We start from the raw sequence: 72,089 nt of genomic DNA on the forward strand, positions 1-72,089 counted from the left end.
CTGTATCATGGTCAGTATTGTGTCAGTATCATGTCAGTATCATGGTCAATATCAGTCAGTGTCATGTCAGTATCATAGTTGATATTATCATAGTCAGTATTGTGTCAGTATGATGGTCAGAATTGTGGTCAGTATCATGGTCAGTATCATGTCAGTATCATAGTCAGTATCATGTCAGTATCATGTCAGTATCATGGTCAGAATCGTGGTCAGTATCATGTCAGTATCATGGTCAGAATCGTGGTCAGTATCATGGTCAGAAACGTGGTCAGTATCATGGTCAGTGTCATATCAGTATCATGGTCAGTAGCATATCATGTCAGCGGTGCATCGTCGGCTGATACTGCACCAGCCACTTACTTAGCCTTAGCCTACTTACTGACTTGCAAGGTCTTAGCTTGACCTTGTAAATATGCTATTTCTGAAAATGTTTGAAAATGCATGACTGACACGCCTCCCTTAAAAATAACCTTTAAGCAATTACACCGGCCAGGCTTACAGCATTAGGAATTAATTCTAATAATCTCATTATGCCTCACATCAAACGACCCTTTTTCTTTTTACTGTAATTAAAGCACATTTGACAGAAACATCATGCTATTCTTATGTCATAATGTTTTTAGGAAGTATGCTGGACAGATATCAACAAATATCAAAGAATGAGACGGCCCATTAATCTTTCAGACGAGAAGCAGAAATGTGAAGGTTGAAGGCAGTTCACGTTCATTTCCACCATGAGTAATTTATTAAAGGAAGATCCAAGTCCTACATCACCTGTCCTACTTTACTATTAAAACCCATTCAGAACGGGTACACATTATTGTGTATCATTATTTTATGCTTTAACTATTGAAAAATAGCAGATATACAAGCTCACAGCGCGGCACCGAGTGCCGCGCTGCAAGCTTGTAGATCTGCTATTTTTTAAAAATCGTGAAAATTAGAATTTTGACCTGATTCTATAAGTGTCTTTTGAATCCTTCTACGTTTTTTTGAAAACCCTACTTTTCTATGTCAGCAATCTGGCTAGCCACCGTCAAAAGAAAAGGTCCTTTTCACTTAACTGGAGCTCAGTTAGTCTGTTCTTGAGAGACTACTATGTCAGTGGTTCTCATACTTTTCCATGTGAAGGAACCCCAAAATGACATGCATTTGGCCACGGACCCCCATCTCAAAATATTTTGTTCCAGGGACCACCCAGAAGCAAAATTTTAGTTACAAACGTTCGCTTTGAAAATACATACCGTATATTCAAAGATTTGCACACATTTTCACAACTTTTTCAAAAATAGCAGATATACAAGCTCACAGCGCGGCACTGTCACTGGTTAAAGCATTCAATAATTCTAGGCCTAAATGGGTTAATTAAAAACACACTGTGAAATAAAAGTTTTGTCCAACTGAGAGAATGAGATGAAACTTCCATCTCTGGTTTCTATGCGTGCTCATTCTTCATTAGTAATTAGCTCATTCATTAATTGATCCCGATGACCTGGTTGGTGCCTTGCATGGTTTCCTCCGCCATGCACCCATTATCACCCATATCAATGTGTGTGTGAATGGGTGAATGTAATGCACAATCTATGTAAAGCTCCTTTTACCATGATGCCAGGCTCTAGTCCTTCATTCCCTCATCAGACTCCAGGTTGGTTGCTTGTTCAGCTCTCTTCTCTTGGACCATCTTGTATTTGTCCATCAGGTCCCTCAGCAGTGACACAGCTTCTTCATATAAATGCTTGTCTGGACCCCTGTCCTGCAGGACACTACCTGGACCACACAATAAACATGTACATCTTGTCAAAGTGTGCGTGCGTGCATCCGTGCGTACGCTCGCGCGCACATGTGTGAGAGAGACGTACAGATAGACACTGTAGATAGATAAACAAGTTCTCAACCCCACTGCCTCTCACCCTTGACGCACTTTGGACTCGCTTTTGGCGTCATGCCTGTAACGCGCTGGGATGCTTTCTGCGTTTATCTTGAGACGCGCAGGGAGAGTGTTAGTGCGCATGCGCCGACACATGTTGACTCGAATTGTTATCTCCCCTGAGTGGGAGGCGAACCCGGACCTTGGTGAGTGGCCACGTTGCTGAGCTACTGAGCGGCTGGCCAAACCCCCTTTTTTGTGTTATCTTTGATAATACTGGATACTGGGGGATTAATATTTACTATTCTGTCCATAACGGCACATAACTCGGTAGCGGCGCTGAGTCGGCTCATGCGACCTCCGCACCGCTCGACATGGCGACTCGCTCGCTTGGCGGTGTCTCGCGGGGCTCAAGGTCGCCTGAGACGGCGCGCCTCCGTCACGGTTCCTGTGGCATGAGCAGTAGTGTCGGGTGGCTGGGAAATCCACGGTAGTGGTTTCAAATCCTACTTGGGGATTCCCTTTTTTCTTTTTTTCGGGCAATTCTAGACCTGACAGCTAGAGGAAGCAAGTGTAGAAAAGAGCAAGTGTCTGGGGCCGGACGGATTGGGGCACACCCGAGGCGTCCCCCACTGGAATCAGTGGGGGACTTGACAGGGAGTCAGGCACCCGACGCCTTGGGGCGAGAACGTGTTTGACTGACAGACAGACAGACAGACAGACAGACAGACAGACAGACAGACAGACAGATAATCATACTTAATGGTATTCCTCTGATAAAGCTCTTGCTTTCTTTCATTTCCTGCAGCATTTCTTCAAGGTTTCCATGACGTTTGGTCATTGGTCTGCAGGGCGCTGGGAGAGCTTTGATCTGAGGATTATAGAGATGTTAATCAATATGAATATCAGTATGATGATGACTGATGCCAGGGGTGGACGAGGTTTCTGCCCGACAGTGACGAGATAGAGATATATATATATATATATATACAGTAAGTAGGTATATCATCTGTAGTTTGCTTTAATTGCATATTTGTATTAGCTGTTGAATTAACCACTTAAGCCCTATCTCATATAGTGTCCAAAAGGTGTCGCGATGTGAGCTTGTTTCTGGAAAATCGTGTAATTGTTTGGGAAATGGATTTTTTTTTAACAAAGCAATGCATTGATACAAAAAAAGAAAATCGATTTTGTAACTTAAAGCTGTACTGTGGAAGCTGCTCAACTAGAGGTCAGTAGCGGTATTGCTTTTTTCGGCCGGAGTCGCTGCGGACTACCAAAACGGGGGTCGCGGCGGCCGTCGCGAGCACCTCCGCCTCGCCGATACGCATCCGTAGAGCCGTCTCCCGTCATTTTTAGACCAGGATTGAGGGAGTAGCAGGCAAGATTCCTTCACCAATGTAAACACAGTAGCTGAGGGAAGCTACTTCCTTTAGAGACAGCAAGACTCGCTGTGATTGGCCGGTGGTGTATGATCTGCGCTGTGATTGGCCGGTAGTGTATCATGTGGGAGATGACATCATTTTGACGGGAAATTCTACCCCCCTCACAACTCATAGAAAACATATAAAGAGAAGGCTTCAGAAGCTGAAAATAACAGAGTGGGTGTTCTAAAACTTTAGCGATTTAACAGTTAGGACAATTTTAAGATTTGTTTTATAAAAAAAGTTACATGGTATAACTTTAACTCATTCTGTGCCGATCCCGAACTAGTTCGGCTTTATTTCAATCCAATACAATTTTTTTTTTTATTAATTCACTTACCCCGAGCTGCTTGTAGAGTCGTGGGTGGTCCTGGCTCGCTAGCCGCTAGCCAGCTAGCCATTCTACTCTGTCCGACGATATATTCCATTAAAAATTGTTTAAAATACATTTTTGAGCTCCCCAATGTTCACCCAATGTTCGGCGCCGCTTCCGATGAGTACACGAGTGTGCCGATCCCGAAGTAGTCCGGCTTTTTTTAATGAAATGAATAAAATGATAAGAGGCCTTCTGAAGCCTGGCCTGATTTTTCTAGCTACTAGCCGAAAGCTAGCAACCTCCCGGCCGGCCGTTATTTGCGAACGAAATCGCCAATCTCCGCCTAATCCAATGAAAGACCACATCTTTGAAGGCTTATATCTCTGGATTGTGTCTTTAGGGAAGCGGCGCGAGGTTTATTTACGGCGAAATCGCCCAAAAATGATCTTTTAGATGACAAAATGGGAATAGCCATTCTGTTAGCATTATCATCCGGGACCTTTCCATGACGTGCATGAACGTGAGCACGTGAGGTCCTGGAAGGTGAGGTCCTGGAAGCTAAAGCGCTCGCCTATGAGAGATACCCTGGCATTCTATGGCCCCTAGAGGGCGCTGGCACTAAATGAGTTAAGCTTGGAATACCTACTGTAAGTGTTGTTGGAAAAGATTGTCAATATATAATTATCTAGTCTTACTTTCAGTCATTATAGCGTAGTTATTATTTCGTTTTCGGTATAAGTGGTGGACTAACGTTTATCGTCGTAGTCTTAGTTGACAAACTTAACAGCGACTCATTCAGCAGCAAACCTTTCTCTCTTGTTCTTTGTATGGACTCTGCAGGCTGTCCAGCTTGGGTCTGGAATCTCTGTAGACGACGGGGTTGTTCAGAGCGTGCTTCAGCATTCTGACAGTAGGCTGAATTCCTGTGGAACACACAACAGTCACTGGGGATGATGGGGTTCAAGGATCCACGGCGGAATTCTCTACAGCAGGCAGTGGTGGAAAAAGGGCTCACATTTTTTACTTTGTTTTTTTACAACAAGGGTTCATATTTTAGATTGTAATTAGAGAAAAGAAAATATGTTTTCATTTACTTCTTTCTATTGTTTTAGTGATTTTAATTACTTTGATTTCAGTGCATGGGGGTAGCTAAATTTATCTTTTGGATCTTGACTGAGCTGAATATTTTGAGAACCCTTGCCTATGATTTAAAAGGGCAGTATAAATATCTCTTAGCTGTCAGATAATCGCCATCTATTTCTATTGTTTATTTATGTTTGGAGTAAGGGGGGGCAGGACATAAAAATATAATACATTGAGTTGTGTTCTTGATCTTGGAAGTGTTTTCTGCAGCTATATTAGGTGTGCCAACGGTGACGCAATTGTAGTCCTAGAGCGGCCATATTTTGGGTCTAACACAGGTGTTTCAATTGTTTGATTGGCATAGAACTAATGATCTACTCCAATCAGAACACCTGTGTAAGGCTGTGTTTGACCTAAAATATGGCCGCTCTAGCCTCTAGGACTACAATTGACACACCCTATATGCATTACAAGTGGCACAAATAAATAATTAAATGAATCGAACAGAAATGAAAGCTTTGGTGTGAGCAGGAAGAGGAAGTCAACACCGTAATGCTTACCAGCTCCTTCCATCAAATCAGGATATGCTTTTGCATTCGTCAGTATTTTGTAGCTCTTGTTCTCACATGTTTCAGGGTTGGTGTCGTCACCCTGCTCGCTCTCCGTTTCGCCAACACTTTGTTGTGCCTCTTCTTCAGCTGTCAGATCGAGCTCACAGTCGAGAAGGTCTGTCGGCTGATAGTGAATATGATATTAATGACCAAACGTTAACAACATCACTTAACATATGCATGACTTGTACATTACACGCCAATCACACCATTACATTCAAAATAATAAAGAGATTGACAACAATACCCACAATCCCTCAGCACACTGCTCAGCTGTTTCCAAAGCTCATTTGTTATACTCTAGTATCAAAATATTTTCCATTCTGCTGATGGCAGACAATGAGGCGAATTTGAAGCTTGAGTGTTTGAGTTGGTTATTGGTTTGATGATCATTGTTTGTGAATGGTCATGCCTGTTCATTGTTTAAGTCAAATACAATGTAAAAGTGTCCTGTAATTTTCATCACTACTGCGCCTATGTTTTATAACAGTGGCCGTGGGTACTTCTTGCTACGGATACATCTTGTGCGTTCAGTCCGTCCAGTTGGGAGCTGTCCGTAAGGGTCCGTATATGGATCTATTCTAAATCATCCGGAGTACGGAGGCTTGGGAGACAGACCGGATCAACCGGACAAGATTTCTCTCACCCTCCGTTGCTTATGTATTCCTGCGGTTCTTATGTACTACTATGCATGGTACTTAAGTCAGTCCATATGGGCTGGGCTTCCTTGGAAGCATGACACTTTGATACTGATGATTTTACTTTACTTTACTTTGAGGATTTTGTGTGACACTGGTCTAGTATGAACAAGTAGGAGCGTTAATTTAAAATAATGTAATCTTTATTACATTCTTTTTTTTTTTAATATGGAGGTTTCTGCAACAATATCCAATGTGTACTGTACCTGCGTGAAAAAGAAAGGCTGTGCATCGTGGTCACAGGTTTCTGGTATTGGACTCTCCTTTGTCTCATATTTCGGGGCCATTTTCACATCTGCCTCCTCAGTTTCCCCGGCCTTGGCTGGTGAAACATGTCCATCCTTTATGGCCTCCACAAAACGTTGGTCACCAAAAGGAGGAGACCGAAGAAGAACTGCTTCTCTTATTGCGGGCTTAATATCTGGGATTGCTTTTGCCACCTGCGACAACAATAAAAACATAAAAATTATTTGAATACGTAATGTAATCAAAACTTATTAATGGCACGGTCACTCCACACTTTTATTCTACCTATGCATTTCAATGTCTGCAAAAAACAAAACAAATAAAAAACATCCCCATCGATATGCAGAATCTGCCCTCATAGGTAGCCTCGCGTAGCCAGGCTTACTCATCTGCGAAGAGAAAAGCCTGGTGAAAATCTGAGGCAGAGACCGTTCTAGGAGGTGGGGCTGAATTTTCCCGGAAGTTGAATTTTTTTCACAGTGCGGTGTTCCTGCAAACGTATTCCCCGCTGGAAGAAATCTGGTCTACGTCTCCATGCTCCGTCGGTTGCACTCGCAATAAACAATATACAAACAAAAACATTGATTCAGGCGATGTTACAACTATTAAGAGCGAGTTAAGAGCTACAATATTTGTGTTTGTTTAGCTGAGGAATGTAAACAGACACGCACCGCATGAAGTAACTTCCGTTAAACGCAGCACTTCTGTTAGAAATCTTGGAACCAACCAGAAGGCATATTGTAGCCAGGGTGCCTCATAGGTAGTATACAAGTGCAGTGTGACCGTGCCCTTATGAGATATTTAAAGAGTTTTAGTGATATAACTGTGTATCTTTTTCAGATTGAGGAACGGTATAGGAGGATGGTATGGGGAAAAATGGACAAACTTAAAAAGTGGGAACGTGATTCAAACCGTTCGTTTTGGGTCGAAGCGCAGCGTGAGCGGGGAACTCTGCACCGCGGGAGTCTTCTGTCGTGTTATCCGAACGCCCAACCTTTCCTGAAGCAAGTACGTCAGTAGAGGAGGGTCTCCTGCATTGAGACATTTAAGAGAGAGACACGTCTCCAACATAATATTCACTCAAAGCATAGACTACTAGAGCATTGCAGTGAGCGTAGTTTACTGGTGCCCCTAAAACATCTCCTGTTAATTTCCTCATAGACTGTCACGAAAATATTGATAACAATTATGTTAAGCCTAGAACCAAGCCATCCAGGATGGCAGTGAATCATGACCATGAAACATTTTGAAAATCTCTAAACAAAGGGTATTTATTAAATGTAGTATATAAAATAATTAAATATAAAAATATGTTTTTATATAGGATCAACGGTTTTATGGTCGTGATTCACTGAGATCCTGGATGGCTTGGTTCTAGGCTTAACATACTGTAATTGTTATAAATACTTTTGTTAAGGTTTTATGGGGAAAATGAATGTGAGATTTTTAGTGGCACCAGTAAACCACTTCCGCAATGATGCTCTAGTCTATACAATCATGTTAATAAACAATGTTTTAAATTTCAGTGGTTCTCAAAAAGGGGTCTGGGGACAGCTAAATCAGTTTCAACGACTTTATAGGTTCCATGGCCATTTGGAAAATAGCCGATCTACAGTTTATAAGCCCACACAACGCATCGGTCGCTTTTGGAATTTTGCAATTAAAATCTTCTCTTGCGGCCCCGCTGCACTCCCTGGCAGCACAAATCATTTTCAGATGGGGCGGGGGGGGGGGGGGGGGGGGGCACCACCACGGGGTCCTAAAATTACATGTCAATTTTTGGGGGTCCCCTGACGTGAAGATGTTTGAGAACCACAAGCTTTACATAAGAAAAAGAGGGGCACATAAGACAGAGGGGAACAAAAGGATGCATACCACTTGTGTGTGTGGTGAGAGGGTTGGAGTGAATGACAACCTCGCCGAGCCGAGGAAACAAGGCCACAGGCAACACCGCCTCTTCCTCTGCTAGCTGACGAGGAGGACGAGGAGGAGGAGGAGACAAGACAGACAAGACAGACAGTCAGAGACAACTTGCGGTGGCTTTATTTTCCCCTCAGTTTTTGCATAATGTTATGTAGATACGAACCAAACAAACAGACCTTATTGTCCGCTAAGTTGAGGAAGCAAAGCTCTGGCAAGGGAAGAGGAGGAAGAGCTTCTTCTTCTTCAGAGTGTTGTTCCCAGCCCATCATCATCTTCTCCTCCGTGTCACGTTCTTTTGGACGACTTGGGGATTGTTGTGGCGAGGAATCGGGCTGACCGCACCGCCGCCAATACCGACGTTTCAGAGATCAAAGATCACAAAAGGCACGCCATGATCGTGATGTTGCATGATATTGTTTTGCGCACAAACAAACAATGGCACGCATGTCTGTCTGGAACAGGTTATAAGCCATTAAAACTGGGAAAGAATCTGTGTCATTTTAGATTTTAACCACTTTAACCATTATTTTGATAGTTTGATAGATGAATACTTTATTAGCAGTTCGCATAGGAAAAGCAAAGCACAGTACAGTTCAGATACCAGATCTAGTGATAGGATTTAAGTTAAACCCAAGAAAGCACTATGGCAATTGTTTAGATTGGGGCACTTTGTGCCGGGCTACGAGCAGGTCTTTGGATATATATTTTTTCTGAAGCGAGCGTCTTTAACTACAATCTTTGCTTCTTGTGGTCCCTGGAACAAAGATGGCGGTAGGAGCCAAATGCTTTTGGGGATCCTTGATGTGAAAAAGTTTGAGCACCACTTGATATGCAAACATTATCTTAATAGCCTTACCACAATATAATCTAGAACAGTAGATCTAGAACTACAAAGTATTGGCATCAAAATATAATTAGCACAAATGTACTCAATTTTATAAAATAATGCGGTGTGTTGTGAGCTTGTGGATCGGCTATTTTCGAGTTTGAAGTGCAAAATACAGTTTATTTCAAAGCATATTTTGGTATAATCTAAATCTGCAAACTAGTAAGTAAAGATGTCAAATAATTGTAATGTAGTAAAAAAGTACAATATTTGCCTCTGAGATGTAGTGGAGTAGAAGTTTAAAAGTATCAAAACAAAATAGAATACTCAAAGACTTTGAGAAAACTGTTAAATATTTTGAACTGGGACGTGCAGAGAATGTTGAGAGGCAGGGGCTGAAACTTCTAAAAGGGCCTTTTGGTGGATACAGACAGTATATAAAAAATATCTTGACAGCTGACAACATTTCGCGCTGCGACGCGTTGTGAGCTTGGAGGTCAGATATTTTCCACTGAACTAAGCATAATCAAGTCAATACTGGAGATGTGGCGTAACGGCATGGATTTCTACACAGAAATTCTTTCAGCAAAAGATGTTGCATTCAAGTTCAGGAAAAGGCAATTCTCTTGAATGCTGCATTCAGGTATGGCATGGAAACAGGGCATTTGCATTTCTTTTGTCATAATAAAAATAGCATTTATGGACTGGAAAGGGCACATTTTACAGGGCAGGGGCTCAAGCCCCCTTTGATGTCTATGTGTGCACATGCCTGATTTAGATGTAGAATGGGTTCCTCTGGTCTAACTGGGTTAAGGGGTTAGAGGAGAGGAAGAATAAATACATGTTGATGTTACTGCCTCTAGCTGACCTTGGTCAACAGGAATGAGACATTTTGTTGTTGTTCCTGTTTCATGTTTGCTTTTTAACATTCATACATTTCACCCATCTTGTTCTCTTGTATTGTTCCCCATCTTTTATTCCACTAACAGAAACAAACTTTTCAGTATTACCTCTATTGACTCTAAGATCATTTGGACTTCCCACACAGACACTATCTGATTATGAACAATAAGGCCATCACACGTTAAACACTCACACTAGCAAATTGCATTAGTGGTTCTCAACCACTAATAAGCAGTTGCAATTGTAGGAGTTGAGGCGTTACATTTAGTTTGACTCCAGTTCCACATGATTAATGTTGTGAAAATAGCCAAACTGCAAGCTTAGCTCACAATGCCTCTAATGGCAATTTTTGCCTCTTTTTTAACAAATTATTTAAGTTGGTGGTTCTCAACCTTTTCAGGCTGTGCCCCCCCAATAATCATATTTTAACTGGGGACCCCCCCACCCTGACTAGCACTAAGAGTTGAGGCATTACATTTTGTATAACACGGTTCTATTGTGAAAATAGCCGATCTACATGCTCACAACGCCTCGCAGCATGTAGATCAGCTATTTTCACAATTTCTGCCTCTAATATTTGACAATTTGGCCAATGTTTAATTAGCCATTTTAGAGGTATTAAAAAGTCACTTTAGAAATGTGCAGATACGCTCTATACACTTAAACTTTATGTTGGTTTGTTTATTGTTGAGTGAGAAAACAATGTTGCACATTAAGTTAACCATCTGGGGACCCACAAAAATAATTTGGGGACCCCCTGGGGGTCCCGACCCACAGGTTGAGAACCACTGCCCTACATCGTCACTTCCGACTCTTCCTGTCATCCGGACGAAGATACAGAACTTTCAAATGGGTTTTTGGAAAAGTTTGTTTCAGTAGTAGTTTTGTCCCTTCAGTCATTGCTGCACTAAACAAAGTGCCTCTCTGATATAATGGTTCTGTGTTATACTGAGGACTTCATGTATTGTCTTGGTGTTATGTTGTTGTGTGCCATGTTGTTGTGTGCTACCGTATATTTCCCAAAATGGGTTTGGACCCTGGGGCGTTTAAGAGGAACCAGGTGGCTATCAAGCTTTAATTTGTCTTCCTCGGTCCTCCTGAGGCTTTTGAAACTTTTTCACCAGAAGAGTGCCTTGTTTTGTTTTTTTCTTCTTTTGTTGTACCTTTTGCATGGACTTCTGAGAAGGAATGAGACATTTAATTTGTTTTGTCTATAAGACTGTTTTTTTACACAGCATGTTCAAAAGCCCCATCATTCCATCTTTGTTCTGTACAAAAGGTACAGACAATGGGAAAATGAATATGTAAATGTGATACGTATAAAAGAAAAGTATGTAGATCTAATCAGGTTAACTGTAATGTTGCTGCTATACTGCTTTGTGCTGCTATTTGTATTTGTTGTGTTCTTCCGTATGTTTTAATGTTTTTTGTAGTGTTCGCTGTTTTTATGTGCTGTTTTTATGTGTACCAAAATGGAAATAAGCCTTAGGGTGTTCTTGTGTTTTTATCCTTTGTGATATCTTTGGTTTATTTTATTTTTGTTTTGGAAGTGCCATAGTTTGCACTTTCTTTTATCACCAAATAAAATAAATCAATCAATTTGAGCCAGGAACAGTTAGCCACAGAGCTGAATAAATGTGTGTATAAAAGGGACAGCCAAGACCACTCAGTGTGGTGCAGAGCTAAAGTTCCTGCCCACCACGCAGAGGTTGTGGGTCTGAATCCACTGTAGCGCAACCGGCTTTGTTGAGTGTCTGCCCGTGTTCGGGCCAATTATGCTCATAACAGCTACACGTTATGATCTGTAGATTAGGGATGGGATGATAAGCGATATTATCGTTTATCGTGATAAAAAACACTCTCGATAATCTTATCATGGAGATCTAATTTATCGTGATATCGTCCTCCGTCATGTACTGGGATCAATTCAACTTTTGTTTTCCGAGCTGCATATCTGGTACCACTTAAACCCTCTATATTCGTAAAAGGTACTTATAATATACGTACTTGATAGTTGATACAGTCTTTTTTTCACTCTCTATCAAATAGCCGATCTACAAGCCGATCTGTTTTTGGCAAATGTTCCGCCCAGGATAATGGATTTTGATTATCGCGATAATATCGTAAATCACAATTTCTTTTGTCACAATAATCGTGATATGACATTTTCATATCGTCCCATCCCTACTGTAGCTATTTTCACTAATTTAATATGTTTTCCGAAATACAAAAGAAGTGCCTAATAAGATCAGTCATAAGATATTCATACAGTCTCTGAATGGAGGCGTGGGTTGAAATCCCACTGCTGACACATACTTATCTTGATGAATTGAATACACTCGGGGCTCTTTTTGTGTTATCCTTTAAGCATTTGGTATAACTGTCTGTACCTCTGTACATTTTGCAAACTGTTAATAAAGTATTCAATCAATCAATCAATCAATCAATCAATCAAACAAACAAACAGGGCTCTGCTTACCTCTTGCATTCCTTTGGACAGCTGGTCGCTCGGACTGGAGTCATTATGGGCTGCAGTTAGATGGAAATTACACAATGATATTATTCTTGAGAGAGCTAGAATATACATATTAATATTAGCAAGCCAATTAGTAAGCAGAATGATACTGTTTATCATCCAAGTAGCCTACTGTATTCTGTTGTTGCTGTTTTTGCCCTGTCCTATAGAAAAAACTAAATCTGTGTGTACTCACCATGGTCTTGTTCTTTGTCGTGCTGTTTGGATCCATTCTTCTGTTGTAAATATGGTATTTCAGAGATGTGGTTCCCTTGCAGGTTCAAGTACCGTAGCCTATAAATATACATTACAATGACATATTAAAACAAATAGGATTCCCTGCTGTAGACTGATGGCAGCGGACTTTGTCAAAGTGTCAATAAAACTGCATGCAGAAATTAAATGTAACTACTTAGAGTTTATAGCCTACTACTTCATTGACCAGGTGAGGGTCTATGCTTGATTCCCTTCCTTCTACACCAAATTGCTTTGCCAAAAACAGCAGTTAAAATAACTTTTACTCAACCCTAATATATTTGTGAGGCAAATCTCGTGGCTTCCTATAATAAATTAAATTGTATATCGTACATGGGTATCTTTTAATGATGCAAAACCAGGTTTAAATTGGGTCTGACTTAAGCTTTTAGGGCTTTGTCAAAGTGTGTGCATGGGTGCAAAGCTCTTCCAGCAGCGATAACATCTTTAATGACCCTTGATATCGTCTCTGTCGGATGGAAACCTCGCTCATACTGTAAGTCCAAAACTGTTACAAGGATTCAAAAATAGCAGATCTACAAAACTTATCACACAGTGACACGTTCCGCTACTTTTGATGATTCTATGTGACGCTGTAGTATGATCGAGTAGGGTGTTAATTGATGAAAAAGACCACAAAAAAAAAAAAATATGGAGATAAGAGTTTCTGTGAAAGCAGAACAAACAGCACCTCCTCAGGTTGGCCAGAGAACTGAAGACGTCAGAGGACAGTTTGTTATCATCCAGCATCAGCACCTCAAGAGACCCGAACAGTGAAGAACCGTCTTCTGCAACTGGACTGAGGAATAACAATACATTACATCAACAATACAATACCCTTTTAACATACCAGTAAGACTCCCTAATCGGGAGATAAGCGACCGCCAGGTCGCATGTATACACAAATTGGCTTTAGCAACCTCATGGTGGCACTAGAAGAGGGGCATGTGAGAAATCAGGGGCGGAGGTTGTGGTTTGCCAGCCAAGGAGTGTGTGTGTGCAAAGTTTGGCATGGATACGGATAGGGCCAACGGTGCCGGAGATAAGAGTATGGGCAAAAGTGTGACGTGACGTGATGTGACATGACGTGGCGGACAGACAGACAGACTGACTGACTGACGGAGGGACTGTCAGACAGCCGGTGGAGGTTGTCATTGTAACTTGCGACCTGGCGGTCGCAACAATAAATTTAGACCCAAACAGTGACCCGTCTTCTGTAACCGGACAGGGGAATAACAAGACGTTCTGTATCAGTGGTGGAAAGTAACCAAGTGCATTTACCCTTGAGTACTGTACTATTAGTAGACTACCTTCAATACTGTAAATAATTGTACTCCACTAAATCTCAGAGGCAAATATCACACTTTTCTTTTTACTCCACAACAAATATTTGAAAAAATTGGTTACAAGTTACTTTGTAGATTTAAATCATTATTACAAAACATACATTGGGCAACATAAGCACAGAAATAATAATTTAACCACTTTAAACCTGTTTTTTTCCGTGGCCAAACATAAAAATATCGAGTTCCTTGCACGTGATCACGCTTGAGAACCATGCACTATTCTCCTATATTCTCTCTATATTAATATTCAATTATTTAGTTAGAACTCCCTCCCTCCGTCCTGCCAGTTGTTCCTGACATGCTGCAAGTGCAGTTCCATAGTGATTATGTAAAGCTGCTTTGAGTTACGAGAGAAGCTTTGACAGGCTTCCCACAAAGCTGCAGTCACAACCAAAACCTCCATGTTTTCTGGCAAACACTCTGTCCTTAAAAAAAATAAAAAATATATAACTTCCATTGGTAGGAAGAAAGAAAGCACTCCGATTCAACTCAAAGAACATTTCTATCTCTATTTGGTCTTCAACTAGTGATGGAATAATGTTGTTGACTAATTAAGACTAAGACATTTTGATATTTAGTTGACACAGACTAGAACAGGGGTTTTCAATTTTCTTTGACACAGGGTACCCCTGTAAATAACCTTTTCATCCACGGCACAGCTGAATTACACTGTTAATTTTTAGAATCTTACATCATATTGGAGAAATACCCGTTTCCATCAGAACTGACTCAAAATAACTTTATACTTGACCACTTGAACCCCAGCATGGCGATCTACAAGCTCACAACGCGTCACGTTGTGGCGTGTTGTGAGCTTGTAGATCGGCTATTTTTGGTGAAGAGAGTTGTCGTAGATAAAAAAAGAACTCATCAAGTACAGTGCAATCAGGTCTGTTTTACTAAGCATAGTGAAGTGATATTGATCTAGTGATATTGATGAATTCCAAATATTATCAAATTATCTCGCGGCACCCCTGGACTGGCATCACGGCACCCCAGGGTGCCCCGTCACCCACTTTGAAAACCCCTGGACTAGAATAACACTAAAATAGGACTAAAACTAAATGGTGTGTTATTCAAAAGACTAAGACTAAAGTAGAAAGGTGCAATACTGGGAAATTGCAAGAAAGAGCACACTGACACAAGCCGCAAGGAATGAATGAAATGAATCCCGTCTTACCATTTATATTACATATTGTGATAACAGTGACAACAGTGTGTGAAGCATGACCAAAAGCTTACTTTTTACATTTGTGCAAGCAGGCTCACTTTGCTGGCAAAGAAATCTCGTGCAGAGAACAAAAGGGTGTTGCCTATAACAACAACCACTCAGAATTTGCTGTCAAAATGAACACTGAGAAGTACTCTGATTGTTTTACTCGATCTATCCCTATAAATCTAGCGTAATTGGTCAATGCATATTTTGCATTAATAATTTAAATCTGCAAAGTACTAACTAAATATGTCAAATAATTTAGTGGAAAAAGTACAATGTTTGCCTCTGAGATGTAGGGGTGTAGAGGTTTAAAAGAATCAAAACAAAATAGAAATACTCAAGTAACGTAATATATATATATACCTAAAAGTTCCTTGAGTAAAATGTACATTACTTTACACCACTTGGTCCCAAAGCACTCAAAGCAGAGATATCATTTCTATTTTGGTCAACATGCATGGGAAACAATAATTTTAGCATCTGTGGCACCCTCTCTTGGTCAAAGCACCGCTGACCAATTATTCTCACTCTTCAACAAAGAACAATTACACTACAGTGTCCATTTAATATTCTTCTGCTTCACAGTACAAGCTGGAGTGTTGAAATATAACCCAGAAAGTCTGTCATTCTTTTTTCTTATCATTATTAAGATTATTATTGACATGAATTACATATAAAAATGGACTGTGTCTATTATTTTGGGCTATAAGTGACACGAGGCCAGCTTTAGTGTTTGATTGGCTCACTGGTTCTCAATGTGTGGTCTGGGGACCCCCATGGGGTCCATGGGGGAGAGTTCCAGATGGTCCCCAGTACTGTGCTAAATTATTGATAGTTAGGAACCAAATAAAGAAGTAAATAATAAAACCTAACATCTACAATGTTTGTGGTTTGTGATTTAACCAAATGGACCCACACCTCTCAGAGTTAAATTGACTTTCACAATGTAGATTAGTGTCACAGAGATGACATTTATAAATACGCTCGTAGGTATGCTGTTTTTTAGCTAATGTTCCACTCAGAATAGGGATGCTAGGGTTCAAGTAGGGCTGTCACCATTATGACATTTTACATTAATACGGTTAATTGTCACTCAAATCATTTATACGATTTAATTGTGTTTTTGTCGTTGACAATTACATTTCTGTTTGGCTTGTAGGCTTTGAAGGTGCACATGGCAGATATGACATGTAGCCTAAATGTACAAAGAAATTACTGACATATTTGACAACTTTATACTTAAAAAAGAACATTGATAGTGGAAGTAGCCGATCTACAACTAAGCCCGACGCGTTGTGAGCTTGTAGATCAGCTATTTCCACTATTTTTGAAAATGATTGAAAATATATGAAAAGTTTTCAACATGTAAGCGATTAGGACAAAATAATTTGCGATTATATCAAATAATTGCGATTATATCAAATAATTGCGATTAGACGATTATATTTAATAATTGTGACAGGCCTAGGTTCAAGTGGTTAATGTAAAAGTAACCCCCGCAGTAGCCTCGGAAACCCAGACTGTCTGCAGTCTGCGTTAGGTTAGAGTGCCCCCGCAGTAACTCTGTTGAAGACCCCTGCGTCGTGATAATCGATGCCTTTGAATGTGTTCCAGGTATCAGCCTCATACACGTGGTGTCTCTAACATCCCCTCTGGAGATAACACCAGCACATGACACATCTTTGGACATCACAGCTGCCAAGGCTGTCAACCCAGCTGCAAACCCTCCATAAATCAACTCATAACTTCATCGTTTCATGTATTTCACTCTGAAGAGAGTGTGTACACGAATGGAACCAAGATGGACCCCGTGATCGAGGGTCCATTTTGTTCCATTTGTAACACACTCTTCAAAGTTATAGCCCGGGTTTAGAAGATGTAAGTTATGTTTGGTTTCTTCAAATAAATGAGTGTATGAGAGTGCAACATTTAGGCTTAAGGTCGTTGCACACTGCTGCGTTTTTCCGGACGAATAAAGGAGCGAATTTTCGGAGCACGTAAATAAAGAAATCAACCTCACGTTATGTCAATCACGTTTGCACACTGCCGCCTGTTTCGTATTTATTTTCGGACCACTTGGTCCCTTCTCTCTCTCTCTCTCTCTCTCTCTCTCTCTCTCTCTCTCTCCTTGCCCTGAAAAACGCATTTCGCAACAAAAAAACGCAGCAGTGTACAACCAGCTTTGAGAGTGTAAGAATGGAACCAATGGATCTGTGAGGGTCCATTTGTGACTGAGCATGACACTGGGGCAGTCATTTCGGAAGCCACTACTTTAGACCACAGCTGAAATTACTTTTTTCTTTTTTTCTAAAATGTGATAAAGCCACAAAAGCATGTCATAAATATCAGGCTACATTTCACTTAAACGCCAGAGCTTAACTCTGCATGTAAATAAGACTTTTTTTTAATTAATGTGAGAGATCGGGACATAATTCTGTTGGTCCTCCCAAATTTAGAACTTGAATATCTCAAAAGTAATATTTCAGCATGGCATTTGTCTATAAGCCATATCTTCAAAACTGTTGGGTCAATCTCCACAACCAATATATAATTTTGTAGCTATGATTCCCAGCTTTCAAATGAAATGAAAAAATGAAAATGTAAAAAAAAAAAAATTCAATGACTAGCCGTCAGCCGCACTGGGACACATTTGGTTCCATTCGTTCCACTCTCAGAGTTAGCCTAAATTTAAAGATGTACGTTTTATTTGTTTTCTTAAAATACATGTATTTGTATTATTTCTCGTGTTTAGCCTATATGACATTTGTTTTAGATTTTGAATGTGGAAATGTGGAAAAAGAGCATTAATTGTTGCAGGTATATTTTTGACTACTATGATCTGGGGACTAGGAGGGGTGCAAAATTTTACCCTTACAACTTACAAGTCTGTAACTCTGAGGGTGTACAAATGGAACCAAATGGACCTGTGAACACTGGTGGTCGATCATACCACATACGTAGACTGGGGGTCCCGGGCAGAGATAACCCTCTGTACACTCTTGGTGGTTTTACAGACCTGCTTTATTCTGTTCCTACAACCACAAATAAACCTGGAAGCAGCATTTAGTTCTTATGAACCACGTTATCTGGAACAAACTCCTGGAAGAGAAAAAGTAAAGACCTTTCCTGTTTGCTGCTGCTGTTGGTCTAGTTACTCTTTCTTTCTCTTCTGCACTGGAACTGTCTGTTTCTTTTACTCCTTTTGTTTTATGCATCGTAATAATGTCATCATATAATTATTTGTGTTTCCTTTGCTTGTTATTCTGCATAAAGCACAAACAAGTCATGAAGATTTGAGCAAATCTTTGTATATAATTATGTATTTTTAAAGCGAACATTTGGAACTCAAATTTTGCTTCTGGGCGTCCCTGGAACTAAATATTTTGAGATAGGGGTCCGTGGTCAAATACATATAATTGAGGGGGTCCTTGACATGAAAATGTTTGAGAACCACTGACATAGAAAGGTATTGGTTTTTCAGTTAGGATTTAGGAGAGATTTATAGAATCAGGTCAAAAGACTTGCACAAAATCTTCATGATTTTTTTTTTAAAAGCAGATCTGTAGATCGATATGTAGATCTGCTATTTTTCAATAGTTAAAACATAAAAGAACGGTTAAAGTATTAATGCGCACCCAGCCTAAATTAAGTTAAATTGTCTCCTGTTGTTGAAACGTGCTACGCAAATAGAAAAACGTCTCTCCAGCACTGAGGATTCTTAGCGTGTGCAGGGGCGTCACAAGGGGTAGGAAAGTGGGACTGAGTTACCAGGGCCCAAGGTGGAGGGGCCCTAGTAACTTTAGCTATTGAAAAAATAGCAGATATACAAGCTCACAGCGCGGCACCGAGTGCCGCGCTGCGAGCTTGTAGATCTGCTATTTTTGAAAAGTTCGTGAAAACATGTGCAAATCTTTTGAATATGTATTTTTTAAGCGAACATTTGTAACTCAAATTTTGCTTCTTGGGGGGGTCCCTGGAACTAAATATTTTGAGATGGGGGTCTAGCTGTGGCCAAATTCATATCATTTTGGGGGTCCTTCACATGAAAAGATTTGAGCATCACTGACATAAAACTGTTTGTTTTTTGACATAAAACTGTTGTTTTTTTCGCACTGTTTTTCGACATTGCACTATTAGGTGTTGTTGGTAGTTTCTGAGTATTTGTCTTGTTTAACAATGACAGTGAGATACTTGTTGCACTAACTAGCATTGACTGCTTTGGTCTCTTTTTTGTAAGACACTTTATGTATATATACTTATATTTAATTCGCCCCCTTTATTGATGCACCTTCTCTTTATTGGTACTGTACTGCTCTTGTTTTTTACTCTTATCTATTTTTTCCTACTTCTCTGTAACTTTGTAAATAACTGTATACTGCTGTGCTACAACGGGACAACTGAATTTCCCCCTCGGGATAATAAAGGTATCTATCTATCTATCTAGAAACATGGGTTTCTTGCACACATTTTCACAATTTCACAAAAATAGCAGATCTGCAAGCTCGCAGCGCGGCACTCGGTGCCGCGCTGTGAGCTTGTATATCTGCTATTTTTCAAGTTAACATTCATGGGGGGCCCCGCAGTGAATCCTTGTACCCAGGGCCCAGAATTTGGTGTGACGCCCCTGAGTGGTGTGCATACTGACATGTGCTCCGTGTGGCACAGCGGTGGAGGAGAGGCCAGGTCAGCAGGCAGACAGCGCAGCTTATTCCCAGAAAGATGAAGCACTCGCAGCCGTGGAAGGAGACCAATGGAAACAAGCGCACTGGCAGACACGCCGTTGTAAGACAAATCAAAAATCTGAAAAACGGTGAGATGAGATATATCTTCAGAAGAAGGATATGGGATTCAAGTCGGTGTCACTTATCAAGAAATCTAACAAATCAAGTCCCCCCCCCCCCCTCCCCGCTTAGCCAAGTTTTCGCTGATCAAAAACATAGATTTTGAAGACTTTCATTGAGTTCCAAGGTGAAATATCCCCCATCATTTGAAAACAATTAAAGGCCTTACAAAATGATAGTCTGGCACCGTAACGCACAAAGTACAGGCAGAGGTTACTATCAAAGCTCTCTGCAATACGTAACTTTTATTACGTCCCGCCGGGGGATTCGAGCCCCGGGCCTCCCACTGCGCGGTGGGAGAACCAGGCGTCTACTGTACCGCTAGGCAAGAGGGTACCAGTAGGAGCGAGATCATTTATCGACCTCCAACCTGGTCGCAACCTGGTCGCTAAATCTACCGACCGGGTCGCTAAATCTACCAACCGGGCTGCAAAATCACCGACCAGGTCGCTAGATCTACCGACCGGGTCGCTAAATCTACCGACCGGGCTGCAGTTTTAGGTCGGTAGATTTAGCGACCCGGTCGGTAGATCTAGCGACCCGGTTGGTAGATCTAGCGCCCCTGTCGGTAGATTTAGCGACCCGGTCGGTAGATTTAGCGACCCGGTCGGTGATTTTGCGGCCCGGTCGGTGATTTAGCGACCCGGTCGGAAGATTTAGTGTTAGCAACCCGGTCGGTGATTTAGGGTTGCGTCGGCAGGTTTGTTACTGAGGTACGGTTACTGAGATTAAGGTTAGGGTTAGCAGCCCGGTCGGGGGATAAGCGACCCGGTCGGTGGATTTACCTACCCGGTCGGTGAATTTAGCGACCCGGTCGGTGGATTTAGCATCCGGGTCGGTGGATTTAGCGACCCGGTCGGTCGATTTAGCGACCCGGTCGGTAGATTTAGCGACCCAGTCCGTGATTTACCGGCCCGGTCGGTAGATTTAGCGACCCGGTCGCTGAAAACTACCGACCAGGTTGCAACCCGGTTGTAGGTCGCTAAATGATCTCGCCCTCTCTCGAGGGTACAGCTCTACTTGTCAACCGGTATAGTGTGCTGTGCTGTACCCGATACCAGGGTCCAAATGTCTTAATGGAAGAGTCACCCCTGTAAATAACTGTTTCATCCTCGGCACCCCTGAATTACATTGTTACATTACAGCACCTCACATTTACATATGTCATTCTGTCCCCTGGCCTAAGACACAGTTATTATATGTGCCACGAGGAAAACTGGAGAGAGTTTGTTGCCATTAGGACAGATCCAAAGTAACTTACACTTGGCGTCTAGACACTTAAAACCCAGCAAAACTAGCCGATCTACAAGCTCACAACGCATCACGTTGTGATGACGTGTGAGCTTGTAGATCTGCTATTTCTGGTGAAGAGACTTTTCGTCCATGCCTTTTAAATTTTAATAGTTCAAATAGCTGATCTACAAGCTCACAATGTATTGATGTAGATCGGCTATTTGAAGTATTTTATATTGTTTTTCAAAATAGTAAAAAAAAGGCAAAGACGTATTTTCAGAATTCAAATTCCAAAATTGCAAAAGTAGGAGGAGATCTACAAGCTCAAAACGCTTTGTGCCTTTAAGTTTGCAGATCTGCTACTGTTGATGCATTTGTGTGACACTGTAGTGTAGTATGATCAAGTATAGGGCGTTAATTTATGAAAGAAAGCTCAAAAAGGAATATGGAATATGGTAACACCTGCATGCTGAAACAATGCCCAAATTTGGAGATGACTGACATCCCTGATACAGAACGTCTGGGTTCTCCAACATAACTTCTGAGAGACTCCCTCATATACAGTGCATACCCACTCGGGCAAGGTCCTAGTTATTATATACGTATTATTATGTTACAGTCACAGAAACGTCTGTCTTACCTCTAGGTGAGGGAAGTCGTCAGCATTGAATGTCATGTCGCTGATGCCGTTCAGAGAGAGATCCAGCTCTCTCAAAGAGCTGAAACTGCTGAGAAAGCCTGCAGATGCCGTCAAAGGAAAAAGCATGTATTATTTTAAATCACTTTCACACAAGTACTACTGTATACAGCAACCACTACAGTCTCCTTATGGGCAAAAAACATAACATGCACCCAAGCTGAGGGAGTTGTCTGATGCGTCGATGTAAGCAACACTGTCAAACTCCTTCAGGTCTTCTGCCTTAACCTGTACAAAATAAAATAATTAAGTGAATACATGAATAAATGAATGAATGAATGGACAATGATACACGAAAGAAGAAGAATGAATGAATGAATAAGTAAATACATCTTTTACATTTATTGTTTTCCTGTACAAAGGCATAACCCAACTCCACTACACACGATGTCAGTGCTAAAATAATTTAAATGCAGAATGAAAAGGTATAAAAGCGTGTATTTCTTACAGAATTGAGTCCCTGTCCACTGATATTAACGGAGCACAGCTCTGTTGGCTTGTCAACACAATGCAACCGCATCTGCAAGGAGGTGAAACGATGGTAAAACGTTAACCAATGGGACAGTCCTTATCTTTAAAGCAAGGATTTTTTTTTCTTTTGTAAAAGTGGTTGTTTGGCTATATCTTGAAGTTGGAAAAGCTTCACACCAAATTCCCTCACAGGCAAATGTTTGTTGTTGGGTTGACTTTACACATTATCCCATTCCTCAGGAAAATTACTTACCACAATATTTCCAGGCCAAGGACCCCTTAGTTGATAGAGAGATGAAGCAGGGACCCCCACAACCTTTTCATAGATTCCATATAGTTTAATCGTTTAACCGTTTAATCGTTTGACAGCACAATCATCAGTGTATTTTGGATTCATGTCAATTTGGGTTTTCAGATATTTACGTAACCACTTGAACCGTCAATACGTAATAAACTTGACCTTTCACTCTGTACTTAGTGTGCTCTTTTTCTCCCCTCTAAAGCAAACTTCTTTGCCGAAAATAGCCGATCTACAAGCTCACAACACCTCGCAGCGTGGGCGTTGTGAGCTTGTAGATCTGCTATTCTTGGCTAAAGTTCTCCGAATATGGACACTAGGGTTCAAGTGGTTAATATAAAAAAAGGAGGAAAAAAGTTTCTATCACAAAAGATTTGGTGGCCCCCCCTGTAGTAACTCTGAGGACCCCCTAGGGGTCCCGGACCCCCTGTTGAAGACCCTTGACTTACCAGGAAGGGAGCATCTAAGACTTTGCCGGCAGAGTCCGGTGAGGTAGGCCTACGTTCTGTCCCTCTGGGTTTCTTCTCACATGCGTGTGCTTTAACATGTTGTTGGTGTTTGTAGGCGTGCACGTTCCTGTATGTGTGTTCCAGAGCCTCTCTGTGTGCCACGATCCAATGACCTGCACCTAAAACAAATGTTATGTAGACTGGAATTCAATTCAGTTCCATTCAATTCAATTCAATTCAGTTCAGTTCAGTTCAGTTCAGTTCAGTTCAGTTCAGTTCAGTTCAGTTCAATTCAATTCAAAGGAGCTCTTTTGGCATGAGAAAACATACGTTTCCATTGCCATAGTGTCAAAATATAATAAAAATGGTTGAAAAAAGGGAAAGTAAGTACAGTTGGAGGGGGTACAGCATTGTGTAAACAGAGCTATGTCACGTTGCATTGGTATAAATACACATAGCCTATAAAGCTTTTTGAGACAAATAGCAGCATTTTCTCTCAAAACGATTTAAATACAGTAGTAGGCCTACACAAAAAAGCCTCGGATTTAAAATGTGTTTAAAGGTAGAAGCTCTGTTCATACTGTATGTGCAGTAGGTCTAGAGGTCTACTCTATGTTTTGCTCCTTCTACTTGTATAAGTGACAAATAAAACCCTTCCTGATACTTGATGCTGCAGAACTTAGTCCACATTTCCCACACAGGACCCTTACAGTCTATACCTCCCATCTTCTCTTCATACCGTAGGCTCTATAAGTCTAACTAGGAGAGATTTTCCAGAGCCGCTTTACTTGGCCAAGCTGATTGAAGCAGACGTTCGTGGTGGGAGCAGATGGGCTTCTCCATTTGCACATAATGGCTTTAAGAAAAGAATCAGTTTAACGTGTTGGTTTACGTCCCAACATTAGAGCGCCTTGGAGCCCACTCTGTGTCAGAGGGTGTTAAATCATTGAGGAGAGAAGGATCACCCAGTATGCATGCATGCACACACTTGTGTGGAAAACCGGGGTATCACTTCCTAGAATGCACTCGATATGATCATGAATTTCCCCCTAATAGTCATCGTGTCCCACAGCGTGATGCGCATAAGGGAACCATTCTCCCCCTCCGGCATTCATCAACATCCAATAAAATCTGTTTAGGATCTTAAATTGAATGAATCTTGGTTTTCAGTTCTATGGAAAATGTCTTATGTACCGGTATATTGGGCATGCGTATGCGATGCGAGAGTGCGGTCTTTAGCCATCACCAACTCGCCCGGGACTCCTGAATCGCTGCCCTCCACACTCCCCGTCCTATCTAGCATCAGGGTCTTGAGCTCGGCAGTGTTGTTAGCTAAGATGTCGCGCCGGAGTGCTTCTACGTAGGTGGTGCGCTTCTTGCCTTATGGCTTTGCTCTGGGTTGTCTCCCATAGTGTCAATTTGCTTGCCATTAGTTCTGGCGGTGCCCATGACGCAGTGCCCTGCCAGACTCATCTTTCTCTCTGACTTTGTCTGTGACCCGTGGTAAAGGACCACATTTCTGATGTGGTCCGTCCATGTGACACCTAGTGCCATTCGTAGCATTCTTGTGTAGACTCCATCCAGGGCCCTTTCCTGCTGTGCTGTGAGTAGTACTGACTCCACTGTGAGGGTCCATGTCTCAGCCCCATACAGCAGTACTGACTCCACTGTGAGGGTCCATGTCTCGGCCCCATACAGCAGTACTGACTCCACTGTGAGGGTCCATGTCTCTGCCTCATACAGCAGTACTGACTCCACTGTGAGGGTCCATGTCTCAGCCCCATACGGCAGTAAGTACTGACTCCACTGTGAGGGTCCATGTCTCGGCCCCATACAGCAGTACTGACTCCACTGTGAGGGTCCATGTCTCTGCCTCATAGAGCAGTACTGACTCCACTGTGAGGGTCCATGTCTCTGCCTCATACAGCAGTACTGACTCCACTGTGAGGGTCCATGTCTCAGCCCCATACAGCAGTACTGACTCCACTGTGAGGGTCCATGTCTCAGCCCCATACAGCAGTACTGACTCCACTGTGAGGGTCCGTGTCTCAGCCCCATACAGCAGTACTGACTCCACTGTGAGGGACCATGTCTCAGCCCTATACAGCAGTACTGACTCCACTGTGAGGGTCCATATCGCTTGCCTATCTTTCACAGGTCGATTCAAGTATAGATCGACCCCACTCCCCGCCTCCCTGTTCCTCTGAGTTTGTGGAGGGCAATAACTTCCAATCGTATGACTTTTGGAATGGTTCACACACCAGCTAAGAAACGTGGTGTCTGAGAATCATGTTAAGAGGAAGCTGATCAATATATGACCTATTGTTTTCACAGAAGCAATTAAGAAGCGCCTCTGTGAGCGTGGTGTTATTTTCTTTCCATTTCATTAATTTTCTTCTCTCTCACCCGTGTTTTGTGTGTTCTATTTAATCTATCGAGAACACTGAGGTGCAGGTGCATAATGTTATATTATATAACATTTATAGTGAATGCATTTTGCCCTCCATATAACCAGTAAGACTCCCTAATCGGGAGATAAGCGACCGTTGGTCGCTTATCTCCACAAATAGGCCAAAAGTTTGTTTTACCAATTATCAAGACATACGGGCAGTTGACAGTTTGCCATGGTTACTCATTGAAGTTGAATCTCCATATATGGAGACATAAGTTGCTCATACCATAGCAACCATGTTTTTTACAGGGCCTGGGATTGATGACATCAGAAATCTCCATATATGGGCATGAAAGGGATTTTGTTTCTGGAAATATGTCTGTGGGGTGCCACATTTGGAATAAAACACTTACATCACACATCTGGATATCCATACAGCCCATCTAGTTTGCCTGTGTCCATTTATGCCCATATATCTGATGACATTGGGACAATGATCTCCATATATGGGCATAAAACTTATGTTAATTAGTAAAGCCTGGGGATCTCCATATATGGGCATGAGGGGTACCCTAAAAGGGCATCATCTGGGAATAGCAAATATAGTTATCCTAGAAAGTGAAAATCTTACATCAAAGGCCATAACTACCTACCTACCACCATACTGCATTCCTCATTAAACTACCTACCAGTAAGATGCCTATAGGGAGAAAAGCAAAGGGCGAGGTTGCACCATTTCTTGGTCTTCTGGCCAGTGATGTATATCGGACCATTTAACCATATATGGAGACATCTGGTACCCAAAGATATTCACAGATATGGGCTTAATATTGATGACATAAGGGACCTCCATATATGGGCGTAAAAGGGATTTGGTTCCCCTGGCATCACAGGGATCTCCATATATGGGCATAAAATGGATTTGGTTACCCTGGCAACACGGGGATCTCCATATCTCCATATATGGGCATAAAAGGGATTTGGTTCCCCTGGCATCACAGGGATCTCCATATATGGGCATAAAAGGGATTTGGTTCCCCTGACATTACAGTGATGTCAGTGGCTGGTTCTACAGAGGGGATCTCCATTTATGGGCATAAAAGGGAATGTATGTATGATGATGTCAGATATCATAGACGTCATAGGACTTTTGTTGCAGGTCCCGGGTAGCCAGGACAAGCAATCAGTTATTAATGCCCTGTAAAACAGGGGAATGAAGCACACAGAACGTTTGTGGTGTTAACAGTCTGGTTGCTCTCATCAGAATTTATTCACAAAAATCACATATTCACATTTCACTTCATCATCACACAATTCTCTTCATTTCCCATTTCTTTTGTCTCTTTGTATTATAATTTCAATGTCTTTTTCTTTCAGTTTTCACCAAAATACTGTACATCATCAAACCATTACTGTATCACTGGAGTTATTATCACCATTACAATACTGCATGTTTTTCCCATATATTTTCATCATAGCAAACCGGTTATCATCATCACTTCAAAACATACAATAAAGTACCCAATCAGACCTTCATTCACTGTCTTGTCTGTCTCAGGAATGTTTACCTTTAATTCAATGCACTTTAGCTATTTTCATTTAAGTACTAACACTTTTCTCATTCTTCTTCTTTTTATCAATAACAGCTTTAAGTTACTGTGCTTACTGTAATATTTAATTATTAATCCTGAGAGCTTAACTTGTAGTAACCATGTCCAAATACAATAAAATAGCAGATCAAACTTCTTATAAAACACACACCATTACACCAAAATACTGTACAAAAGCATACAAAAACGGGAGCTACATTTTGGGAGTCTGAACTAGGTTTCACATGTTCCTTTGTAAACATTGTGCACGGACGTCGCCATTTTGCGTTCATTCTACAGCCACACTACATGTGTTCTGCAGTGGATTCAATCACAAACAATAACCACATCTTACAAACACTTTGGAGTTAGGCTCCACCATCAGAACGTGTCCTTAATGTTATAATAATCACATAGATATCATTCAGTGAGTTGATGCACAGACTAACCTGTAAAACAGGGGAATGAAGCACACAGAACGTTTGTGGTGTTAACAGTCTGGTTGCTCTCATCAGAATGACGGTGAGCTTCCGGTCTGCAGGTAATAAGCTCCTCTGAGGAGAATTGGGAAAACGCTCTCTGATACTGCCCCCTACTGACCAAACTGAAGATGACTTCCAATACTTCTAGATACATTGCAACTTACAGCTCCCAAAACGAATTCACATCACAAAATAAAATAAATAAATCAACACAAATATGTGACTACATTCTAGGTGGGTCACACGCTCCCCGACAAAGACAATGACTCCCGGCATTCAAAAAAACAAAATACTCTCTTCAATACACTTTTCTCAAACCAAAACTTGTATGTGTCTGTCTGTTAGTATGCAAAGGAAGGTACAGTGTATGGCATCATGAACGGGTATGGCAGTGTTGGGTATAGTGTGGGATAGGGTGAGTAATGTGGGGTCTGTATTCCCCATGCTGGCAATGTCTGTGGTCCACAAAGTCCAATACTGTTGACTGACCCAATTGGCTGGTAGGAGGGCTGTCCAAGAGACTCATATGTCAGTGTCCTGGGTGGTCTCCTGTCTCGCACTGGTCTCCTGACTTGATCACACTGAGGGGGTGCAGGACTGCCATGGTTATTGTCATACCTGACTTGGTCATGTTCATGTTCTGCATTCTGCTCATCATCATCTGCAGTCTGTTCATATTCATGTTCACTCATTTGTTCTTGCTCCATCAGTTCAGGTTCCTCTTCTGCGAAGCTGGGATGCTGCCTGTGCTCTCCTGCTGGTGTGGCCAGCCTTGCTTGTTCAAGTAAGGGTGGAGAAGTCACCGGGTCTCTCTGAGGCATATGAGTGGTTGTTACATTTGGCCTTTGTGACTCAGCTGGCCTTGATACTCTGAGCCAGTACTGTGTTCTTGGGACATCATCATCCTCAGAGTCAGATGAAGCACTGCTTTGGTATGTCTCTCTCTCTGTGTTATTTTCAACATGACTCCTGTTCTTTCTTCTCTCTTTAGTTGGTGCTTGGTTCTTTGACGGTTCAGCCACACTCACAGGTAAGTCATTTACGAGGTGGAGGAGGTTCCTGTGCAGAGTTCGGACTCTGCTGCCACCTGTCTCTGGAGACACTTTGTAAACTGGGCTGTCCTTCATCCGTTCCTAACAATGTGTACGGTTTGTTCAAAGTAGGACCTGAGCTTTCCTGGGCCTCCTCTCTGACTCATGTTGCGAACTAGAACCCTGTCACCGGGTTGTAGAACAACCCCCTTCAGGTGACTGTCATAGCGCTTCTTGCCTCGTGCACTGGACTGCTGACTGTTCTCTGATGCAAGTCGGTAGGCCTCTTTCATTCTAACAGCCCATTTCTCGGCATACCCTTGTGGTGTTTCACCCTCTTCTTCAGTGGACAGACCAAAGAGCAGATCTATGGGGAGGCGGGGGTGGCGCCCAAACATGAGGTAGTGAGGTGAGAAACCTGTGGCCTCGTGTCTAGTGCAGTTGTATGCGTGCACCACCTGTGGTAAATGCTCCTTCCAGTTACTCTTTTTCTCCTCTTGTAGTGTTCTCAACAGCTGAAGTACCGTTCGATTAAACCTCTCAGCAGGGTTCCCCTGGGGGTGGTACGGGGTTGTCCTGGAGTGACTCACCCCAGCCAGCTGCTGCAGGGTCTTAAACAGGGCATTCTCGAACTCGCCCCCTTGGTCATGGTGCAGCCTGGAACAAAAACCAAACCGAGGGATAAAGTCGTTGAATATTTTTTCTGCAGCTGTCCTGCCTGACTTGTTTCGGGTGGGATACGCTTGGGCGAACCTGGTGAAGTGGTCTATGACTACTAAGATGTATTCGTATCCACCCTTGCTCTGCTCCAAGTGCATGTAATCTATGGACACAAGCTCAAGAGGTGCAGTGGTCGTGATGCTGCCCATCGGTGCTCTATCAGGGACCACAGGTTTCTTTTGCTTTATACAGGGGCACTGCTTTGTGACATAGGCCTCGATGTCCTTTTTCATGAAGGGCCAATAGAAACGATCTCTTGCCAGCCCAATGACTCTTTCTGATCCTAGGTGAGCCATGTCATCATGGAGATACTTCAGTACGAGAGGCCGATATTCAGCAGGTAGAACGAGCTGCTGTCGCTCTCCAGCTCTCCTGTACAGCAGGTCACGCTCCATGTACAGTTTACCCCACTCGTGCATGAGTCTTTTCACAGGGCCTCCTGCTTTCTTCCTGTCATCATTTGTCAGTGCTGTCTTTGTCTGTTTGAGCTTGATTATCTCACTGATGGCTGCATCCTCTCTCTGAGCTCTGATCAGTTCACTTGGGCTGATGGTCGGTAATGGGGACCTAACTTGTGACTCTGAACTTTGTGCCAGGTTAAGAGAAGCAACGTAGGCGATGTCATGCCTCTTGGCAGCCTCACTTCCCTCCCAAGTAGCACGGATGGCCTCTCTGTCGAGTTCTTCAGTACACTCCTCAACGTAAATGTTTATGTCTAGTGGGAGACGGGAGAGTGTGTCAGCATCCACGTTGACTTTTCCTGGTCTGTACTTTAGGTTGAATCTGAAGTCAGCAAGCTCTCCGACCCATCTGTAGCCCGTGGCGTTCAGCTTTGCAGTACTCATCACGTACGTCAGTGGATTATTGTCTGTATACACTGTAAAGGACGGAGCATAAAACAAGTAATCCCTGAATTTTTCACATACTGCCCACTTTAAGGCTAAGAACTCCAGCTTTCCAGAGTGAAGGTTGTAGTTCCTTTCAGCGGGGGTCAATGTCCTCGAGCCATATGCGATAACTTTCATCTTTCCACTCTGTCGCTGGTACAAGACTGCACCAAGTCCCTGCTGACAGGCATCTGTGTGAAGGGTAAAGGGCAGTTCAAAGTCAGGGTATGCTAGTACAGGTGGGTGTAACAGTACGTTAATGAGCTGCTCGAGAATGGTCTGGTGACAATCAGTCCACTGGATGGGGGTCTTTGAGGGCAACTGGGCTCCTTTCCCTTTCTTCAGCTTCCCCAGTGATGCAACAGGATTTCCTTTCACTTGTAGCAGCTCATATACGGGCTTAGCGATGCGGGAGAAATCTTGGATATACATCCTATAGTAACTCAGAAACCCTAATAGTTTGCGGACGTCCCCCACAGTAGTGGGTCTCTTCTCCCTCAGTGACACTACAGCCTCGATGTCTTTTGGGTCTATTCTCACACCATCAGCTGACACCAACCTGCCCACATACCTGACCTCTGGTTTGAACAGCTCACATTTGGTGGGTCGCAGCTTGACACCATGACACTGCAGGGCTCTCAGGACACGACGCACAGCATCAACATGTTCAGTGAAGGTCTTGGAATAACAGAGGATGTCGTCAAGGTAAGGAATACAGCAGTCGTCGCGCAAGGTGACCAGCATCTCCTCCATGCTGCGCTGGAAAGCAGCTGGAGCATTGCTGAGACCAAACGGTATTCTCACCCACTCATATAGACCCCAAGGCGATATGAAGGCGGTCATGTGGCGGGATCCTTCGGCTATGTAGCCCTGATGATAGGCTTTCCCTTGGTCAAGGATGGTGAACCAGCTGTGGCCGCCCAGGGTGTCCAAGAGGTCCTGGATGCGAGGAAGTGGGTGGCGGTCTGGTACTGTCTTCTGGTTCAACTGCCTGTAGTCAATACACAGTCTTAGAGATCCATCACGCTTTCTGACACAGACAACAGGTGCTGCAAAGGGTGATTTTGACTTGACAATCCAGCCTTGTGCAAGCAGTTCTTGGATGTACTGTTTGACCTCTTGATAGAGTGGTTTGGGTATGGAGGCATATGTCTTTTGGACTGGAATGTCATCTTTCAGACTGATGGTCATGTGGAGGCTTGGGATGTCACCAATGTCACCATCGTTGCGAGCAAAAGCTCCTGATTCCTCCATCAACATTTGTTTCACCTCCTCTTGTTGTTCATCTGTCAGATGACTAACATCCACAGGTGGGTGCCACCGGTCTGCAGTGGGTGGGACCTGATTAGAACTAGGGAGAGGTGAAGAGTCAACAGTGTTTACATGGATACTCTTAGGGTCACTGTGGGGACGGTCTGTCTCTATGACTTTGTCAATGGGCTCAATGCTGCCTAGGACTGTTAAGCTTGGCAAGGTCACGTCATGTTTGGAGTGGTTTGATACTGGCACCTTAATGAAACACCTGTCAGTCTGGTGAATCTCCATCAAGCCTGCTCCAATGCTCAACGTCTCCAGCTGCACACTGTCAAGCGTGGGTTCGAATAACACAAATGGCTCTGAGGGGTTAATATTGGCTGGCACCCTGCATTTAATGTGAACTACATGGCCTGCACATATTGTGACCTCTTTGAAACCCACTCTTACGGCAGCATGTTTCTCTTCTGGGGAGTCCTGAGTCCGAATAAAATTCACTAAGGCCCCAGCACTGGCATCATCAATCTCCATGGCGCCCGCAAGGAGGTTAGACAGAATGGACATGAGTTTAGGCCGGCCTTCTTTGCTCTTAATGAGTTCTTGGATCACATTAAAACCAACTAATGGTCTGTCTAATTTCAGGCAGCTCACTAAGAAGGGAACACGGATGGATAAGTCTGGATCCTCATTTCCTTGCAGGTTTACCACCACCTCAACCCATCCGTCATAGGGCACTTCATCACCTGTGACTGCAGACACATTCAGCTCATTGTCCATTAACTCACTGAGGGGTCGAATATCTTGGCCAGGCAGGTACTTGTTCTTCCATGTGCGGTCAATTAGACTCACATTGGCTCCTGTATCCAGCAGGACAGTGACAGCATAGCCACCCATAATACATTTCAGCAGGGATTTGCGGCCAATGAGTGGGGCTACTAACTCGCATGGCTGTGATGTATTGAGAGCTTGTATTGCGTGGGTGTCACTGACCTTGGCTGACTTTGGTTTTGGGCCTGCTTGGGGTTGGGACATGGGCTCAGGACCGGTCAAAGGTTGTCCCTCTGCGTTGACCGGGACCCGTTTCCCGACGGCTTTTGCTTCTTCAAACAACCAACTGCACGATGGCCTTCTTCTCCGCATCCAAAGCAGTGGTTGCAGTTTGGAATGGACTGGGCGACACATTGTTGGCAGCCATAGGGTCTCTGTGTCTTTCTCTCTGATCTGGGTGGGTCAGGGTTACTGCCAGGGGTTGGAGCTTGAGCCTGTGTCACCAGCTGTTTCAGGGTCTCCATCGCCTGGGTCAATGCTTCAACCTGGAAACTCAGTTTCTGAATAGTGTCATCTTTATAGACTGTACTAACTTTTGCCTCACTCTTAACTTTCTCTTCCTCAGGTTCAGCCTGTGTGCTATGGGCCTGGGTTACTTTACGGGCAGAGCTGCGGCCAAATCTGCGCTTTCTCTCACTTTCCTCTGTTGTGGTCTTTATCACCTGTCGCAGCAGAGCTTCATCAGATACTGTTGGGTCAGCAAGGAGAGGCTTGAGCTCACGCCTGACATCTTCATGCTTCTCTCCTATGCCTTGACATATAGTGTTTAAGAATATGCACTGGATTGTGGAGGCATCATAATTAACCACTGAGCTGCTCTGTTTAGAAGTGAACATAATCTTTTGTTTGAGGCCAATCATTCTATATAAGAATTGCTGTGGTGTCTCATTTTCATGTTGCTTGGCACACATCAAGTCCTGGAATAGCTCGGTGCATCCTCTTTCACCAAGGTGTGACTGGAGGAAGCTTTTGAGTTCTGTGACAGTCAGGTCATCTTTGTTTGTCAACATATCTCTGAAGTTGCCAGGTTTGATTGCACGGAGCACTCCTCTAATGACCTCACCCTCAGTGTGTTTCTCTCTGAGTCCTTCATCTATTTGTTTGCATAAGCTGTTGTAGCTGAGGTCAGATGTAGTGTCACTAATTTGGCCCCCATGTATCCTGAACTCTTTTCGCTGGAGATAAGCAAGATCTTGTAGGGATACCAGTCTATCTGAGATTTGACGTGGTGTGGAGTCGCTTATCAGGTGTGGGTCAGTTGGGGTTGTCAGGCCAGAAGATGGGGTGGGAGTCACTGTACATTCTTGCAGTTTCCTGCCTATGTCTTCATACATGGCTTGCAGCTGTTCCCTATTTGGGGTGGTTGTGTGGGTGTTTGTGCTAGGGCTAGTGTGGGTGTGTGTGCTGTGTGTAGTGTGTGATGGTGAAATGGTGGTTGTGTGGATGTGGGTGCTTGAACCAGGTGCAGGTGTTACATCATCTGAAATGGCAACAAGGGATTCAAAACATTCACGTTTTTTCATAACCTTCACTATTTCATCATTCAACATCATTAAATGACCAATACCCTCATCTTCAGATTTAAGCAGAGCTTCAGATTGCATAAAAGAAAGGATATGATCGATGCAGCTTTCTTCATCAGTCGAGCTGAGCTTGTCTGTTCCTGGATGGTCAGTTCCGATGAACGTCACAATCTCATAGGCCTCGGTGCCTGAGAGAATGTACAGCTTCTTTTTGATGCTCCATAAGAGCTCTCTGCGTACTTCAGACATGGCTTTAGCTGCAGTGAGAACACCTTACTTCTGTCGTTGTGTAGCAGCCACTTCACGTTGCCTCGCAACGCAGCAATGTCTCTGTAGTAGAACTGCAGCCTCTTCACGTTGCCTCGCAACGCAGCAATGTCTCTGTAGAACTGCAGCTTCTTCACGTTGCCTAGCAACGCAGCAATGTCTCTGTAGTCAAACTGCAGTGTCTTCACGTTGCCTAGCAACGCAGCAATGTCTCTGTAGTAGAACTGCAGCCTCTTCACGTTGCCTCGCAACGCAGCAATGTCTCTGTAGAACTGCAGTCTCTGTAGGTGCACTGCAGTCTCTTTGGCCCCGTAGTTGCAAGTCACCGCTGTCTTGTAGTCGCACTGCCGTCACGCCACCTCTGCACTGTGGTTCCTCTGCAGTCACGCCACCTTGTCTCTGTAGCCGTACTGCAGACAAACCACCTCTGCTCTGTAGCCGCACCGCAGGTACGCCACCTCACTTTAGCAACATGCAGTCACTCTGGCCTCCGGGTTCATATTCACTGGATCAGCAACTGTCCAACAATCAAGTTGTTGCCAATCCCGGACTCGAGCCCCCAAATATCTGTTGCAGGTCCCGGGTAGCCAGGACAAGCAATCAGTTATTAATGCCCTGTAAAACAGGGGAATGAAGCACACAGAACGTTTGTGGTGTTAACAGTCTGGTTGCTCTCATCAGAATTTATTCACAAAAATCACATATTCACATTTCACTTCATCATCACACAATTCTCTTCATTTCCCATTTCTTTTGTCTCTTTGTATTATAATTTCAATGTCTTTTTCTTTCAGTTTTCACCAAAATACTGTACATCATCAAACCATTACTGTATCACTGGAGTTATTATCACCATTACAATACTGCATGTTTTTCCCATATATTTTCATCATAGCAAACCGGTTATCATCATCACTTCAAAACATACAATAAAGTACCCAATCAGACCTTCATTCACTGTCTTGTCTGTCTCAGGAATGTTTACCTTTAATTCAATGCACTTTAGCTATTTTCATTTAAGTACTAACACTTTTCTCATTCTTCTTCTTTTTATCAATAACAGCTTTAAGTTACTGTGCTTACTGTAATATTTAATTATTAATCCTGAGAGCTTAACTTGTAGTAACCATGTCCAAATACAATAAAATAGCAGATCAAACTTCTTATAAAACACACACCATTACACCAAAATACTGTACAAAAGCATACAAAAACGGGAGCTACATTTTGGGAGTCTGAACTAGGTTTCACATGTTCCTTTGTAAACATTGTGCACGGACGTCGCCATTTTGCGTTCATTCTACAGCCACACTACATGTGTTCTGCAGTGGATTCAATCACAAACAATAACCACATCTTACAAACACTTTGGAGTTAGGCTCCACCATCAGAACGTGTCCTTAATGTTATAATAATCACATAGATATCATTCAGTGAGTTGATGCACAGACTAACCTGTAAAACAGGGGAATGAAGCACACAGAACGTTTGTGGTGTTAACAGTCTGGTTGCTCTCATCAGAATGACGGTGAGCTTCCGGTCTGCAGGTAATAAGCTCCTCTGAGGAGAATTGGGAAAACGCTCTCTGATACTGCCCCCTACTGACCAAACTGAAGATGACTTCCAATACTTCTAGATACATTGCAACTTACAGCTCCCAAAACGAATTCACATCACAAAATAAAATAAATAAATCAACACAAATATGTGACTACATTCTAGGTGGGTCACACGCTCCCCGACAAAGACAATGACTCCCGGCATTCAAAAAAACAAAATACTCTCTTCAATACACTTTTCTCAAACCAAAACTTGTATGTGTCTGTCTGTTAGTATGCAAAGGAAGGTACAGTGTATGGCATCATGAACGGGTATGGCAGTGTTGGGTATAGTGTGGGATAGGGTGAGTAATGTGGGGTCTGTATTCCCCATGCTGGCAATGTCTGTGGTCCACAAAGTCCAATACTGTTGACTGACCCAATTGGCTGGTAGGAGGGCTGTCCAAGAGACTCATATGTCAGTGTCCTGGGTGGTCTCCTGTCTCGCACTGGTCTCCTGACTTGATCACACTGAGGGGGTGCAGGACTGCCATGGTTATTGTCATACCTGACTTGGTCATGTTCATGTTCTGCATTCTGCTCATCATCATCTGCAGTCTGTTCATATTCATGTTCACTCATTTGTTCTTGCTCCATCAGTTCAGGTTCCTCTTCTGCGAAGCTGGGATGCTGCCTGTGCTCTCCTGCTGGTGTGGCCAGCCTTGCTTGTTCAAGTAAGGGTGGAGAAGTCACCGGGTCTCTCTGAGGCATATGAGTGGTTGTTACATTTGGCCTTTGTGACTCAGCTGGCCTTGATACTCTGAGCCAGTACTGTGTTCTTGGGACATCATCATCCTCAGAGTCAGATGAAGCACTGCTTTGGTATGTCTCTCTCTCTGTGTTATTTTCAACATGACTCCTGTTCTTTCTTCTCTCTTTAGTTGGTGCTTGGTTCTTTGACGGTTCAGCCACACTCACAGGTAAGTCATTTACGAGGTGGAGGAGGTTCCTGTGCAGAGTTCGGACTCTGCTGCCACCTGTCTCTGGAGACACTTTGTAAACTGGGCTGTCCTTCATCCGTTCCTTAACAATGTGTACGGTTTGTTCAAAGTAGGACCTGAGCTTTCCTGGGCCTCCTCTCTGACTCATGTTGCGAACTAGAACCCTGTCACCGGGTTGTAGAACAACCCCCTTCAGGTGACTGTCATAGCGCTTCTTGCCTCGTGCACTGGACTGCTGACTGTTCTCTGATGCAAGTCGGTAGGCCTCTTTCATTCTAACAGCCCATTTCTCGGCATACCCTTGTGGTGTTTCACCCTCTTCTTCAGTGGACAGACCAAAGAGCAGATCTATGGGGAGGCGGGGGTGGCGCCCAAACATGAGGTAGTGAGGTGAGAAACCTGTGGCCTCGTGTCTAGTGCAGTTGTATGCGTGCACCACCTGTGGTAAATGCTCCTTCCAGTTACTCTTTTTCTCCTCTTGTAGTGTTCTCAACAGCTGAAGTACCGTTCGATTAAACCTCTCAGCAGGGTTCCCCTGGGGGTGGTACGGGGTTGTCCTGGAGTGACTCACCCCAGCCAGCTGCTGCAGGGTCTTAAACAGGGCATTCTCGAACTCGCCCCCTTGGTCATGGTGCAGCCTGGAACAAAAACCAAACCGAGGGATAAAGTCGTTGAATATTTTTTCTGCAGCTGTCCTGCCTGACTTGTTTCGGGTGGGATACGCTTGGGCGAACCTGGTGAAGTGGTCTATGACTACTAAGATGTATTCGTATCCACCCTTGCTCTGCTCCAAGTGCATGTAATCTATGGACACAAGCTCAAGAGGTGCAGTGGTCGTGATGCTGCCCATCGGTGCTCTATCAGGGACCACAGGTTTCTTTTGCTTTATACAGGGGCACTGCTTTGTGACATAGGCCTCGATGTCCTTTTTCATGAAGGGCCAATAGAAACGATCTCTTGCCAGCCCAATGACTCTTTCTGATCCTAGGTGAGCCATGTCATCATGGAGATACTTCAGTACGAGAGGCCGATATTCAGCAGGTAGAACGAGCTGCTGTCGCTCTCCAGCTCTCCTGTACAGCAGGTCACGCTCCATGTACAGTTTACCCCACTCGTGCATGAGTCTTTTCACAGGGCCTCCTGCTTTCTTCCTGTCATCATTTGTCAGTGCTGTCTTTGTCTGTTTGAGCTTGATTATCTCACTGATGGCTGCATCCTCTCTCTGAGCTCTGATCAGTTCACTTGGGCTGATGGTCGGTAATGGGGACCTAACTTGTGACTCTGAACTTTGTGCCAGGTTAAGAGAAGCAACGTAGGCGATGTCATGCCTCTTGGCAGCCTCACTTCCCTCCCAAGTAGCACGGATGGCCTCTCTGTCGAGTTCTTCAGTACACTCCTCAACGTAAATGTTTATGTCTAGTGGGAGACGGGAGAGTGTGTCAGCATCCACGTTGACTTTTCCTGGTCTGTACTTTAGGTTGAATCTGAAGTCAGCAAGCTCTCCGACCCATCTGTAGCCCGTGGCGTTCAGCTTTGCAGTACTCATCACGTACGTCAGTGGATTATTGTCTGTATACACTGTAAAGGACGGAGCATAAAACAAGTAATCCCTGAATTTTTCACATACTGCCCACTTTAAGGCTAAGAACTCCAGCTTTCCAGAGTGAAGGTTGTAGTTCCTTTCAGCGGGGGTCAATGTCCTCGAGCCATATGCGATAACTTTCATCTTTCCACTCTGTCGCTGGTACAAGACTGCACCAAGTCCCTGCTGACAGGCATCTGTGTGAAGGGTAAAGGGCAGTTCAAAGTCAGGGTATGCTAGTACAGGTGGGTGTAACAGTACGTTAATGAGCTGCTCGAGAATGGTCTGGTGACAATCAGTCCACTGGATGGGGGTCTTTGAGGGCAACTGGGCTCCTTTCCCTTTCTTCAGCTTCCCCAGTGATGCAACAGGATTTCCTTTCACTTGTAGCAGCTCATATACGGGCTTAGCGATGCGGGAGAAATCTTGGATATACATCCTATAGTAACTCAGAAACCCTAATAGTTTGCGGACGTCCCCCACAGTAGTGGGTCTCTTCTCCCTCAGTGACACTACAGCCTCGATGTCTTTTGGGTCTATTCTCACACCATCAGCTGACACCAACCTGCCCACATACCTGACCTCTGGTTTGAACAGCTCACATTTGGTGGGTCGCAGCTTGACACCATGACACTGCAGGGCTCTCAGGACACGACGCACAGCATCAACATGTTCAGTGAAGGTCTTGGAATAACAGAGGATGTCGTCAAGGTAAGGAATACAGCAGTCGTCGCGCAAGGTGACCAGCATCTCCTCCATGCTGCGCTGGAAAGCAGCTGGAGCATTGCTGAGACCAAACGGTATTCTCACCCACTCATATAGACCCCAAGGCGATATGAAGGCGGTCATGTGGCGGGATCCTTCGGCTATGTAGCCCTGATGATAGGCTTTCCCTTGGTCAAGGATGGTGAACCAGCTGTGGCCGCCCAGGGTGTCCAAGAGGTCCTGGATGCGAGGAAGTGGGTGGCGGTCTGGTACTGTCTTCTGGTTCAACTGCCTGTAGTCAATACACAGTCTTAGAGATCCATCACGCTTTCTGACACAGACAACAGGTGCTGCAAAGGGTGATTTTGACTTGACAATCCAGCCTTGTGCAAGCAGTTCTTGGATGTACTGTTTGACCTCTTGATAGAGTGGTTTGGGTATGGAGGCATATGTCTTTTGGACTGGAATGTCATCTTTCAGACTGATGGTCATGTGGAGGCTTGGGATGTCACCAATGTCACCATCGTTGCGAGCAAAAGCTCCTGATTCCTCCATCAACATTTGTTTCACCTCCTCTTGTTGTTCATCTGTCAGATGACTAACATCCACAGGTGGGTGCCACCGGTCTGCAGTGGGTGGGACCTGATTAGAACTAGGGAGAGGTGAAGAGTCAACAGTGTTTACATGGATACTCTTAGGGTCACTGTGGGGACGGTCTGTCTCTATGACTTTGTCAATGGGCTCAATGCTGCCTAGGACTGTTAAGCTTGGCAAGGTCACGTCATGTTTGGAGTGGTTTGATACTGGCACCTTAATGAAACACCTGTCAGTCTGGTGAATCTCCATCAAGCCTGCTCCAATGCTCAACGTCTCCAGCTGCACACTGTCAAGCGTGGGTTCGAATAACACAAATGGCTCTGAGGGGTTAATATTGGCTGGCACCCTGCATTTAATGTGAACTACATGGCCTGCACATATTGTGACCTCTTTGAAACCCACTCTTACGGCAGCATGTTTCTCTTCTGGGGAGTCCTGAGTCCGAATAAAATTCACTAAGGCCCCAGCACTGGCATCATCAATCTCCATGGCGCCCGCAAGGAGGTTAGACAGAATGGACATGAGTTTAGGCCGGCCTTCTTTGCTCTTAATGAGTTCTTGGATCACATTAAAACCAACTAATGGTCTGTCTAATTTCAGGCAGCTCACTAAGAAGGGAACACGGATGGATAAGTCTGGATCCTCATTTCCTTGCAGGTTTACCACCACCTCAACCCATCCGTCATAGGGCACTTCATCACCTGTGACTGCAGACACATTCAGCTCATTGTCCATTAACTCACTGAGGGGTCGAATATCTTGGCCAGGCAGGTACTTGTTCTTCCATGTGCGGTCAATTAGACTCACATTGGCTCCTGTATCCAGCAGGACAGTGACAGCATAGCCACCCATAATACATTTCAGCAGGGATTTGCGGCCAATGAGTGGGGCTACTAACTCGCATGGCTGTGATGTATTGAGAGCTTGTATTGCGTGGGTGTCACTGACCTTGGCTGACTTTGGTTTTGGGCCTGCTTGGGGTTGGGACATGGGCTCAGGACCGGTCAAAGGTTGTCCCTCTGCGTTGACCGGGACCCGTTTCCCGACGGCTTTTGCTTCTTCAAACAACCAACTGCACGATGGCCTTCTTCTCCGCATCCAAAGCAGTGGTTGCAGTTTGGAATGGACTGGGCGACACATTGTTGGCAGCCATAGGGTCTCTGTGTCTTTCTCTCTGATCTGGGTGGGTCAGGGTTACTGCCAGGGGTTGGAGCTTGAGCCTGTGTCACCAGCTGTTTCAGGGTCTCCATCGCCTGGGTCAATGCTTCAACCTGGAAACTCAGTTTCTGAATAGTGTCATCTTTATAGACTGTACTAACTTTTGCCTCACTCTTAACTTTCTCTTCCTCAGGTTCAGCCTGTGTGCTATGGGCCTGGGTTACTTTACGGGCAGAGCTGCGGCCAAATCTGCGCTTTCTCTCACTTTCCTCTGTTGTGGTCTTTATCACCTGTCGCAGCAGAGCTTCATCAGATACTGTTGGGTCAGCAAGGAGAGGCTTGAGCTCACGCCTGACATCTTCATGCTTCTCTCCTATGCCTTGACATATAGTGTTTAAGAATATGCACTGGATTGTGGAGGCATCATAATTAACCACTGAGCTGCTCTGTTTAGAAGTGAACATAATCTTTTGTTTGAGGCCAATCATTCTATATAAGAATTGCTGTGGTGTCTCATTTTCATGTTGCTTGGCACACATCAAGTCCTGGAATAGCTCGGTGCATCCTCTTTCACCAAGGTGTGACTGGAGGAAGCTTTTGAGTTCTGTGACAGTCAGGTCATCTTTGTTTGTCAACATATCTCTGAAGTTGCCAGGTTTGATTGCACGGAGCACTCCTCTAATGACCTCACCCTCAGTGTGTTTCTCTCTGAGTCCTTCATCTATTTGTTTGCATAAGCTGTTGTAGCTGAGGTCAGATGTAGTGTCACTAATTTGGCCCCCATGTATCCTGAACTCTTTTCGCTGGAGATAAGCAAGATCTTGTAGGGATACCAGTCTATCTGAGATTTGACGTGGTGTGGAGTCGCTTATCAGGTGTGGGTCAGTTGGGGTTGTCAGGCCAGAAGATGGGGTGGGAGTCACTGTACATTCTTGCAGTTTCCTGCCTATGTCTTCATACATGGCTTGCAGCTGTTCCCTATTTGGGGTGGTTGTGTGGGTGTTTGTGCTAGGGCTAGTGTGGGTGTGTGTGCTGTGTGTAGTGTGTGATGGTGAAATGGTGGTTGTGTGGATGTGGGTGCTTGAACCAGGTGCAGGTGTTACATCATCTGAAATGGCAACAAGGGATTCAAAACATTCACGTTTTTTCATAACCTTCACTATTTCATCATTCAACATCATTAAATGACCAATACCCTCATCTTCAGATTTAAGCAGAGCTTCAGATTGCATAAAAGAAAGGATATGATCGATGCAGCTTTCTTCATCAGTCGAGCTGAGCTTGTCTGTTCCTGGATGGTCAGTTCCGATGAACGTCACAATCTCATAGGCCTCGGTGCCTGAGAGAATGTACAGCTTCTTTTTGATGCTCCATAAGAGCTCTCTGCGTACTTCAGACATGGCTTTAGCTGCAGTGAGAACACCTTACTTCTGTCGTTGTGTAGCAGCCACTTCACGTTGCCTCGCAACGCAGCAATGTCTCTGTAGTAGAACTGCAGCCTCTTCACGTTGCCTCGCAACGCAGCAATGTCTCTGTAGAACTGCAGCTTCTTCACGTTGCCTAGCAACGCAGCAATGTCTCTGTAGTCAAACTGCAGTGTCTTCACGTTGCCTAGCAACGCAGCAATGTCTCTGTAGTAGAACTGCAGCCTCTTCACGTTGCCTCGCAACGCAGCAATGTCTCTGTAGAACTGCAGTCTCTGTAGGTGCACTGCAGTCTCTTTGGCCCCGTAGTTGCAAGTCACCGCTGTCTTGTAGTCGCACTGCCGTCACGCCACCTCTGCACTGTGGTTCCTCTGCAGTCACGCCACCTTGTCTCTGTAGCCGTACTGCAGACAAACCACCTCTGCTCTGTAGCCGCACCGCAGGTACGCCACCTCACTTTAGCAACATGCAGTCACTCTGGCCTCCGGGTTCATATTCACTGGATCAGCAACTGTCCAACAATCAAGTTGTTGCCAATCCCGGACTCGAGCCCCCAAATATCTGTTGCAGGTCCCGGGTAGCCAGGACAAGCAATCAGTTATTAATGCCCTGTAAAACAGGGGAATGAAGCACACAGAACGTTTGTGGTGTTAACAGTCTGGTTGCTCTCATCAGAATTTATTCACAAAAATCACATATTCACATTTCACTTCATCATCACACAATTCTCTTCATTTCCCATTTCTTTTGTCTCTTTGTATTATAATTTCAATGTCTTTTTCTTTCAGTTTTCACCAAAATACTGTACATCATCAAACCATTACTGTATCACTGGAGTTATTATCACCATTACAATACTGCATGTTTTTCCCATATATTTTCATCATAGCAAACCGGTTATCATCATCACTTCAAAACATACAATAAAGTACCCAATCAGACCTTCATTCACTGTCTTGTCTGTCTCAGGAATGTTTACCTTTAATTCAATGCACTTTAGCTATTTTCATTTAAGTACTAACACTTTTCTCATTCTTCTTCTTTTTATCAATAACAGCTTTAAGTTACTGTGCTTACTGTAATATTTAATTATTAATCCTGAGAGCTTAACTTGTAGTAACCATGTCCAAATACAATAAAATAGCAGATCAAACTTCTTATAAAACACACACCATTACACCAAAATACTGTACAAAAGCATACAAAAACGGGAGCTACATTTTGGGAGTCTGAACTAGGTTTCACATGTTCCTTTGTAAACATTGTGCACGGACGTCGCCATTTTGCGTTCATTCTACAGCCACACTACATGTGTTCTGCAGTGGATTCAATCACAAACAATAACCACATCTTACAAACACTTTGGAGTTAGGCTCCACCATCAGAACGTGTCCTTAATGTTATAATAATCACATAGATATCATTCAGTGAGTTGATGCACAGACTAACCTGTAAAACAGGGGAATGAAGCACACAGAACGTTTGTGGTGTTAACAGTCTGGTTGCTCTCATCAGAATGACGGTGAGCTTCCGGTCTGCAGGTAATAAGCTCCTCTGAGGAGAATTGGGAAAACGCTCTCTGATACTGCCCCCTACTGACCAAACTGAAGATGACTTCCAATACTTCTAGATACATTGCAACTTACAGCTCCCAAAACGAATTCACATCACAAAATAAAATAAATAAATCAACACAAATATGTGACTACATTCTAGGTGGGTCACACTTTCACATAACGAATAACTGAGTAAGCATGTAAACCCGTAAAATCTATATTTGGGCATGGCTGATTTATGACCTCATCATGATGACACGAGCAAACACAGCTGAATTGTATAAATGATCAGTGCAGAAACCAACAGAAGTATTTGACCAAGACTCTTCGATTTAAACATCAACAAAGGTGTGACGTTTGTTGATGGTCACAAAGGTGTGACGGACGGACGGACGGATGGACGGACGGACGGACGGCCGGTGGAGGTTTTCATAGTAAACTGCTCCCTGACGGTCGCAATAATAATGGTTCCCAATGCGGTGTCAATAATGCATCTGACTGCTTTGTGTGCATGTACAGTGTGTGTACATATATAGATACATACCTATTTATAGGCATACACACACACACACACACACACACACACACACACACACACACACACACAGTTCGGCACGGTTTCTCATCTCAAAATCAAAGGGCACACTTGCTAAAGTGTTTTCCCCTGGGCCCACTTTGCAAACATTTCTCTTGTATTCATGCCGAGCTCAGCTAACGCACACCCAAATATAGCCATGGTTCACTTGGCGGTCATGGATGACAGTCGATCATGTTTGAGGGCTAACCCATATAACATCACGTGGAGTAATGCATTACTTGACCGTCAGCACTGATCAGTACAAAACAGTGGTGGAAAAAGTATTGGCATTTGTTACTTAATAAGTAAAAGTACCAAAACTGCAGTGTAGAAATACTCTGTTACGTTAAGTAAAAGTCTGGAATTCATAGCCTCAAGTCAGTGGCGAAACTAGCCCCCGGTGTGCCCCGATGCGAGATTTTCACCAAGTGCCCCACAACAACAACAACAACAACAACAACAACCACCTTTTTTCTACAGCGCAAATGCAGACAGCGCAAATGCGGGACACCAGGCTCCAACAGAAGACATCTACACACTCGCCATCTAATTCATGACAATATGTAGCCCAACCAAGTAGTGTCTCACTGTCTCCATCTCTCTCTGGTGCTAATGAACTCTTCCCTATGGCACTCCAACACAACAACTCTGACATTAGTCTTCACACTACAAACATCACCACGCCGTTTTTCCAAAACAGCATTATAAATATCATCCATTAAGACAACTAGGCCTACATTAATGACAGCACACAGTTTAATTGACAGTGATGCATCACTGCAAACCAGCATTATTTATATTAATTACTTAACTCACCTGCTAAAGTAAGGTGGATGACAACAACAAGACCAGTTGGGCACGTTTTGTTCCATATTCCACAGTGTCTTGGTTTTAGAGAGCATGGCAAATATTAACTGTTCCCCAAAGTCGTGTGTTGAAACTTTATATTCCATAATGCCCGAGAGTGTTGTTTTTACTTCAGAAGTTCAGAACGTCTCTTCAGCCTGTGTTCCGTCAGCAGCACTAAGGGGCCCTGTCATAGCTTCCTGTCATACCAGTGGACATTTCAAAACAAGAGTCATTGTATTGGATATTTGTAAAGTGATCATTCAACACATGTTTTATTTTGAAATGGTAGCAGCCTACTACAGGAAATGCAACAGATCAGGACAGAAGCGGCTCCGTCTGTATACATTGTTATTATTAGATTATTTATTTTTTCTCCTCCACCTGCGTGTGCCCCTGGACGTCCCGGGCCCTAATGCGCATGCGTCAGCTGCGTCAGCGGTAGTTACGCCCCTGCCTCAAGTACAGAAGTCATTGGTATAAAAAACTAGAAAGTACTCATTATGCAGAATATCCCATTTCCCAAGGTTTTTGTATAAAGAATTATTTTGAAAATAGCAGATAAGCTCACAAGCTATTTTCAAATGTAGGCTATGGGCCTATAGGGTTGAAGTGGTTGATGTAGCCTATGTTTTGTAATAATCATCAACATCTACAAATGAACTAGTAAACTAAATTGTCAAATACAGTAGGCCTAATTGTGTAGTGGAGTAAAAGTAGGCCTACAATATTTTCCTCTGAAATGTAGTTGAGTAGAAGTAAAAGTGCTGACAATTGGAAATACTCCAGTAAAGTAAAACTACCTCAAAACTGTACTTAAGTAGCTTACAGTAGGCTACTTGAGTAAATGTATGTAGGCTACTTAGTTACTTTACACTATGGTGCATAACAACATAGCTTACCCTCTTTCCTCTGATGCAGCAAGGTTCTGATGGGGAAGCAGTGTGAAGGATAGCTGTCTCCTCCACCATCCAGTTTGTACATGCTGTGCCTGGAGGTCATTTCGTTTGCATGAAAAAGAAAGACACATCCAGTTCAGAGTAGATCATGTATTTTGTCTTGCATAATAACTTGCAGCCAAGTAGTTTAGTTTCATAACAACAACAGCAGCAGCAGCAGCAGCAGCAGCAGCAGCAGCAGTAGTAGTAGCCTACTGTTTGTTCAGGACATCACATAACCATGTCTGATGTGATCTCTGCAGACACCATTATACTGTGTGTACTGTGCTGTTGCCTAGGTAACCGCATGGCAACACCAGAGCTCCTCCAGTCCAAACCAATGGCATGCGTGTTGCTCCCCGTTTCATAATAATAATATTATTATTAACATTTAAAACAAATAAAAACACATAAGTATCCGTAGGATATAGGGATTTTGATAAATAAAAGCTCACTGCAAGGAACATACAAAAAAAATGAATAAAAATACATACAACATACATAAAATAAAAGGGTTTACAGTTTGCGATGCTTTTATTTTGACAGGCCGTCAAACAGTAGCGTCAGTTCAGCAAAAAGCTAAGGTATGGCAACATGGCTGGTGTCTTGCACGCGCGCCCTCGCAACAGGCACGATGAAAAGTACATTTTATTATTTCCTCCAGAGTCCTGCTGTAGCCAAGGTATGGCAGCTTTGCCATACCCAATTGACGCCTCTGCCGTCAAAGTGCGCATGCGCCGTATGGTGAGTGAGGGCAACTTGTTATTTTTTTATGCAATCATCACATCCTTCCTGATCCTGCTGCTGCAAGCTGCTGCTGCTGCTGCAAAGACCTGCATATATAACTAACTATACAACATAACAACACTTTAAACGTTCACATAGAAGCTGATCTGTTGGCTTAATAAACACATAGGGAACGGTCGGTGCGTGGTGCATGTGACTTATTGTGTTGGACTTGGATCAGTAGCAGGCAGCATCACAGACATCAGGAGGAACATCACGAGCTATTCTTATAATGGTTATGATGATGGTGATGGTGATAAACACACTGAGATCTGCTTCCATGTGAAGGTAAATGCACAGCTATTGATTTTATGTAAGCGTTTGATATCTGTGACAGCTTGTCATAATGTGTACATGAAGATGGATGCTACATCATGGCTACATATGAATGTATAGCTTTGGAATGAGTAGACATACAGAAAGACAGACAGACAGGACACAGATATAGGGGCCGCAACAAGATATGTGGCTTTACATGCACTGTATACAGTATTTACTATTTACTGTCTGTATAGCAGTGGTTGTGAACCCTTTTTATGTCAAGGACCCCCAACTTGATGTGTAGGGTGCTAAGTGAGTTGTGGACCCTCCATTTGAAAAAATATGGTGCTACTGGGTTCCCCACAACTGTTATGTTGTTAGATTAGACAAACAGTGTACAGGATCTTTCAGAGATAGACACTATGATACAGTATACACTATACAGTCTCGTTTGGATTACAGTTTCCTGGTGAAATTGTAATTAAATTAGCCACTTTCAATCTACAAGCTAACAACATAACAACAAGCTTCCAGATGTGCGATGTTTGCATTCCCCCACATTGTTTATAATTGATGAAATATTTGCCAGACCCATGAAATGGGTAGGCCTACATAAGCAAATGTCGGTCTGTCTGTCCGGGTTTTCTATATAAAGGGTATATATGATGATGACATGCCTACAAGAGGCATGATGTCATAAATGATGATGACAGACAGGGGGTCTGGCACAACCAGGTTGACCTGGTCTATTTGCCAGACCCATGAAATGGGTAGGCCTACATAAGCAAATGTCTGTCCGGGTTTTCTATATAAAGGGTATATATGATGATGACATGATGATGACATGCCTACAAAAGGCATGATGTCATAAATGATGATGACAGGGGGTCTGGCACAACCAGGTTGACCTGGTCTTGTTTTAATTAACTGTTGCACTCACCCCACCCATACCTGTACAGTATATTGTTCCATTTATTGCCATGGACATACAAAATGAGTGGACAATATTATTACCAGAAACACATAAAGAGTTAGCCCTGAATCCCTGAATGACCATAACAGGCCTGTGACTCTGAGAGCATTCAAATGGAACCAAACATTTGTGTACACTAGGGTCCTTACAAATATAACATTTGGGAATGACTAGTAGCCTCCTAGTGGACTCCTTAATATATAATGTCATAGTAAATCAATGTCATACATATTCTGAAGAAAACCTGGAGACTTGGCATTCAGAAATGTGGGTCTTATGACCAAAATAAGAACATTATAATGGTGTGTAAAACAGAACATCTAAAATTTGCCAATTACAATGCTAAGTCTTTGCTACGGACACATTTGTCCGTGTACGGACATATTTATGACCCCTGGTGCCAGGCATTGCACACACAGACATCAAAAGGGGCTTGAACCCCTGCCCTTTTACCTGTCTGTAAAAAGTGTCCTCTCCAGACCATGAATGCAGTTTTTACTAAAAGAAAGAAAGAAAGGCAAACCTCTTTCCATGCCATACCTGAAGGCAGCATTCAAGAGAATTGCCATGTCCTAACTCTCCTGAACTAGAATGCTGCATGTTGAATGTTGAAAGAATTGCCCTCTCTGTGTAGAAATCAATGCCATTACGCCACATCTCCAGCATTGACTTGATTATGCTTAGTTCAGTGTGGTATATCAAGCACCGAAAATACCGTAGCCGACTGCGACGCGTTGTGAGCTTGGAGGTCTGCTATTTTCGATATTTTCACCAAAAGGCCCTTTTAGAAATGTCAGACCCTTCCTCTCTAACAGGGGTCTTCACCGTTTTCAGGCCAAGGACCTCTTAGTTAAGAGAAAGATGAAGCAGGGACCCACACAACCGTGTCATAGATTCCATATAGTTTCATGGTTTGACAGCACAATCATCAGTGTATTTTGGATTCATGTCAATTTGTGTTTTCAGATATATATATATTTTTTTAAGATTTGTTTTGGGGCTTTTTATGCCTTTATTTGATAGGACACAGTAGACTGACAGGAAATGGGGAGAGAGATGGGGAATGACATGTGGCAAAGGTCATCTGGATCGGGAATCGAACCGGCGACGCCAGCAGGCATCATAGCCTAGTATGTGGTATGCGCCTAGACCACTAGGCCAGCGGGCGCCCCGTGTTTTCAGATATTTAACCACTTGAACCGTCAATACTTAATAAACTTGAACTTTCACTCTGTACTTAGTCTGCTCTTTTTCCACTCTACACCAAAGCTTTTTGCAGAAAATAGCCAATCTATAAGCTCTCAACGCCTCGCAGCGCTTGTAGATCTGCTATTTTTGTCTAAAGTTCTCCAAATATAGACGCTGAGGTTCGAAGTAGTTCATATAAAAAAGGAGAAAAAAAGTTTCTATCACACAAAGATTTGGAGGACCCCCTGTTAAGTAGTAACTCTGAGGACCCCCTAGGGTTGAAGACCCCTGCCTCTCTAACATTCTCTGCATGTTCCTGCCTGGTGCTTTTTGTTTTGTGTGCAGGAAGGAACCCACTGACTGACTGAGCGGTCCCGTCGTCATCATCACTCGTCGTCACCGTCATGGGGAACAGGCCGTCCAGCAGCAGGAGCGCGGTGGTGGAGCCGGTGAAGACCACCCTGTTTGAGAAGCAGCCTGGCCCCGGGGGTCTGACCTACCGCATCCCTGCTCTCATCTACCTGAGGGAGCAGCGCACCTTCCTGGCCTTCGCCGAGGAGAGGTCCTCCCCCTCGGACAGCGACGCCAAGGTGCTGGTCATGAGGAGGGGGGCGCTGCAAGACGACGGAGCCGTACAGGTCAGGGTTGTTTTTGAGCGGTGCAAACCGCTCCTACTATGTTTCACTTTGTGTGTTTTAGCTGAATTTTATTAGTACGGTGGGAGCGTTTCGCTGTTATTACGGGTCATCTGTTCGACACCCAACTCTAACCCTTACCCTAAACCTAACCTCCGTGGGGTGAGTCGCTAACCCTCCCGATGCTCCTTTGTCGAAATGACGGTCATTCGAAAGAGCGAGATTTCCCCTCTCCTTGTATGGAGACACGGACAGAACGGCCCATACAAGGAGATATGTATGTGTGTCGTGTTTGCACCGCTCACTTCGCGCAAGTGTGATTCAACGCTTCATTTGAGTTTTACCTGTAGTAGTAAAACAAATAACGAAACAAATTAATACATACAAAAAAAGAAAAGAAAATCTAAGTAAGAAAATTAACAAAATCTCATCTTTGTTAAAATCTCAAAGGGCTACAGTAGCCAAATGCATAATATGGATCATCACACCACTAAAAACGTCTAAGAAACTGAGCAAAACTTTTGAAACATGAGGGCATAAAACCTAGGCATAAGGCCAGTGTGGCACAAAAAATGCTTTGTTAAAGAGGTAGGTCTTTAGTCCTCTCTTCAAAGAGTCAGCAGATTGTGGTGCTCTCAGGTGGGCGGGTGCGTACAGTAGGGTGGTCATGGGCGTTATACTAAATCTACAGTTGATTTTGTCGACAAAAAAAAATAATAATGTTTTGGTGGGGCTTTTTTTGACCCCCCCCAGCTTGGCCAAAAGGCTGAACTCTCTGTGCAGTTTGTAAGTGTCCAATATTACTGAAACATAAATTTACATATTTTGTTAATTGTGTAGGAATCAGTGTGTGTGTGTGTGTGTGTGTGTGTGTGTGTGTGTGTGTGTGTGTGTGTGTGTGTGTGTGTGTGTGTGTGTGTGTGTGTGTGTGTGTGTGTGTGTGTGTGTGTGTGTGTGTGTGTGTGTGTGTGTGTGTGTGTGCATGTGTGTCATATGGCTACAGTGTAAAGAGGAGCGCACAATTAGACAATTGGAAACGCGTCTGGCACTACTACTATGAGTCATTCCCCTGTCTGTAAATTGAAGTGAGAGTTCACAGAAATGCTATATATTTATGTATATGGGAAAATTGGCTTCCTCACTCCCTGCCTTTGCCAATGCTGCATGCTTGTGTGCAATCTCACATCCATTGGTCAATTCACTGTGGCGCTTTAAATGATCGTATATGAAAGAAAACTATCGTACACAGCCAAAAAAAGATATATCACACGTGTAAATATGTAATTTCACAAATAAAATAGCTTGTTTATTGTAAGAATTAAAGCACATGCAACTGAACTTCCTGGAAAGGTCTGATACTGGACTGGAAAGATTTGTTTTCAATGTCTCCCAGGTACAGATCTAGGGTCAGATTTACTAAAAGACAAACTGGATCCTGAATCAGCAGCAGCAATTTTGCAAATTGACACACTTTTTTGCGAGGAGAAAAATGGATGAGGTCGGGCACATAGAAGGGCAGAGGTCTACTCATCTGTTAGCACAATAGGACAGTGATTGTCATTGTCACAATAGGACAATGACACCGTGTGTCGCGATCACGTGCGTCGCGATCACGCTTGCACAAAAGTCCCTCCCCCGTAAATCATTCAGACAGGGCACAATGTCAGACTCAAGCGTCAGCCGAGTCGGAAATCAGGCGAGGTGAACCTACTTGTACCTCGAGTGTTTCTCATCGTAGTGTGTCGTGTTTCAAAGTGGTCCTCTTGCGAGGAGCTGTCGACGGCCCGCCTGCCGGACCACCGCACCATGAACCCCTGCCCGGTCTACGAGCAGAGCAGCCAGACGCTCTTCCTGTTCTTCATCTGCGTGCTGAGCAACACGCCCGAGGGCCGGCAGATCATCACGGGCCGCAACCGGGCGCGCCTGTGCTGCGTCACCAGCCAGGACCACGGCCGCACCTGGGGCGCCGCCCGCGACCTCACCGACTCTGTGGTGGGTATAGGGGTGGGCGATTATGGTGATGAATATCGTTGAGACGATACAATGTCTCCACAATATATGCCTTTTCAGAGATATCATATACTGTATATCGTGATACAATGAGGGAGCCTTATAAAAAAATCCAGTTGAATTGTTAATACAGAGATTCATTGCAGAATTCATTTAAACCTGCATTTTGGTCTAAAGCAGTAGTTCTGAAACAAATTGGGAAGCAACCAATTTGGTTAAATTTTTATACTGTCAGAGTTACATTCTTGTAAGGGTCAAATTTAGACCTCCCAAAAGGAGCCCAGATGGTCCCTGGACCCCACATTGAGGACCACTGGTCTAAATGGTCTGTTACTCTTTTTTCCTTTAGTTTTTGTTGTACTGTTAAGTAACTTGAAAAATAACCATAAAAACCAACATGAAAAAAATAATCGTGATAAGATCGTGTATCGTGATACAGCTTGGAAATATATTGTGATATTGTGTTTTTCCATATCGCCCCCACCCCTAGGTGGGCAAGACGGCGCGGCGCTGGGCCACGTTCGGCGTGGGCCCCGGCCACGGCATCCAGCTGGCCGGCGGGCGGCTCATCGTGCCGGCCTACGCCTACTACATCCGCTTCAAGTGCTTCTCCTTCCCCGTGCCGCTCACGGTGCACCCGCGCGCCTTCTCGGTGTACAGCGACGACCTGGGCCAGACCTGGCACCTGGGCACCATGCTGCAGGTGGGCTGGAATTCTGATCAGTCAGTAATAATCAATGAGGCAGTTAGGAGACCAGACAATATTCTAGGACTAGGTGGTGATGGTTATGCTTTATGTACAAGATATCAAAGGGAGAAGTACAATAACAGTCTTGTCAGTGGTACGGTATTTCTGCCAGGAGGCACACGTCAGAGATCACAGTTGTACTGCTTCAAGGATGAGCTGAACCATAACAATAGCTATCAGACCTAGTGGAGACTAGGGATGGGTTATGAAAATGTCATATCAAGATTATTGTGACAAAAGAAATCGCGATTTACGACATTATCGCGATAATCAAAATCTATTATCCTGGCGCAGAACATTTGCCAAAAAATAGCAGATCTGCGTTGTGAGCTAGTAGATCGGCCATTTTTTGGCAAAGACATTAATAGATAGAGAGTGAAAAAAAGACTATTAAGTATGTATATTATAAGTACCTTTTACGAATTGTAGAGGGTGTAAGTGGTACCGGATATGCAGCTCGGCAAATAAAAGGTGAATTGATCCCAGTGCATGACGGAGGACGATATCACGATAAATTAAATCTCCACGATACGATTATCGTGAGTGTTTTTTATCATGATAAACGATAATATCTCTTATCGTCCCATCCCTAGTGGAGACATTTAGACTCAGATATCATAATGTATTGTAGAAGTATTATCATTGATGGTAAATATAAAGTTTATAAGGATATAAGCAGTCATATCATTTCTTCCTCCCAGGGGAAGTCGTGCGAGTGCGAGATGGCGGAGATCATCGACCACGAGGGCCGCAGCCACGTGTACTGCAACGCCCGCAACACGCGGGGCCACCGCTTGGAGGCGCTGAGCGCCAACGCCGGCCTCTACTTCGACCGCCCGCGCGCCAGCCCCAAGCTGGTGGAGCAGGCGCACGGCGGCTGCCAGGGCAGCGTGGTGGGCTTCCCGGCGCCCGAGTTCGTGGTGAACGACGACGCGGCGAGCGGCCGCGGCGGCAGCACCTCGCTGCTGTCGTCGGACGCGCAGACCTGGCTGCTGTTCTCGCACCCGACCAGCCGGGGGCGCAGCCGCCGGGACCTGGGAGTCTACCTGAACCGCTCGCCGCTGCACTCGTCGGGCTGGGACGCGCCGTGGGTGGTGCACAGCGGCCCCGCCGGCTACTCGGACCTGGCGTACGACGCCGACGCCGAGCGCTTCTCGTGCCTGATGGAGTGCGGCGCCGAGAGCGAGCTGGAGCGCATCGCCTTTGTGTCGTTCAGCCTCAACGACGTCACGCCGACGGTCTACAAGAATTAAACCGCTTATGATGAACCCAGGCCGATTCTACTAGATGCCTTCAGTAGTTCTTCTCACACACTCACAAGACTTTGCAAAAATGTTCAAAAATAGCATATGTGCGAGCTCGTACGTGTATTTTTGAATAGCCAACGTAAAAATTTAAATGCTTTCCCGGTTTAAATGGGTTAAACCCACTTTGAGAACTGGAGTTACAACTCCTGTACTTTGACCGCCTTTTTCCGTCCACAACCAAATCTTTTCGGTGAATATAGCGCGGCTGTTTTTCGCTGCCTGTTTCTGTCATATCATTGTTTAGCCCTGTCCATACTTCGACCGAAACCGAAGATTTCGGTCAAAAGGTCATTTTCGACCATAACATTATGTCCCTCGTGACTTCTGAAAAGAATTAGACCGAATGAGAGTTCGGAAATTTTGCACATCAGAAAACACAACTCACCGAACATTTCCTATATACCCTGGACAGGGCTTTGGGGTTGGTATCCGAAAACCGGAGGGAACCGAGTCCAACATTGAGGAACCAAGAATGGGTTCCATCACATTTGGTACCGTTTCCGGAACTGGTCTACTGTATCACACTGTCAGAGCTGGTATCTGGAGGACCTCATGTCTGCTATGAAATTACTATACCGGTGGATCTCAAAACTTTTTTTAATTTCAAGGACCAACATAACTCTGAGAGTGTACAAATGGAGCTGTAAAGGTCTAACCCAATAAGTCACTGTAGGCGGAAAATGTTTAGAAAACAGCAGAGATCTGCTACTTTTTAGCCCCACACCACACCCTTGTACGACCTATAACATAGGGCTTCAGTGGTTTAACTGTCAAAGACCTGGAACGTGCCCGAGTCGCGTTAGATTTTAACCACTTTAACCATTATTTTATGCTTTAACTATTGAAAAATAGCTGATATACAAGCTTTGAGCTTGTATATCTGCTATTTTTCAATAGTTAAAGCATTCCATAATTCTAGGCCTGAATGGGTTGTTTAATGAAAGTGATCTGAAACTGAACTTTGTTGTCCTTTTAGCTCTAGCAAAGCTGTTACTGTAACAACATTTTGTTGTCTTAACATTTATTCGTGGGACCTAACATGGAATAACTAATCATTTTCCTGATGGGTGAAGGTTTATTTTTTATTAATTTGTTTGTTTAACAGGGACAGCGTACAATAAATGTACGGCACAATCTTTAGTGTTAAGTGGTAGTGGCACTGAAACCTGCATTAAGTGCACAATATTATAAAATGCCAAAATCTTATAATAACAACCCTTTAACAGAAGAACCCCTTGATGCATGAGTTGTATTGTATAATATAATGGTCATGGAAAAACTTTAATATAAATGTAAAATTGTTATGTATGTATGTATGTATGTATGTTATGTATGTTATGTTATGTATGTTAGAAGTACCCAAAACAGTTGAGAAAGCAAGAGTAGATTTTCTGTAAGTTGTGTGAGGAGTATTTGATGATCAGTTTGGCATGGCCTTACTAGTAGAATAACTTTTTCTTTGCTGTACGTGGGCAGTTATGAGCAGCATGTTTCAGCACGTATGTCATTGTGGGTTTTGTATTTTCATGCAGTATACAGTAGTAGTTGTTCTGGTTAACAGGTTAGTTAGCTGTAGAGAGGCAGGCATGTTCTAGCTCAGGGCTTCTCAAAGTGGGTGCCTCAGAATACTTTGATAATATGTGGAATTTATCAATATCACTTCAGTTTAACCACTTAGACTTCATTACAGACTTAAAACGGAACTGAGTTGCACTGTACTTGGTGTGATCTTTTTCAGCCTACAGTACACAGTCTCTTCACCAAAAATAGCAGATCTACAAGCTTGTAGATTGTCTATTTTTGGTGTATCCCCCAGATCAGTGGTTCTCAACCTTTTCAGGCTGTGACCCCCAAAATAATCATATTTGAACTGGGGACCCCCCACCCCGACGAGCACTTGGAATTGTAGGAGTAGGCATTACTATCTATTCCTATCCCTGTTTGATGCTATTCACATGGTTGTGAGCATGTTGATCTGCTATTTTCACAAATTCTGCCTCTAATATTTGACCATTTGACCATTGACCAATGTTTGATCAGAAGGTACTAAAAAGGTCTCAAAAGTCCGATGTCACTTTAGAAATGTCACTTAAGAAATGTCCAGATACCATGTATACACTTATACTGTACTATTTTGGTCGGGTTAAAAAAATAAAAATAAAAAACATCTGCGGACCCCCCCCCCCCCAGATTAGGGATTCTGGGGTTCAAGTGGTTAAACGCCAAGTATAAAATGAATTTACGATCTGTCCTATTAATGGAAACAGATATTCTCTCATGTTTTCCTCATGGCATATACTGTATCTTTTGGGGAAATATTTACATATTTGACATAAACGTAAGATACTGTAAAGTAACAACATAATTCACAGTGTCGTGGATGAAAAAGTTATTTACAAGGGTGCCCTGAGCCCAGAATGTTTTGAGAAGCACTGTTCTAGCTGCCTGCCTCTTGTTAAGGTGTTAGAATCAGACAGGTGTGGCCTCACCGAGGACTGCGCTCCTCACGGCCTTTTGCACTTAATTCATAGACAAAATGTATGATATTGATGTCCTGTTTAGTCCTGCCATGTGTTGTACTCTCTGTCTGCTTCAGGTATACAGTATGTCCATATCTGGTGTCCGTCATTTTGGACATGATGACAATGGTGAAAAATCTTCAGTTTTCCAGAAGCGTTCGCCCCAAAAAACTGTGTGAGTATTCACAGATTTGCAGAGTTTTTGTAGATCGTTGTAAGCTTGTAGATCCCCTAACCCTAACACCTTAGAAGTACAATAGAATTCAAGTTGCCAACCTGTCAAGCACTGGACAACTTTTATTCGTTCAAGTTTATTGCTGTTCCCAATCATACAATTCTAATGTCATAATAGTGTTATGCGTTGTAATTCAGTGGATTAGTGGGTTTGTCTAATCCACTGAAGGCAGGGCTGCCTTGCATTGATAGCTGAGCAGTGACAACCTGTACTGTCTGGTATGCCTGTCACAATTATTACATAATCGTCTAATCGCAATTATTTGACATAATCACAAATATTTTGTCATAATCGTCATAATTGTTACCATGTTGAAAATCTTTAATATATTTTCAAACATTTTCAAAAGTAGTGGAAAGCTCACAACGCGTCGCATTGCGACGCGTTGTGAGCTTGTAGATCTGCTCTTTCCACTATCAGTGTTCTTTTTTAAGTATAAAGTTGTCAAATATGTCAGTAATTTTTTTGTATAATAGTGTCATATCTGCCATGAGCAACTTCAAAGCCTACAAGCCAAACATAAATGTAATTGTCAACTACAAAATCACAATTTAATCGGTAATCTCAATTATTTGAGTGACAATTAATCGTCATGTAAAATGTAATAATCGTGACAGCCCTACTGTCTGGCCCATGTGGATTAAAGTTCTCAGTCTGAGTTCATGACTGATTTTCAGTCATTTGGATTCCATTATAGAAGCCAGCAAGAACAAGAACAATTGAATTAGCAAATGGAATACATGTTCAAAATCATCTTCCATAAAACCTTAATATATAAAAAGAGATAATCTTCAAGCCTCAACATTCAATTTCTAGTTGTATGTAGAACAGCAAGAACAATATTACTAAAACATAATTTGACATATTGTACTAATAGTTTAGGAAACACAGTGCTTCGTCTTCTGATTTTATTTAGCTTTAATCTATGGGTCCAATGTGTGCTGTCTAGGGATGGGACGATAGTCGCTGTTGTCGTTTATCGTGATAAAAACACTCACAATAATCGTACCATTGAGAATTAATTCATCGTGAAATTGTCCTCTGTCATGCGCTGGGATCAATTCACCTTTTATTTGCCGAGCTGCATATCTGGTACGACTTAAACCCTCTATAATTGATAAAACCGACCTGTAAATGATGTACTTGATACAGTACAGTCTTAAAAATAGCTGATCTACAAGCTTGTCAATCTGGCAAGCCATCATCAAAGAAAGGGGAATGCCCACTCGGTTGTACCTCTTCCTTTGAGTGGCGTAAGCCATCCTGACTCTGTCTCGAGTGAATGCAAGCTTGTGAGCTTATACCTGTACATCTGCTATTTTCTATAACGTTCTGCCCCAGAATAATGGATATTGGGGATATTTTGATTATCGCGGTAATATCGTAAACCGCTATTATTTTGGTCACAATAACCGTGACATGAAATTCTAATATCGTCCGATCCCTAATGCTGTCTAACGTCTGTGCCAAACGCTTAAATGTTAAACCAAAACTGACATGTTGCAGTTGATTTTAAATCCCCGCTATTGTCGGCCTCGCTCTCTCTCTGCCACTGTCTCTGGTATTATTAACTTCACTAAAGAAATGTGACCTGCGATGTCAGTTGCATTTAACTTCACTAAAGAAATGTGACCTGTGATGTCAATTGCATTTAATAATGTGCAATATGCTGCTGCTGTATGCAGAGATTCATTCCAACATGTGATGTCCGCCAAATTTAATATATGCCATGATCTGCTCTTTATTACCAGATTATATTAAAAAACATAAAACTTTTATAGAGTTATAAAACTGTTTTATAGAGTTGTGGCCATTTGAACGGACACGTTCCAGATCATCATTTATCTTCTTCCTCCACTGCAAAAAATTGCCGTCAGATGGCACCCACTTAGGAGACCATTTGTAGTATTTGTGTACCATTTAGACCTGAACGCAAATCTGTGTCACTTTAGATTTGAACCATTTTGAACCTCATCTTATGCTTTAACTATAAAAAATAGCAGATATACAAGCTTAAAGTGCGGCACCGAGTGCCACGCTGCGAGCTTGTAGATCTGCTGTTTTTGAAAAATCGTGAACATTTGTGCAAGTCTCTGAATGTTTTTGACCCGATTCTATAAATGTCTTCTAAATCCTTCTTCTAAATCAGTCGATCTCAAACCTTTTCTTGTCAAGGACCCCCAAAATTACATGTACACTGCCCAAAGAAATGAAGGGAACAAAATGTTCCCTTACTTCTTTGAGATTTCTTTGAGCAGTAATACAGTATACTATACTCACATAAATTCAAATAAATTAAGTGAACATTTTGTTCCCTTCATTTCTTTGGCCGCAGATGCCCATCTCAAAATATGTTGTTCCAGGGACCCCCCAGAAGCAAATATTTGAGTTACAAAATCTTTTTCGCTTTTAAAAAGATATATTCAAAGACTTGCAAAAAAAAAACACGATCTTTCAAAAATATCAGATCTACAAGCTTGCAGCCGCGCTGTGAGCTTGGATATCTGCTATTTTTCAACAGTTAAAGCATTAAATAATTCTAGGTCTAAACGGGCTCGTGGCAGAATGTTTGGGATGGTGTGTCTTCCTAAATTAACAATCTTTGCTATTACTAAACCTTGGCCATGAAGCTAACCTACATGACCGGTCCAGTCACTTCCTGCTCATGAGACGGTGTCCCTGTTTCATTTGGACTCTTGTTATGCATGAATTATGTGTCATGTATGTAAATAAAACACAAACAACTTGTGATACCTTCGTCTAGATGTGATTAATGTTGGACAACAGCGGTTTCTGTCTTTTTGTGTTTTTTCGTTAAATTAACGTCCTACTCGGTCATATTACAGCATCACGCAAAAGCAGCAGATCTGCAAGCTCGGAACGCGTAGCGAAGCGACATGTTTTGAGCTTGTAGATCTGCTGCTTTTGCTATTTTTGAATTTGAATCCTGAAATGTAAGTTTTTGGACATAATATGAGGTTTCCAGTTCCACCCGACAAGAGACGATACATTGTTGTGAATGGTTATCATTGTGCAGGCGTTGTGAACTTGTGCATGTGACAATGTATAAAACATACTGTATGTACAATGATAAAAGAAATGCCTCTGGGGTCCCTGGCCACTAAACAATCATTCACTTGTTTGATTATCAACTAAGTTATTGAACTCTGTGTGCGTGTGTGAGTGCGTATGTGCATGTGCGTGTGTCATTTAAAAAAAGTAAGATTCTAAAACGGCTAGTTCCTTTCCTTGATTCTGATAGGCTAGTTTCCCTTTAATTGCTGTGGTATATGAGACTATAATCCGCACGTTGAATCAGTTTATATCATACCCAGGTGCGTTATTTCTTTCCACAGTGTTCCTCAGTGCGCCAATTACCGGTATCTGCACCTGTGTTGGCAAAAAAGCTGGGAACTACTTTCTTGTAGCTGGGAACTACTTTCTTGTAGTGAATTATTAGTGAAATAGTTTTAATTTGTACATGATTTTTCATGTTTCCATATTGTAACCGTTTTAGAAAAGCAATCCACACGAGACATGTGGTTACCTGTATTTTATAACGGCTGAGAGGGTTGGAGACACTCGGCTTCGTCTTGTGTCACATATATTACTTCATTGGTTTTCTCACAGTGGGTTTCCAGGGCGTCCCCCAGTCTTATTGATACATGAGAAACCAAATGGACCCCTACAGGTCTGTACTCTCTCAGAGTTATGGGCGTGCATGTACTGTATCTATGCGTGTCGTGAGCTTGTAGATCTGCTACACGCTGGCTTCTATAATCCAAAAATGACTGAAATCAGTCGATGATTTTTGTATTTATTTTTTAATAGCCGATCTACAAGCTCAAGCTCATGTTGCACGTTGTGAGCTTGTAGATAGTCTATTTTTCTTCAAAATGTAGATGTATTCTATATAGGGTCAAAGTGGTTACACTGATTTTGATGTCATACAGTATTAACATATCTTGCTGGGGACCTCCTGGAACCCCCTCAAGGACCTCTGGGGGTCCCCATACATCACTTTGAGAACCACTATAATGTCGTCTACCAGTAAGACGCCTCAGGGCGACAATCTGGCCAAAGGGATTCTGTTCTGGCATCACAGGGATCTCCATATATGGCAATAAAAGGGATTTTGTTCCCCTGACATCATAGTGATTATATATTGGCATTCACAGAATATTGATGTCATCAGGGTTCTCCATATATGGGCATAAAAGTGATTTGGTTCCCCTGGCATCACAGGGATCTCCATTATGGCAATAAAAAGGGATTTGGAAATTGGTTCCCATGTCAGAGCGTGAGAGTCAATCAACAAAAAAGACAAGCGTTACCCAGACAGACAGACTGACTGTCCCCTTTATGCCCATGTATGGAGATCCCTGTGATGCCAGGGGAACAAATCCCTTTTATGCCCATATATGGAGATCCCTGGGATGACAGGGGAACCAAATCCCTTTTATGCCCATTTATGGCGATCTCTAATGTCCACATCACTGTGACATCACTGTGACTCTGCCCCTTTTATGCCCATATATTATCAACATCCCTGATGTCCACATCACTGTGACTCTGTGCCACAGACAGTTATCTGTCAGGGGACCACAGTGTCAGGCGTTACCCGAACGGAAGGGACAAGCTGTGCCCGTTCTGACAGTAAACGGTTATGTAATCCATTACCTACCCCAATATTGCTATTGTTTTCTCTGTGAAAGCAGGTTGGAAAGCAGAAATCACGATACTTTCAATTCAGGTCGTCGTTTTTTATCTCTTTCTTTTTTTCTCTTTGTTTTGCAAGACAATAAAATATAAGTTATGCAGGCAAAGTTACAGTGTCAGGGTTTGATTGAAGTTATCAATGTACTGTACATTGGCAGCTATATACTTCAGTAGAATAGTACACACCGTCAAGTCACAAAGCTCCGCCCCTTCCAAGAATTGATAAATGAAATGATAAATTCAGCCTTTTTTTGTTCATTCATTATCTCATGACAAACAGTTGAACCTATTTACAATGTGTTATCTGTTATGCTGCTGTTCACACTGGGAGCGACAAAGCGACATAGGCCCAGAGGCCACAAGCCGTTATCAATGGAAGCTACTTAAGCGACATGAAGACACAAACTGAACTGACTGCCGCATCTGCATGACGAGCTACAAAAGCTACAAACAAAAGTTGAGATAATATGAACTTGAGGAACCATGTTAAATTCCTTGTCCATTCATTTCAAGGCTGCTCAATAGCACCGCTCGGTGGCTGCAGCTGTTGTTGCTGTGCTCAATATGGACAAACAAATCTGTGCTCATACAAACACGCACGGTCAAATGTTGGAGCGCTAGACACTGCGCGAAAAGTTAGTTTTTGCCTCCGGGAGGCACCACATCCTTTTTTTGTGTAGAAACAGTAACTCGGTTTGGCTCCTCCCCTTTCTTAGTCCACTAACTCGTGCGGTTGCTTCTGTGTTTATTCCTACCGTACTAACTACGACATCACATGTTTAGGGCAGTGAGAGGTTACTTTCGACGGAGACTCTGCAACAGTGTAGCTGACCACGCATGGTCGTTGTGTATCTTTTGTCGCTGCTAATGTGAACACAGCATAATGTATGCTCTTCAAAGCATGAATTGCGGGCCTTATAACTGACCTAAACAACCGAGGCTATCAAAAGTCACCCTATAGACGATTCCACAGAGCGGCAATCATAACTGCAGTGTCAAGCAGTGTTGTTTTTGACATGATTTAGTTTTAGTCATAGTCTTTTTGAATAAAATGTCATGTAATTGTAGTCATAATTTAGTCATCTACAATGTTTTTGTTTTAGTCTAGTTTTAGTTTACTGAATATCATAAGACTTTAGGCGACTAAATCTACAGTTGATTTAGTTGACTAAAATGAATTTTGGCAGGCCTTGATGGCATCGTAATGACTTGAATGAATTTTACACTTGGTTGCGAGCTTGTAGATCTGCTATATTCTGCACGCAACACCGGAGAGCAACCAAACATAAAATTATTCTGTTCTCCACCAGTCCCTCCCCAACATTTTAGTCTAGTTTTTTATTTTGTTGACGAAATTGTCAATATATTTAGTCTTAGTTTTAGTCATCACAGCTTAGTTTTTATTTTGTTTTCGTCGGTGAAAAAAAAACACAGTCGACAAACATTTTTCGTCATAGTTTTAGTCAACAAAATCAACACTGGTGTCAAGCAGCACTGCTTAGCACCGCGACAATGCAACTAAGGGCAACGCTCTGTGGATCCGTTTTTAGAGACATAATTTGCTTTCGTGGGAAATCACACAAAGGAAGGAAAATAAGTCTGCCTTCACTTCTCACACTGCTAAGAAATTTAAATAAGTTTCCTAAACCGGTCGACGACATGAAATGCACCTCAACAACCTACGACAAACAGTAAACAAAGAAAATTTCATTACATTACATAGATGGGTAAAAAAAGAAAAGAAAACTAAACAACCAACAATAGAATTCTGGGAAAACTGAATTGAAAAGATAAAAGCAGATAAAATACCAAACAGTGTATTCTTAAAAAAATTCAAATAAATACATTTAAAAAATCTCAGTCACTTCACACTCCATAAACATAATCTTATATTAAAATCTATCTATGCATGTCCAAACCCTGTGTCTCGGTCGATCGAATGGTGACTTTTCTTTAAAGCGCCCCGACCGACCGACCGACCGGCTCAAAAGCTGTGATTTTTCGACATTTGGCATCTCTGTCATGTGATTTCATCATCTTCTTTGATAACGGCGTGGGACGAAAACAAGGTTTTAACAATGATGTCACATATGGACGGGTCGTCACACCCTGTTCCGTGGCTGGCAGTCTTTTAAAGCGATAGTGTCTCTCAACCCTGTACAGTACAGTACATACGTGTACAGATGCTCTATCCTCCCGCCTGCCATTTAGACCACTTTAGGTACAGGGGTCTTCAACGATTCTTTTTCCAGGTCATGGACCCCTTAGCTGAGAGAGAGAGAGATGAGGCAGTGACCCCTCCCACTAATACTGGATTTACGTTAAATGTGTGTTTTCAGACATTTTAACCGCTGAAAACCCCCTCGATACTTTGTAAACTTGACCTTTTGGCTCGGTACTTGGTCTGTGCTCTTTTTTTCTCCTCTACACCCAAACCTCCGTAAAAATAGTTTATCAACAAAGCTTTTGCAGACGCGTTGTTGTGAGCTTGTGGATCGCGGGCTATTTTCAGCTAATGTCCCGGCCCCCAGAACAGGGATGCGAGGGTTCGTGTAAAAAATAAAGACCTTATCACAGACAGATTTGGCGGCAGTATCTCTGAGGACCCCCTGTCCGTTGAGGACCCCCTGTCCGTTGAAGACCCCTGATTTTGGAGCATTTTAGAGTACAAAGATGGCTTCACAACGGCACTGCGATAGTATCTACATAAGCCATAAAAGCCATGCCACGGTTAGACCCTGAATTGGGCTATTATTTCTTTCTTTAAAGGGACATGCGCACAGTATACTATACACACACATACATACATACATACACACACACAGAGAAGATCAAATGTAAGCTGTTTCACGGTAGTAGTTGTTGCCTACATGACGCTGTCTTCTTCATAAGCATCGTCGTCCACAGAAATGCTACTTGTGACATTCACTTCATTTCCCTCGAAAAAAATCGATCTTTAAGTTATATTATTAACAATTTATACAACTTAAGACAGCTGTAAATCAAACCCTCCTCTGCTACTGGCAGCGTCCACCTCTATATTTCAAAATTACATTTTGTATCCTTTCAAAAAATAAATAATCAAATGCCCAATAAAGTGTTTTGTTTTTCCCCTCCCCAAATATAATATGGAACCTAACTACTGTATTCCCACAGTAAATGCAGTAAGCTGTGATTTCTCTTTTCTTACCGTAACCCCATTGCAGGTGACCCACTAATCCCCAACCCGGCAATCTGGCACACACGCACACAAGGGAGAAGAACTGCCAGAAACAGTATACTACTGATCCACAAACAGAAAAAGCATACAGGCACTCTTCACTTGACATTGCCTCAGTCTGTGACCTTTAGTTTGTTTTGGATTCCCTTCAAAACCCCGCCGCCAAGAAAAACAGCTTCAGATCACTATACTTGGCGAATACTTTCTATGATCCCGATTGAACTCTCTCTCGATATATATCTATATCTACTAATCTTTCTCTCTCTGTTGGGAGCCAAGCATCATCGTACAGATTGGCAGTTCAGCTATGGGGGTAAATAACCGTATTTCCAGGCGACCTTTCACACAGTTCGTCGTACATCGAGTTGCGTTGCGGCGAGGAGGGGGCCGTCACTCCTCCGTGGAAGGTTTCTCTCCTTCGCCTTGAGAGACGAAGTCGAGGAGATAACGTACTGGTCCATTCTCAACCTCTTCAACGTCTTTCAATGTCTCAAACTCGATCTCCATGGATCCCTGCTGCTTCATAATGCCTTGGCCTCCCCTCTCTCGTAAAGAAATATGTGTGTCCGTGGAACTATCGGCAGTGAGTAAATATAATATGACCTAATCTGGCTTTGTGTTGCTTATATTTTTTCTTCTGTTTTGCACAATGAAAGATTTGCTTTGTTATTATTATAATTCTTTTTCCTCATACATGATAAGATGTATAATGCGCCAAATGGAATATGCGCACGTATTATAGGACATGCAAGTTTTCGAGTACACGGCTGAGCGAAGAAAAGCGATGTTTGTCCCGACATCATCGTTTTCTCTCGTTTTTCTTTTTTTTAAATGTTCGTTGTAGTTTTTCCCTCCGTCTTCATGCGCGAGACTCTTTCTTAGAGTGCGGCTTGTTCCCCAGGAGCGTGTCGATCTCGGTCACGGTCGTAGGAGTCATTTGGGACAGAATCTGAGAAATGTTCAAGTGAAAAGAGAAAGACAGGCGTTAGTTTAGAGCAGTGCAACCTTTTCAGGCTGCGACACCTGAAATAATCATATTTTAACTGGGGACCCCCCCACCCTGAATCATGAGCACTAAGAGTTGAGGCATTACATTTTGTGTAACATGGTTGTTCTATTGTGAAAATATCAGATCTACATGCTGGCGTTGTGAACATGTAGATCGGCTATTTTCACAATTTCTGCCTCTAATATTTGACAATTTGACCAATATTTAATTTGTCATTTTATAGGTATTAAAAAGTCCTCATAATTTGTCACTTTAGGATAGTGATGTGTCGTTCATGAGTGACTCGTTCATAAGATTCGAATAATTAGCAAGACTCATGAACGATTCGTTCAAATCCCTGACACTCACACTTTCGTTCACCCCCTGTACTCGCGACGTAATTGTGTTTTTCATTGGACGATCGGGCTATGAACGGTGAACGTGAATGAATCATTTGAACGGATCATTACCATGAACGAAATGATTCGTTCACTGAAATGAATGGGATTGCCCATCACTACTTTAGGAAAGTTTAGATACTGCACTCTACACTTAAACTTTATGTTGGCTTGTTTACTGTTGAGTGAGAAAACAATGTTGCACAATATTAAGCTAATCATCTGGGGACCCCCCAGAATCATTTTGGGACTCCCCCTGGGGGGTCCCAAACCCACAGGTTCTCAACCCACAGGTTGAGAACCACTGGCAGTAGGAGCGAGATCATTTAGCGACCTACAACTGGGTTGCAACCTGGTCGGTAGTTTTCACCGACTGGGTTGCTAAATCTACCGACTGGGTCGCTAAATCTACCGACTGGGTCGCTTTAGCGACCCAGTCGGTGAAAACTACCGACCAGGTTGCAACCCAGTTGTAGGTCGCTAAATGATCTCGCCCTCTCTCACCACTGGTTTAGAGAACGTGATTGGTGCTTTCTTTGCAGAGGCGCAATTTCAGGGAGAAATAGAGGGTGGCAAAAGATTAGAAGTTACACGGGGTAAATTATTAAGCCCCATTTCAAAAATAGCTAAAATAGTGGATCTACAAGCTCAAGCTTGTAGAGGTGATTTAATTTAAAAGAAGGGACTGATCTTTCTTTTGGTAGGGCTTTCTCAAAGGCTAAAGCCTGATCACCCCGAGTTATGATGAGGTGAGTTCAGGAACAACAAAGAGAGCCCTCTCGTATGGGAGGATCTAAGACTCATAGGGGACCCAGATTATCTAGAATGAAACTGGGAGCCTGTCTGTCCTTGCAGGGCTTTAAAAGTTATCTGTAAAATCTTGAAATCAATTCTCAAACTAACAGATAACAAGTGGAGACTGGAGTAGCTAAGACAGGTGCGATATGGTCCTGTTTTTAGACTTTTACAAGGGATCGATCTAGCTTCTTTGTTTTTGTATTCTTTTGCCAACACATATGCCATGTCCTAGTATGAGCAAATAGGGGAATCGGATCAACGTCACGTGATTCCCTTGTTTGACACGGCAAAAACTCTGAAGTGAGTATCAAAAAATATGATTATTGGCAGAATCACGAAAAGTTCGGCTGTCCCGTTTTAATCTTTCACAAGACTGGTGGTCGTTGAAATAACCTGCACTACAACACTTCACCATGTGTTGTGCTATGGCGAAATAAACCCCTTAAAATGTAACAATGGATACGTTCCGTAATGCAATTCCAACGGAAGCTGTGTTGTTTCACCCAAAGGAACCTGAAGGATTGGCGGATTCGGCCAAGCCCAGAAATACACAAGCTATCAATCCGAGAGAAAAGGAGCCCCCACCGGGACGACGTAGAGCCTCTGTCCTACTCCTCCCACCCAACACTCCCTGCTGACAGGTGTTGCGAGCTTGCAGAACAGCTGTTTTCAGCATGCAACGCGGCGTACGACGAAGCCTAAGTCAGGCTTTACTTGAGAGACGAACACGGAGGCGATGCACACACAGCACTTCAAATTGAATGCAAAGAAAGACGCCCGGGCGCGACGTGGACGATTCTGGCGTTCACAACGCCAGAATGAACACTGTTCACAATAGCGTTCATCTAGCGGATAGCAAACGCTCAGTTCATATTTGCCCAAAATATGAACGTGTTCATGAACGCGTGTTCATTGAACACGTTCAGGCACAACACTGCCCGCAGCAGTACATGCAGTGATCAGTGACATCACCGCCCTCCTCCCCCATGTAGTTGTACTGTATGATGTTGCGAGACCCGAAACACTCGTCGACCCCAGGCTACATCACTGATGATACGTCCCAGATGCATCCTTGTGATGTTTTATTTTCATTATTAGTTCTATTTATAGTGGCTCATAGGAATAGACTATGTGACAACCAGGAATAGTTTGGTGACCACCGGAGACTCGGTTGACGGCCGGAATTTAGACGGCACCCGGGAGCAGGTTGGGTTAGCGCCCCAGCCTGTGTCTTCCGTGAGGAAGAAGCCCAACAAATCCACGGTGAGGCCTTTAGGAGGGCCATTCAACTGCAGCAGCTGAATGGAATGTTTGGATTGGGGTCTGGTGCAACGCACAGGTTCTGAACCTGGTGAGAGCAGGAGAGGACCTGGTGAGACGTAGGAGGAGCCCGGCCAGGAGTCAACCCATAGAGCCTAGTTCTTCCACGTGCCAGAATAGTACCCCCAATCCCGGCAGAGTAGTTCCGTTGCAGCACATTGAGTGACCCTGTCTTTCCCTAATAGGACTGATCGTGGATAGCTACTGGGACGTAAGTCGGGACTTGATCAACCCCGGCTGGGTCACCTGGGCGAGGGTGTATGATGTTGCGAGACCCGAAACACTCGTCGACCCCAGGCTACATCACTGATGATACGTCCCAGATGCATCCTTGTGATGTTTTATTTTCATTATTAGTTCTATTTATAGTGGCTCATAGGAATAGACTATGTGACAACCAGGAATAGTTTGGTGACCACCGGAGACTCGGTTGACGGCCGGAATTTAGACGGCACCCGGGAGCAGGTTGGGTTAGCGCCCCAGCCTGTGTCTTCCGTGAGGAAGAAGCCCAACAAATCCACGGTGAGGCCTTTAGGAGGGCCATTCAACTGCAGCAGCTGAATGGAATGTTTGGATTGGGGTCTGGTGCAACGCACAGGTTCTGAACCTGGTGAGAGCAGGAGAGGACCTGGTGAGACGTAGGAGGAGCCCGGCCAGGAGTCAACCCATAGAGCCTAGTTCTTCCACGCGCCAGAATAGTACCCCCAATCCCGGCAGAGTAGTTCCGGTGCAGCACATTGAGTGACCCTGTCTTTCCCTAATAGGACTGATCGTGGATAGCTACTGGGACGTAAGTCGGGACTTGATCAACCCCGGCTGGGTCACCTGGGCGAGGGTGTATGATGTTGCGAGACCCGAAACACTCGTCGACCCCAGGCTACATCATTGATGATACGTCCCAGATGCATCCTTGTGATGTTTTATTTTCATTATTAGTTCTATTTATAGTGGCTCATAGGAATAGACTATGTGACAACCAGGAATAGTTTGGTGACCACCGGAGACTCGGTTGACGGCCGGAATTTAGACGGCACCCGGGAGCAGGTTGGGTTAGCACCCCAGCCTGTGTCTTCCGTGAGGAAGAAGCCCAACAAATCCACGGTGAGGCCTTTAGGAGGGCCATTCAACTGCAGCAGCTGAATGGAATGTTTGGATTGGGGTCTGGTGCAACGCACAGGTTCTGAACCTGGTGAGAGCAGGAGAGGACCTGGTGAGACGTAGGAGGAGCCCGGCCAGGAGTCAACCCATAGAGCCTAGTTCTTCCACGCGCCAGAATAGTACCCCCAATCCCGGCAGAGTAGTTCCGGTGCAGCACATTGAGTGACCCTGTCTTTCCCTAATAGGACTGATCGTGGATAGCTACTGGGACGTAAGTCGGGACTTGATCAACCCCGGCTGGGTCACCTGGGCGAGGGTGTATGATGTTGCGAGACCCGAAACACTCGTCGACCCCAGGCTACATCACTGATGATACGTCCCAGATGCATCCTTGTGATGTTTTATTTTCATTATTAGTTCTATTTATAGTGGCTCATAGGAATAGACTATGTGACAACCAGGAATAGTTTGGTGACCACCGGAGACTCGGTTGACGGCCGGAATTTAGACGGCACCCGGGAGCAGGTTGGGTTAGCGCCCCAGCCTGTGTCTTCCGTGAGGAAGAAGCCCAACAAATCCACGGTGAGGCCTTTAGGAGGGCCATTCAACTGCAGCAGCTGAATGGAATGTTTGGATTGGGGTCTGGTGCAACGCACAGGTTCTGAACCTGGTGAGAGCAGGAGAGGACCTGGTGAGACGTAGGAGGAGCCCGGCCAGGAGTCAACCCATAGAGCCTAGTTCTTCCACGCGCCAGAATAGTACCCCCAATCCCGGCAGAGTAGTTCCGGTGCAGCACATTGAGTGACCCTGTCTTTCCCTAATAGGACTGATCGTGGATAGCTACTGGGACGTAAGTCGGGACTTGATCAACCCCGGCTGGGTCACCTGGGCGAGGGTGTATGATGTTGCGAGACCCGAAACACTCGTCGACCCCAGGCTACATCACTGATGATACGTCCCAGATGCATCCTTGTGATGTTTTATTTTCATTATTAGTTCTATTTATAGTGGCTCATAGGAATAGACTATGTGACAACCAGGAATAGTTTGGTGACCACCGGAGACTCGGTTGACGGCCGGAATTTAGACGGCACCCGGGAGCAGGTTGGGTTAGCGCCCCAGCCTGTGTCTTCCGTGAGGAAGAAGCCCAACAAATCCACGGTGAGGCCTTTAGGAGGGCCATTCAACTGCAGCAGCTGAATGGAATGTTTGGATTGGGGTCTGGTGCAACGCACAGGTTCTGAACCTGGTGAGAGCAGGAGAGGACCTGGTGAGACGTAGGAGGAGCCCGGCCAGGAGTCAACCCATAGAGCCTAGTTCTTCCACGCGCCAGAATAGTACCCCCAATCCCGGCAGAGTAGTTCCGGTGCAGCACATTGAGTGACCCTGTCTTTCCCTAATAGGACTGATCGTGGATAGCTACTGGGACGTAAGTCGGGACTTGATCAACCCCGGCTGGGTCACCTGGGCGAGGGTGTATGATGTTGCGAGACCCGAAACACTCGTCGACCCCAGGCTACATCACTGATGATACGTCCCAGATGCATCCTTGTGATGTTTTATTTTCATTATTAGTTCTATTTATAGTGGCTCATAGGAATAGACTATGTGACAACCAGGAATAGTTTGGTGACCACCGGAGACTCGGTTGACGGCCGGAATTTAGACGGCACCCGGGAGCAGGTTGGGTTAGCGCCCCAGCCTGTGTCTTCCGTGAGGAAGAAGCCCAACAAATCCACGGTGAGGCCTTTAGGAGGGCCATTCAACTGCAGCAGCTGAATGGAATGTTTGGATTGGGGTCTGGTGCAACGCACAGGTTCTGAACCTGGTGAGAGCAGGAGAGGACCTGGTGAGACGTAGGAGGAGCCCGGCCAGGAGTCAACCCATAGAGCCTAGTTCTTCCACGCGCCAGAATAGTACCCCCAATCCCGGCAGAGTAGTTCCGGTGCAGCACATTGAGTGACCCTGTCTTTCCCTAATAGGACTGATCGTGGATAGCTACTGGGACGTAAGTCGGGACTTGATCAACCCCGGCTGGGTCACCTGGGCGAGGGTGTATGATGTTGCGAGACCCGAAACACTCGTCGACCCCAGGCTACATCACTGATGATACGTCCCAGATGCATCCTTGTGATGTTTTATTTTCATTATTAGTTCTATTTATAGTGGCTCATAGGAATAGACTATGTGACAACCAGGAATAGTTTGGTGACCACCGGAGACTCGGTTGACGGCCGGAATTTAGACGGCACCCGGGAGCAGGTTGGGTTAGCGCCCCAGCCTGTGTCTTCCGTGAGGAAGAAGCCCAACAAATCCACGGTGAGGCCTTTAGGAGGGCCATTCAACTGCAGCAGCTGAATGGAATGTTTGGATTGGGGTCTGGTGCAACGCACAGGTTCTGAACCTGGTGAGAGCAGGAGAGGACCTGGTGAGAAGTAGGAGGAGCCCGGCCAGGAGTCAACCCATAGAGCCTAGTTCTTCCACGCGCCAGAATAGTACCCCCAATCCCGGCAGAGTAGTTCCGGTGCAGCACATTGAGTGACCCTGTCTTTCCCTAATAGGACTGATCGTGGATAGCTACTGGGACGTAAGTCGGGACTTGATCAACCCCGGCTGGGTCACCTGGGCGAGGGTGTATGATGTTGCGAGACCCGAAACACTCGTCGACCCCAGGCTACATCACTGATGATACGTCCCAGATGCATCCTTGTGATGTTTTATTTTCATTCTGTACATTCAGTGATCAGTGACTAGAGATGGGACGATAAGTGAT

At 43.7% G+C, this 72,089-nt stretch overlaps 3 protein-coding genes across 3 annotated transcripts in view; 1 reads left to right on the forward strand and 2 right to left on the reverse strand.

Annotated features, from left to right (window-relative positions):
- Nucleotides 1-1,615: 1,615 nt before the first annotated feature.
- xrra1 (X-ray radiation resistance associated 1) lies at nt 1,616-28,363 on the reverse strand (the record flags this gene model as incomplete). The annotated part of the gene is made up of 17 exons (XM_080749489.1): nt 1,616-1,767; nt 1,911-1,968; nt 4,415-4,530; nt 5,251-5,425; nt 7,158-7,276; nt 8,121-8,214; nt 8,345-8,500; nt 8,548-8,616; nt 12,377-12,426; nt 12,609-12,706; nt 13,359-13,466; nt 19,875-20,029; nt 21,944-22,041; nt 22,156-22,228; nt 22,449-22,520; nt 23,219-23,391; nt 28,300-28,363. 17 exons carry the CDS (start codon nt 28,361-28,363, stop codon nt 1,616-1,618), a joined length of 1,830 nt encoding a protein of 609 aa, XP_080605615.1.
- An 18,782-nt stretch (nt 28,364-47,145) lies between these two features.
- neu3.1 (sialidase 3 (membrane sialidase), tandem duplicate 1) lies at nt 47,146-53,967 on the forward strand (the record flags this gene model as incomplete). Its single annotated transcript, XM_080749490.1, has 5 exons — nt 47,146-47,187; nt 49,667-49,959; nt 51,712-51,948; nt 52,457-52,669; nt 53,416-53,967. Exons 2-5 carry the CDS (start codon nt 49,726-49,728, stop codon nt 53,965-53,967), a joined length of 1,236 nt encoding a protein of 411 aa, XP_080605616.1. The 5' UTR covers nt 47,146-47,187; nt 49,667-49,725.
- Nucleotides 53,968-65,573: 11,606 nt separating this feature from the next.
- LOC308304864 (voltage-gated potassium channel subunit beta-3-like) overlaps nt 65,574-72,089 on the reverse strand; it is a gene marked incomplete at both ends in the record, with an annotated part of 110,681 nt that continues 104,165 nt past the window's right edge. Inside the window, one exon of the mRNA XM_080749492.1 lies at nt 65,574-65,663. Coding sequence (XP_080605618.1) covers nt 65,574-65,663 — 90 coding nt within the window. The remainder of the gene's footprint in view (nt 65,664-72,089) is intronic.

Source organism: Nannobrachium achirus (genome assembly GCF_963921795.1).
Source record: "Nannobrachium achirus genome assembly, chromosome: 19".
NCBI lineage: Eukaryota > Metazoa > Chordata > Actinopteri > Myctophiformes > Myctophidae > Nannobrachium > Nannobrachium achirus.